This window comes from Oncorhynchus clarkii, chromosome 13 (genome assembly GCF_045791955.1).
Source record: "Oncorhynchus clarkii lewisi isolate Uvic-CL-2024 chromosome 13, UVic_Ocla_1.0, whole genome shotgun sequence".
NCBI classification, from domain to species: Eukaryota; Metazoa; Chordata; class Actinopteri; order Salmoniformes; family Salmonidae; genus Oncorhynchus; species Oncorhynchus clarkii.
The window spans coordinates 28,751,873-28,823,961 of record NC_092159.1 but is presented as its reverse complement, the minus strand read 5'-3'; the positions used below and the strand labels follow the sequence as shown (position 1 = coordinate 28,823,961).

General features: G+C 43.0%; 1 protein-coding gene and 1 long non-coding RNA gene across 3 annotated transcripts; one reads left to right on the top strand and one right to left on the bottom strand.

Annotated features, from left to right (window-relative positions):
- Nucleotides 1–19,682: 19,682 nt before the first annotated feature.
- LOC139424750 (zinc finger protein ZFP2-like) lies at nt 19,683–34,749 on the top strand. Of its 2 annotated transcripts, XM_071176867.1 has the most exons (3): nt 19,683–19,992; nt 31,845–32,010; nt 32,260–34,432. In XM_071176867.1, exons 1-3 carry the CDS (start codon nt 19,683–19,685, stop codon nt 33,065–33,067), a joined length of 1,284 nt encoding a protein of 427 aa, XP_071032968.1. In that variant the 3' UTR covers nt 33,068–34,432. The 2 variants fall into 2 exon arrangements, with proteins under 2 accessions (XP_071032968.1, XP_071032967.1); XM_071176866.1 differs by having other exon boundaries at nt 31,845–34,749.
- Nucleotides 34,750–42,926: 8,177 nt separating this feature from the next.
- On the bottom strand, nt 42,927–48,149 carry LOC139364517 (uncharacterized). Its single transcript, XR_011626475.1, has 2 exons — nt 48,035–48,149; nt 42,927–45,688 (listed from the first exon to the last, which is right to left on the bottom strand). It is a non-coding gene; the product is annotated as an uncharacterized lncRNA (long non-coding RNA).
- Nucleotides 48,150–72,089: the final 23,940 nt, after the last annotated feature.

The following is a 72,089-nucleotide window of genomic DNA, read 5'->3' as shown; positions in this document are numbered from 1 at the left end:
AACACCAATGGGCTCATACGTAATTCCTAATGCATGTTTTCAGGATATTAGTATAGACTACACCGACATGGGCCCCGAAAATTTATCTAAAGGCAAACTCTATCTCCTAGTCATAGTAGATAGGTTCTCCAAATGGGTAGAGGCAATAATAACAAAAGGGGAGGATGCTAGGTCAGTCTTTAAGTGGCTACAAACCAAACTAATACCCAGGTATGGCATCCCAAGACAAATCAAATTTGACAAATGGCTCACATTTAACAAACACCTGAGACAGGTGGAAGAAAGATTTGGCATAACCCACAGATTTGGATCTGTGTACAGGCCCCAATCCCAAAATCTGGTGGAACGTCAAACCAAAAGCTAAGATAGCTTTGGGATAATGACTGGTAGAGTCATGCATGGTCCACCAAGGGAGGGAGGTCATATGCCCGCCCTTGATGTACAACAAATTGTAATGTCTAGTTATGTGAAAAAACTGACGGGTCTCTCTGCAGCACTCTCTACCCAGGTTCACAAGGTCCAGGAGGGGGAGCTGCCGGGGGACACGACACTACTGAAGGTAAAGGTTGGTGACGGGGTGAGGGTTACAGTCCACAAGAGAAAGTGGCTGGAACCCAGGTGGACTGGACCGTACGAAGTGAAGGAGGTTACTTCACACTCAGTCCAGGTCAAAGGTAAATCAGGCACACCTTGACACCGCCTTACACATTGCACCCCAGCCCCAATTCCTTCTAGAACACTGACTGAAGTCAGAGCTGATTTGAGCGGCCTAAATTCGATTCCAAATGAAGACACTCCTTCCTCAGGTGATGCGGCATCAAACTCCGCCTCCCCTGAGAAGGGAACCTCGCCCAGTTAGAGGGAAATTTCTCCCTCTCTGGGTGAGGCTGGGGATATCTGGTCCCTTATTTGTGATATTCATACTGATATTTGGAGTAACCCTAGGACTTTCACATGGTTAATTGAACAACTATTTCACCCTGCCACATCACATACACCAACCCCTACACATGTCCCTAACTCCTTTCCTGATATCACTCCCTCCAATCACTCCCGTCCCAAACGTAGCACTACACCTACAGACCCACCATGCAAACCAGACAAGGTTAGGAGCACCACCTTATGTATACCCACGATTGCAACCGCCACCTTTCTGCTATAGTTTTCACGTCTAATAGACGTGAAGAGGGGGATTTGTTATATAAATATTCATACACATAGCTCATATAAACAAAGACATTCCGTCGTAAGAACACATACACCCAGCCATAAGACTGACCCCCTCTTCCTTATATAAACACACATCTCATCTCCCTCTAACTGGCCGGTCCCAAGAGCAAAGAACTTTTGCTGTGCACCAATGGGGCCCGCTCTGGCTAGAGCAAGGCCCGCCTCCAACCCTCCGACCAGTCAAGAAGACCGAAACGACAAGACTCCACCTACTTTATTCTATGTATAAAAATGTATGTAACCATTGTATAGGCCTCTTTTTCACCTGGCTCCTTGCCGAGTTATGTGAACTAGGTCCGTGCACGTAAAACTGCGGGACAAGATATCTCTGACTCATTAAAACTGTCTTTCGTTACAACTGAAATCCACTCTGTCCAGCGTCCGTGATTTGGTCTCAACTCTCCAGTATTTGAACACTAACACTACTGTTTACAGGCCTCCTGGGACATATACAGCGTTCCTCATTGAGTTCCCTGAATTCCTATCGGACCTTGTAGTCATAGCAGATAATATTCTAATTTTTGGTGACTTTAATATTCACATGGAAAAGTCCACAGACCCACTCCAAAAGGCTTTCAGAGCCATCATCGACTCAGTGGGTTTTGTCCAACATGTCTCTGGACCTACTCACTGTCACAGTCATACTCTAGACCTAGTTTTGTCCCATGGAATAAATGTTGTGGATCTTAATGCTTTTCCTCATAATCCTGGACTATCGGACCACCATTTTATTACGTTTGCAATTGCAACAAATAATCTGCTCAGACCCAAACCAAGGAACATCAAAAGTCGTGCTATAAATTCACAGACAACACAAAGATTCCTTGATGTCCTTCCAGACTCCCTCTGTCTACCCAAGGACGTCAGAGGACAAAAATCAGTTAACCACCTAACTGAGGAACTCAATTTAACCTTGCGCAATACCCTAGATGCAGTTGCACCCCTAAAAGCTAAAAAAAACTCTCATAAGAGACTAGCAACCTGGTATACAGAAAATACCCGAGCTCTGAAGCTTCCAGAACATTCAAACAGAAATGGCGCCACACCAAACTGGAAGTCTTCCGACTAGCTTGGAAAGACAGTACCGTGCAGTATCGAAGAGCCCTTACTGCTGCTCGATCATCCTATTTTTCCAACTTAATTGAGGAAAATAAGAACAATCCTAAATTTATTTTTGATACTGTCGCAAAGCTAACTAAAAAGCAGCATTCCCCAAGAGAGGATGGCTTTCACTTCAGCAGTATTAAATTCATGAACTTCTTTGAGGAAAAGATCCTGATTATTAGAAGGCAAATTAAGGACTCCTCTTTAAATCTGCGTATTCCTTCAAAGCTCAGTTGTCCTGAGTCTGCACAACTCTGCCAGGACCTAGGATCAAGAGAGACACTCAAGTCTTTTAGTACTATATCTCTTGACACAATGATGAAAATAATCATGGCCTCTAAACCTTCAAGCTGCGTACTGGACCCTATTCCAACTAAACTACTGAAAGAGCTGCTTCCTGTGCTTGGCCCTCCTATGTTGAACATAAACTATAATAGACTCTCTATCCACCGGATGTGTACCAAACTCACTAAAAGTGGCAGTAATAAAGCCTCTCTTGAAAAAGCCAAACCTTGACCCAGAAAATATAAAAACACTATCGGCCTATATCGAATCTTCCATTCCTCTCAATTCTTTTTGAAAAGGCTGTTGCGTAGCAACTCACTGCCTTCCTGAAGACAAACAATGTATACGAAATGCTTCAGTCTGGTTTTAGACCCCATCATAGCACTGAGACTGCACTTGCGAAGGTGGTAAATTACCTTTTAATGGCATCAGACCGAGGCTTTGTATCTGTCCTCGTGCTCCTAGACCTTAGTGCTGCTTTTGATACCATCGATCACCACATTCTTTTGGAGAGATTGGAAACCCAAATTGGTCTACATGGATAAGTTTTGGCCTGGATTAGATCTTATCTGTCGGAAAGATATCAGTTTGTCTCTGTGAATGGTTTGTCCTCTGACAAATCAACTGTAAATTTCGGTGTTCCTCAAGTTTCCGTTTTAGGACCACTATTGTTTTCACTATATATTTTACCTCTTGGGGATGTCATTCAAAAACATTATGTTAACTTTCACTGCTATGCGGATGACACACAGCTGTACATTTCAATGAAACATGGTGAAGCCCCAAAATTGCCCTCGCTAGAAGCCTGTGCTTCAGACATAAGGAAGTGGATGGCTGCAAACTTTCTACTTTTAAACTCGGACAAAACAGAGATGCTTGTTCTAGGTCCCAAGAAACAAAGATATCTTCTGTTGAATCTGACAATTAATCTTAATGGTTGTTGTCACACCCTGACCATAGTTTGCTTTGTATGTTTCTATGTTTGTTTGGTCGGGGTGTGATCGGAGTGGGCATTCTATGATATGTGTCTGGTTTGTGTATTTCTGTGTTTGGCCTGATATGGTTCTCAATCAGAGGCAGGTGTTAGTCATTGTCTCTGATTGGGAACCATATTTAGGTAGCCTGTTTTGTGTTAGGTTTGTGGGTGGTTGTTTCCTGTCTTTGTGTTTGTTGCACCAGATAGGGTTGTTTCGGTTTTGCCACGTTTATTGTTTTGTATTATGTTCATGTTGAGTTTTCCTATATTAAAAACATGATCTATAACCACGCTGCATTTTGGTCTGCCTCTCCTTCCCAGGAGGAAAGCCGTTACAGAACCACCCACCAAAATAGGACAAAGTGGCGTGGTAACGGGCAGCAGCAACAGCGGACGAAGAATCAAGACTCTTGGACATGGGAGGAAATCCTCGACGGGAGAGGACCCTGGGCTAAGCCAGGGGAGTGTAGCCGCCCCAAGCGGCAGCAGGAGCAGTGCAAAGAGGAATGGACATGGGAGGACGAATTGGACGGTAAAGGACCCTGGGCACAGCCAGGAGATTATCACCGCCCCAAAGAAGAGCTGGAGGCAGCGAAGGCGAAGAGGCGCTGGTATGAGGAGGCAGCACGGCGGCGTGGATGGAAGCCAGAGAGTCAGCCCCAAAAATGTCTTGGGGGAAGGCACACAGGGAGTATGGCACACAGAGAGAGACCGGGCAGGCACCGTGTTATGCTGTGGAGCGCACGGTGTACCCAGTGCAGGTGCATAGCCCGGTGCGGTACATACCAGCTCCTCGTATCGGCCGGGCTAGAGTGGGCATCGAGCCAAGTGCCATGAAGCCGGCTCTACGCATCTGGTCTCCAGTGCGTCTCCTTGGGCCAGCGTACATGGCACCAGCCTTGCGCATGGTGTCCCCGGTTCGCCTGCACAGCCCAGTGCGGGCTATTCCACCTCGCTGCACTGGCAGGGCGACCGAGAGCATTCAACCAGGTAAGGCGTAACTCAAAAGTATGAAAATGCCCCGCGTGTAAACTTGGAATCAATCACACGCTTGGTCGAAGGGTTCATAAATGACAGGAATAGTGACTTGGAGATTTTGAGCTCCAACAAAAAGATTGTTAGGGATAAAAAGGGCTTCCATCTGAGGAATGCCCCACTTACAAAAATATTCAGGGTAGTCTATGACAAGAGACTGCTTTTGCCTGACGGGACCACATTGCCCTTTGGCTACTGACTTATGCTACAAGCCGCAGTGTGTCTTAAAGCTTAAGATATAATGACTGCTGTAGAAGGTTTTGACCCCCGGTTGCAACTACCCTTTTCGGCCTTAATCGCAGGGCCGTCTAATAGTGGTAATACTTGTTTTGTAAAAAGTATTTTAGAGAATTCTGAACATGTGTTATCTCAAAAGCCTGATAATGTTGTGTGGTGTTATTCTTGTTATCAACCTATGTATGATGAATTGTTGAAGACAATAAAAATCAAGTTTGTTGAAGGGATACCTGAATCCCTGTCTGATGATGAACTTTTACCACCTCATAAAAACAATCTGCTGGTTTTGGACGATATGCTATTTGCAGGTAGCGAACATCCCGAAATTGCCCGAGCGTTTACCCAATATACTCATCATAGAAACCTGTCCGTGCTTTACTTGGTGCAGAATGTCTTTCACCAAGGTAAAAATAGCCGCACCATCAGTTTGAACGCCAATTACATGGTTTTGTTCAAAAATCCTAGAGACAAACTACAAATTAACACTCTAGCTCAGCAGATCCTAAATCCTACTTTATGGAGAGCTATGAGGACGCTACCAAGCACCATTTTCTTATTTCATCATGGATTTAATAGCAAATACTCCAGAACACCTGAGGCTATGAACAGGTCTGTTCCCGTGGGAGTGGCAGGCTGCGTACATTAATAAACAGTAACCGCTATGTCTCTGCGTTTAAAAAGAAACCTGCCCCTCTTGAGAAGCCTAGTTGGGGCTACAGCTAATGAACAGAAGGCCATCTTGGGTCATTGTTCTTCAGATCTCATATTATCCCTTATGTGAGATTGCTTTGAATCTTCTCAAAGGACGCATTCCACTCACCCTGACCCAATTGAAAAAATTAAAGAGACAAAAGACCCCGATCAAACTCTTTGCCAATAAAAGGGTCAGTCTTCAAAAGAAAAGACACAGCATACAACAGTCTGGCGGTTTTATTCTACCTTTACTAAGTATAGCTGTGCCCTTCGTCACCAGCCTTATTGCTGCCAGACGTGGGGGTTGAACACAGAGGGTGATGGCCAATAAAATGTATCTGGTGCCACAACAAGAGTTGGATAGACTTAAAAAACAAGTGCAGGGTCCTGAAAATATCAGACAAACAGCGGAAAATGATTTGGATGCGGCCATGAAGGATTGAACCCCTATGATAAGGTCCAAAAATACACAAACCTCTTGCAAAGGTATTTGGCCTTGGTGAAACAAGGGGAGAGAGAGACCGGCCATTTAACTATTTCCCTACCGGACCCTTTAAAAGATGACGAGCCTAGCGAGAGCAAAGCCCCTGTAATGCATGTACCTGCGAGCTTACCGTCTGAAGATCAAATGCCTGTTGAAGATAAAGTTATGCATGACATGTTAACCCATGTTCCGGCACGTAACAGGAAACATGTTAGATACATTATGAACAAGATAAAAGACTCAAATGGCGCCGCTACTTGGAACGACAAAGGAGAATTTATCCTTCAGGGCTCTGTTGTCAGGGGTTCACATATGCTTGACTTGCTTAAAAGTACCACATCTGCCCACAAGGTTGCTGATGACAGAAGACCTCCAGGGTGGCTTCAGTTTCTTAAGGCCCTGGCCATCCTCAACATTCCCCTCTCGGGTGTACCCAACTATAAGCTTCGTCAACAGATTCACGCTTTAAAACAAAAACCTTCAACGAGATACAGCACCCCTAAAGATGCCCCAACAACCCCACCTCCCTATGAAATGAATGATGATAACTCATTTACCCCCCTGAACGCCTCCGGACCTTTCCCTAATCCCGATCTCTCTGGGTGATTAGACTTTTGAATGACTATGATTAAATTCAATACATTTTATTTGAAAAATTAAGCAATATAACACTTGTGGCATTCTTGAAACATTTGACGTGAGCATACGCCTTACACGGTCTTAAAGGATACACATTTGAACACTATATTTTCTAACAAAACAAGCTACAACGTTATCATTACTTCTTAAATCATCCTTATAAAGAGACATAACATCTTCAAAAGAAACTCCCCGGGCTCTTTGGCATAGGTAGAATACACAGTGGTGACTGCATGTAGTGGAAAGGTTATCTTGCACTTGTTTGATGCTGTAGTATATCTTTGAGACGTTTTTGGTCAAAAATTCTTTAATAGATTTGGGGAAAATGTGAAAAACCGGGGGGAAAGCCATAGGAATAAAAAAAAGTTGAGATTTTTCTTCCTCCTTCCTCTTCTAATGTCACAGCTAGCCAATGTTCACCTGGCATGTGTTTAGGATGGGTATTGACAATAAACATGGCAGGCCGCTCCGGCCATTTCTCAATAGGTAATTCATCACAAGCCAACACTCCACAAAATTGTTTTCCAATCAGTCGGCTCATGAGCCCTTTCAACTCTTGGGTATTCATGTCTTTGCTCAACGATCCTTAATAATAATCTACTACAACCTGTCTTCGGCTATTCACTTCCAAGATTTAATCAGAGCATGCATAAACAATCATGCTAACGGTACAGGCTAAAGGTGTACGGAAACGCATTTCCAGCCTGAGGTTACCTTGGGACACCACCGAAAGATATCCTGAGGTGTCATCATCAGGTGATAAATTGAAAGCATACAATGTGTAACCCTCTGCAAAATCATTTCTGTCAATAGGTAAAGAGAGATCTTTTAGAATAGATTGTAAAATTCTCGCACAAATATGTAAATTGCGGTTGGAAAGCCTTAGCAGGGACCTGACGTCAGTCCTGACACAGAGCTACATACTCTGCATTGAAGTGTTGAAAATTAAATGGGTTTTTATTTAAGCTGCCGTATTAGAGGCGTGATCAACCAAACCTATAACCACGTACCGTGGTAAAGGGCCTAGAAATAGGTTTTCTTGACTGCAGATTCTGCTGCCCACAGGTATGCTAAAGGTTTTCATGGTAATTCTTTGGAGAGGGTAAAGGGCATTTCCTTTCATCAAAGCCTGTGAGTGACCCAGACGAACTGCCGCAGATACAGACACTTTTTAATAAAAAGCGTGGCCCCCAACACTTTTAAACTAAAGTCCCCATCCTGGGCAGACATTTGGCAAAACTCATCCTTGGCCCTGGTTAATTTTAGTCTTAAATCAACCGCATTTAAGAGTAAACGTTCTTGAAAGAAAATGTCAGAGTGTATAGGGCCTAGCAGATGAAACTCTCGAGATTCGGCACAGTAGCGAGCCCGTGCCTCCAGTCCTTTGTTTGCACCGGTGGATGGGTCTGTCGATTCCATAGAGACTCCTGCAGTATCCTTGCTGAATTGTGTCTTGAGAGTGTCTTCAGAGTAGTTGAGTAAGCACTCCATGATGGCCCTGTATGGGTATGTGGTACTGCTTTGACTGATTAGACGTTCACCCAAAGTCACATCCACTTGGGAGAAGATGGTGGCCACTGGGTAATTAATGAGACTCACTTTGGCATAGTTTGCAATATTAGTACCATCTCTTTTGGTCACTTTTAGATGCAAATGCACCAAGGTGTTGTTGAGGTCCAGATAGTTGTCACCTTGGCCTGGTATGAAAAACTCTATGGGACCGTTGTCTGTAATGGCAGAGAGTGGGGCTATCTCCACATAACTGGACCTCTCTACTGAATGTTGGGTTAAGGGGGCCGTGAAAAGATCGAGCTCTGTCTTTATTGCTTCAGAGGACATGCGGTGTAAAAGAGCCATGGTGCCTGTTCTTTTAGAAAATACTTCAGAGTATTCTTTTTACCGTTTTTGGTCCAGACCTCCTCACTTTACCCCGTCTTTGACTTACTGAGTTTATTTTAACTGTTAACCATCGTTTTTTAGGCGCAAGCCTGCGCCTTATACCCGGAGGTCTCTTTTTTGGTCTTCGAGACAACATCATCATCAATGGAGCCCCTAGTTCCACTCTTTATACCCCTGATACCTCCTTTGTCCCACCCCCCACACATGCGGTGACCTCACCCATTACAACCAGCATGTCCAGAGATACAACCTCTCTCATCATCACCCAGTGCCTGGGCTTACCTCCGCTGTACCCGCACCCCACCATACCCCTGTTTGCGCATTATGCCCTGAATATATTCTACCATGCCCAGAAACCTGCTCCTCTTATTCTCTGTCCCCAACGCCCTAGGCGACCAGTTTTGATAGCCTTCAGCCGCACCCTCATACTACTCCTTCTCTGTTCCGCGGGTGATGTGGAGGTAAACCCAGGCCCTGCATGTCCCCAGGCACCCTCATTTGTTGACTTCTGTGATCGAAAAAGCCTTGGTTTCATGCATGTCAACATCAGAAGCCTCCTCCCTAAGTTTGTCTTACTCACTGCTCTAGCACACTCTGCTAACCCTGATGTCCTTGCCGTGTCTGAATCCTGGCTCAGGAAGGCCACCAAAAATTCTGAGATTTCCATACCCAACTATAACATCTTCCGTCAAGATAGAACTGCCAAAGGGGGAGGAGTTGCAGTCTACTGCAGAGATAGCCTGCAAAGTAATGTCATACTTTCCAGGTCCATACCCAAACAGTTCGAACTACTAATTTTGAAAATTACTCTCTCCAGAAATAAGTCTCTCACTGTTGCCGCCTGCTACCGACCCCCCTCAGCTCCCAGCTGTGCCCTGGACACCATTTGTGAATTGATCGCCCCCCATCTAGCTTCAGAGTTTGTTCTGTTAGGTGACCTAAACTGGGATATGCTTAACACCCCGGCAGTCCTACAATCTAAGCTAGATGCCCTCAATCTCACTCAAATCATCAAGGAACCCACCAGGTACAACCCTAACTCTGTAAACAAGGGCACCCTCATTGACGTCATCCTGACCAACTGGCCCTCCAAATACACCTCCGCTGTCTTCAACCAGGATCTCAGCGATCACTGCCTCATTGCCTGTATCCGCTACGGAGCCGCAGTCAAACGACCACCCCTCATCACTGTCAAACGCTCCCTAAAACACTTCTGTGAGCAGGCCTTTCTAATCGACCTGGCCCGGGTATCCTGGAAGGACATTGACCTCATCCCGTCAGTTGAGGATGCCTGGTCTTTCTTTAAAAGTAACTTCCTCACCATTTTAGATAAGCATGCTCCGTTCAAAAAATGCAGAACTAAGAACAGATATAGCCCCTGGTTCACTCCAGACCTGACTGCCCTCGACCAGCACAAAAACATCCTGTGGCGGACTGCACTAACATCGAATAGTCCCCGCGATATGCAACTGTTCAGGGAAGTCAGGAACCAATACACACAGTCAGTCAGGAAAGCTAAAGCCAACTTCTTCAGGCAGAAGTTTGCATCCTGTAGCTCCAACTCCAAAAAGTTCTGGGACACTGTGAAGTCCATGGAGAACAAGAGCACCTCCTCCCAGCTGCCCACTGCACTGAGGCTAGGTAACACGGTCACCACTGATAAATCCATGATTATCGAAAACTTCAACAAGCATTTCTCAACGGCTGGCCATGCCTTCCGCCTGGCTACTCCAACCTCGGCCAACAGCCCCCCCCCCCCCCCCCCCCCGCAGCTACTCGCCCAAGCCTCTCCAGGTTCTCCTTTACCCAAATCCAGATAGCAGATGTTCTGAAAGAGCTGCAAAACCTGGACCCGTACAAATCAGCTGGGCTTGACAATCTGGACCCTCTATTCCTGAAACTATCCGCCGCCATTGTCGCAACCCCTATTACCAGCCTGTTCAACCTCTCTTTCATATCGTCTGAGATCCCCAAGGATTGGAAAGCTGCCGCAGTCATCCCCCTCTTCAAAGGGGGCGACACCCTGGACCCAAACTGTTACAGACCTATATCCATCCTGCCCTGCCTATCTAAGGTCTTCGAAAGCCAAGTCAACAAACAGGTCACTGACCATCTTGAATCCCACCGTACCTTCTCCGCTGTGCAATCTGGTTTCCGAGCCGGTCACGGGTGTACCTCAGCCACGCTCAAGGTACTAAACGATATCATAACCGCCATCGATAAAAGACAGTACTGTGCAGCCGTCTTCATAGACCTTGCCAAGGCTTTCGACTCTGTCAATCACCGTATTCTTATCGGCAGACTCAGTAGCCTCGGTTTTTCGGATGACTGCCTTGCCTGGTTCACCAATTACTTTGCAGACAGAGTTCAGTGTGTCAAATCGGAGGGCATGCTGTCCGGTTCTCTGGCAGTCTCTATGGGGGTGCCACAGGGTTCAATTCTCGGGCCGACTCTTTTCTCTGTATATATCAATGATGTTTCTCATGCTGCGGGCGATTCCCTGATCCACCTCTACGCAGACGACACCATTCTATATACTTCCGGCCCGTCCTTGGACACTGTGCTATCTAACCTCCAAACGAGCTTCAATGCCATACAGCACTCCTTCCGTGGCCTCCAACTGCTCTTAAACGCTAGTAAAACCAAATGCATGCTTTTCAACCGTTCGCTGCCTGCACCCGCACACCTGACCAGCATCACCACCCTGGATGGTTCCGACCTTGAATATGTGGACATCTATAAGTACCTAGGTGTCTGGCTAGACTCTAAACTCTCCTTCCAGACCCATATCAAACATCTCCAATCGAAAATCAAATCAAGAGTCGGCTTTCTATTCCGCAACAAAGCCTCCTTCACTCACGCCGCCAAACTTACCCTAGTAAAACTGACTATCCTACCGATCCTCGACTTCGGCGATGTCATCTACAAAATTGCTTCCAACACTCTACTCAGCAAACTGGATGCAGTTTATCACAGTGCCATCCGTTTTGTCACTAAAGCACCTTATACCACCCACCACTGCGACTTGTATGCTCTAGTCGGCTGGCCCTCGCTAAATATTCGTCGCCAGACCCACTGGCTCCAGGTCATCTACAAGTCCATGCTAGGTAAAGCTCCGCCTTATCTCAGTTCACTGGTTACGATGGCAACACCCATCCGTAGCACGCGCTCCAGCAGGTGTATCTCACTGATCATCCCTAAAGCCAACACCTCATTTGGCCGCCTTTCGTTCCAGTTCTCTGCTGCCTGTGACTGGAACGAATTGCAAAAATCGCTGAAGTTGGAGACTTTTATCTCCCTCACCAACTTCAAACATCTGCTATCTGAGCAGCTAACCGATCGCTGCAGCTGTACATGTATTGGTAAATAGCCCACCCATTTTCACCTACCTCATCCCCATACTGTTTTTATTTATTTTTCTGCTCTTTTGCACACCAATATCTCTACCTGTACATAACCATCTGATCATTTATCACTCCAGTGTTAATCTGCATAATTGTAATTATTTGCCTACCTTCTCATGCCTTTTGCACACAATGTATATATAGACTCCCCTTTTTTCTACTGTGTTATTGACTTGTTAATTGTTTACTCCATGTGTAACTCTGTGTTGTCTGTTCACACTGCTATGCCTTATCTTGGCCAGGTCGCAGTTGCAAATGAGAACTTGTTCTCAACTAGCCTACCTGGTTAAATAAAGGTGAAATAAAAATAAAAAATCAGCCCCGAGCCTTCTTGACGCTCGACATCTGGTGACGCCCTTCTGGTCATAGCATTGGCTACAACCTCACTTACTATATTTTTTGCTGCTGATTTTAAATGCGGTTTGGCTATGCTGAGGCCTCTCTTCATAAACGGTAAAAACATCCTAAAGAGGTTACGAAATATACCTCCTATCCCCAAACCGTACATGGTTGGGGATCCATAATAGCCGGGTAACCCATTACCCACTTGATCAACATAGTATGAGACATAACGGTTAGGGTCGAGATGTCGGTGTTCCATAACCCTTTTTAATTTATTTGTATTATGTATATAAAATATATAATACTAATATTATATATGTAGAGAGGTTTTGGTGGGTCTAAAGTGGAGTTTTACAATCGTTTTACCATAAGTAAATTCGATGTTTTCGTTCTGATCCGTTTGAAGCTCAACAAGAATGTTTTCAATATATTTCTTGCTTACAGGTACGTAGTGTGGCTTGTCGTAGGTGACAGTGACTATGTCCCCATCCTTTCTGTCTATATGAACCGTTCTCAAGAGTGGCACACAGCTGTCTCCGACATGTTTACAAATATGTTGTAAAATCCTGCATGTATATCCGCGGGGAATGGGAATAATTTATCTTTCACATACGTCAATTTATTGGGACCCATCCCCAACATGTAGGCTAAATTACCTCCGGTCTTTATTCCCCAGGCAGCATCTCCTGAGATTTGTACACGTTTATGTATAGGGTTGTACATCAGGAATAGTTCCATATTGTTCAGTGATAGGCGTTCATTCAACTCGGAGACCATCCTGTCGACGGTTCTATAGAACCCTTTTTTAACCTTAAATAAGTTTCGCAGGTTCCGATAACTTTTTGAAATAAAAATCACTGTCCATATCTTTGATATTATACCAGCTATGGGGGTACGTAATCTCGCTGAGACCTACTTCCCAGGCCTCTGATAACTCTATAGGCTTTGGAAAATTGGTTGTATAATTCAAACTCTGATTATTACGATATATATGTGCAGACACATTACTGGGGAGAGTCAGGTAGAAGCCGCTGTGTTCCATGATGCACTCCTGTGTACACGCGAATGATGGTGTATTTTATCATGCATGAGGGTTAAGTTAACCCCTGATGCCTCCACCACATCGTGCTCTAATACCCAACTGTTGAACTTTTGGGGCCAGTTTTTCCAGCGGATAGCACCCATTTTTTACCTGTTTCTCTCTTTTGATCTAGAATCTCCTCCATGTGAAATACTTTGTCTTTACCCAACTGTACCTTCTGTAATTCCTTCTCATAAAAAGATCCCTCTATAAGTTCCCCGTCATAATCTTTTAATTTGTAGACCTGGGGTATGCGCGGCAGAGGTTCACTCTACAGGCCAAGTAATCAAACAGATATCCCCATTGCTGTCCATTAGACATCAGCACTTGATCTTTCAGCGCAGTTGCGGGCGGTATCTGGGTTCTATACACACTTAGAAACCGCTTTTTTGGTGCATCATATATTGCGGCATTATACTTAGCCCTTTCTCTATGTTTCAGCCGCGGTCCTGCTTCCGTTGTTACAGTCATCACAGCTTTGCCACTGATCACAAAATCCATGTTAATTTTAAAAATCTTGTTTACTGTTCTGGGGTCGCATGCCTTGTTCTGGACTTTTATTTATAATGCGTCTGCCACAGCCAATACCCCGGAAATTCCTGCTTCATTAGATAGCAACCATAAGGGCAATAAAACTGGGTGTGTGGGGCCATACTCTTTCAAAAGTTCAAACATAGAACCCCCCAGTTCAACCAGGTCCCTAGACATCAATCAGCATGACAACTTCAAAGGATGCAATATAGATATAAAATAACACACCCTCTAACACGTGACCACAGGAACACGATGTCCTGGCCGGAGGCCCATATTTGGACATGTATACGTCATCTGAACACAGGGTCATAAATCAAAATTTTGACCCGTGCCGTCTACTTTATTCTCTCTTACACCTGTGCTGGCTTGTCCATCTTGTTAGGGTTGGATGTTGCATCCAATTGTTAATATTGTAATCAATGACATTTCCTTAGGGTGCTCATTAGTCTTTCAGTTGTTATTCTTCTGTTTTTTATCCTCTTATGTTTGTTGTGTAGTAAATATTTCTGTTTATTTTCATTGTTTTTTAGTTAAAAAATCCTGTGAAGCCATTGTGTTGCATCCATTTCTGAAATGTTTTGTATAAATAAAGCTTGATTTGATTAGAACATATTGTAATAGAAATTAACCCAACGACTGACCAATCAACAGACTCTTATTAAACCAATGAACAAATATGTGCAAAAGCAACACATTTCTTGGTCCATCTTAGTATGAAAAACAGTATAAATTCAGCATATCTTCCCATCATTTGTACCTGTTAGTTCATAACCCATCATTTATACCTGTTAGTTCATAACCCATCATTTATACCTGTTAGTTCATAACCCATCATTTGTACTTGTTCGTTCATAACCCATCATTTATACCTGTTAATTCATAACCCATCATTTACACCTTTTGCTCGAAAGGGGCGGTTCAGGCAGGCTGGCACGCTCCCTGACCTTTACTTATGGGGATCCATAATAAACCCCAGGAAAAGTAGCTGCTACCTTGGCAGGAACTAATTGGGATCCATAATAAACCCCAGGAAGAGTAGCTGCTGCCTTGGCAGGATCTAATGGGGATCCATGCAATGGTTTTCTTCATCTGAACGAGAGGCGGACCAAAGCGCAGCGTGGTGGTTATTCATGTTTTAATAAATCACTTCACATGAACAAACTAACAAAAACAAGAAATGTGAAAACGCAAAACAGTCCTATCTGGTGCAAACACAGAGACAGGAACAATCACCCACAAACACACAGTGACACCCAGGCTACCTAAGTATGATTTTCAATCAGAGACAACTAATGACACCTGCCTCTGATTGAGAACCATACTAGGCCGAAACATAGAAATACCCAAATCATAGAAAAACAAACATAGACTGCCCACCCAACTCACGCCCTGACCATACTAACTAAATACAAAACAAAGGAAATAAAGGTCAGAACGCCCCCCCCCCCCCCCACTCCGGCCGCAAAACCTTGACCTATAGGGGAGGGTCTGGGTGGGCGTCTGTCCGCGGTGGCGGCTCTGGCGCGGGACGCGGACCCCACTTCACCATTGTCTTAGTCCGCCTTATTGTCCGCCTCCGTGGCTTTCTCACCATGGCCACCCTTCTCAATGACCCCACTGGACAGAGGGGCCGCTCGGGACAGAGGTGGGGCAGCTCGGGACAGAGGTGGGGCAGCTCGGGACAGAGGTGGGGCAGCTGCTCGGGACAGAGGTGGGGCAGCTGCTCGGGACAGAGGTGGGGCAGCTGCTCGGGACAGAGGTGGGGCAGCTGCTCGGGACAGAGGTGGGGCAGCTGCTCGGGACAGAGGGGCGGCTGCTCGGGACAGAGGGGCGGCAGCTCTGGACAGAGGGGCAGCTCTGGACAGAGGGGCTGCTCGGGACAGAGTGGCGGCTGCTCGGGACAGAGTGGCGGCTGCTCGGGACAGAGTGGCGGCTGCTCGGGACAGAGTGGCGGCTGCTCGGGACAGAGTGGCGGCGGCTCGGGACAGAGTGGCGGCGGCTCGGGACAGAGTGGCGGCGGCTCGGGACAGAGTGGCGGCGGCTCGGGACAGAGGGGCGGCGGCTCGGGACAGAGGGGCGGCGGCTCTGGGCTGAGGGGCTCTGGCAGCCCCTGGCTGACTGGCGGCCCCTGGCTGACTGGCGGCACTGGCGGCCCCTGGCTGACTGGCGGCACTGGCGGCCCCTGGCTGACTGGCGGCACTGGCGGCCCCTGGCTGACTGGCGGCACTGGCGGCCCCTGGCAGACGGGCGGCACTGGCGGCGCTGGGCAGACGGGCGGCACTGGCGGCGCTGGGCAGACGGGCGGCACTGGCGGCGCTGGGCAGACGGGCGGCACTGGAGGCGCTGGGCAGACGGGCGGCACTGGAGGCGCTGGGCAGACGGGCGGCGCTGGGCAGACGGGCGGCACTGGCGGCGCTGGGCAGACGGGAGGCACTGGCGGCGCTGGAGAGGAGGAAGGCTCTGGTAGCGCCAGAGAGGCGGGAGACTCCGACAGCGCTGGAGAGGAGGAAGGCTCTGGTAGCGCCGGAGAGGCGGGAGACTCCGGCAGCGCTGGAGAGGAGGGAGCCCCTGTAAGGATGGGCCGGAGAGACAGCCTGGTGCGGGGAGCTGCCACCGGAGGGCTGGTGCGTGGAGGTGGTGGCGGATAGACCGGGCCGTGCAGGTGCACTGGAGCTCTTGAGCACAGAGCCTGCCCAACCTTACCCGGTTGAATGGTCCCGGTCGCCCTGCCAGTGCGGCGAGGTGGAATAGCCCGCACTGGGCTATGCAGGCGAACCGGGGACACCGTGCGCAAGGCTGGTGCCATGTAAGCCGGCCCAAGGAGACGCACTGGAGACCAGATGCGTAGAGCCGGCTTCATGGCACTTGGCTCGATGCCCACTCTAGCCCGGCCGATACGCGGAGCTGGAATGTACCGCACCGGGCTGTGCACCCGCACTGGGGACACCGTGCGCTTCACAGCATAACACGGTGCCTGCCCGGTCTCTCTAGCCCCCCGGTAACCACAGGAAGTTGGCTCAGGTCTCCTACCTGGTGTAGCCATACTCCCTGTGAGCCCCCCCCCCAAGAAATTTTGGGGGCTGACTCTCGGGCTTCCATCCGCTCTGCCGTGCTAGTTCCTCATAATGCCGCCTCTCTGCTTTTGCTGCCTCCAGCTCGGCCTTGGGGTGGCAATATTCTCCTGGCTCTGCCCAGGGTCCTTTCCCGTCTAGAATCTCCTCCCAAGTCCATCTCTCCAAATAGTGCAGCCTGTCCCACTGCTGCTGCTCCTGCTGCTGCTGCCTCTGTTGCTTCTCCTGCTGCTGCTTTTTCCGTTGCCCGTTACCACGCCGCTTGGTCCTGTTGTGGTGGGTGATTCTGTAATGGTTTTCTTCATCTGAACGAGAGGCGGACCAAAGCGCAGCGTGGTGGTTATTCATGTTTTAATAAATCACTTCACATAAACAAACTAACAAAAACAAGAAATGTGAAAACGCAAAACAGTCCTATCTGGTGCAAACACAGAGACAGGAACAATCACCCACAAACACACAGTGACACCCAGGCTACCTAAGTATGATTCTCAATCAGAGACAACTAATGACACCTGCCTTTGATTGAGAACCATACTAGGCCGAAACATAGAAATACCAAATCATAGAAAAACAAACATAGACTGCCCACCCAACTCACGCCCTGACCATACTAACTAAATACAAAACAAAGGAAATAAAGGTCAGAACGTGACAATCCATAATAAATACAAATACTTCAATGTCAATATTTTTCAACATCAATATTTTTGTGTATCTTTACTCTCGGATTCTAAAATGCTAATTAGCATCAAAGTAAACGACATGCAAGACTACAAATCCCTGCAAGCTCCTGCATGTCATCTCTAGCCAACACCTTTCACAGAACAGTTCTCTGAATTGTCCATTGAAATACATTTTGACAATTTAATCATTGCTACATTAAGGCCTGATTGGTGGAGTGCTGCAGAGATGGTTGTCCTTCTGGAAGGTTCTCCCATCTCCACAGAGGAAATGTGGAGCTCTGTCAGAGTGAACATCGGGTTCTTGGTCACGATCCTCCCTGACCATGGTCCTTCTCCACCGATTTCTGTTTGGCCGGGCGGCCAGTTCTAAGAAGAGTCTTGGTGGTTCGAAACTTCTTCCATTTAAGAATGAAGGAGGTTACTGTGTTCTGGGGACCTTCAATGCTGCAGACATTTTTATGTACCTTTCCCAGATCTGTGCCTCGACACTATCCTGTCTCAGAGCTCTATGGACAATTCCTTTGACCTCATGGCTTGGTTTTTGCTCTGACATGCACTGTAAATTTTGGGACCTTATATAGACAGGTGTGTGCCTTTCCAACTCATGTCTAATCAATTGAATTTACCACAAGTGGACTCCAATGAAGTTGTAGAAACATCTCAAGGATGATCAATGGAATCAGGATGCATCTGAGCTCAATTTCGAGTCTCATAGCAAAGGGTCTGAATACTTAAATACATTTGCAAAAATGTTTAAAAAATAACTGTTATTGGTTTGTCATTCTGGGGTATTGCGTGTAGATTGATGAGGGGGAAAAATATTTAATTTTAGAATAAGGCTGTAACGTAACAAAATGTGGGAAAGTGAAGTAGTCTGAATACTTAACAAATGCACTGTATACCACTGGCAGAATTTTCTATTGCTGGCAGAGTTTTCAACCATTGGCAGTTTTGTACATGTGATACGTGGTATATAAAAGTCTATTCTTAGGAGAGTACATGGGAGGCACGATACCGTGTGTCTGCAGGAGTCTATCTGGTCAAAACCACTGATACAGGTGCCCCTCCACCCTCTGGTGGGATGGATCATGTCTACAGAGAAACCTAGATTCAAATACTTAGACTTCTGTGTATTGGGAATATGTTGTTAAATTACTTGTTAGATATTACTGCACTGTCAGAGCTAGAAACACAAGCATTTTGCTACACCCGCAACAACATCTGCTAAACACGTGTATGTGACCAAAAAAATGTGATTCGATTTTGATTTGAAATAAACGTCCTATTTATCAAAGGTGCTTTTGGCTGGGGTCAAAATAACTCTGGGGTCAAAATAACTTGAATTTGTTAAAAGTCCATTTGATAGAGAAACACTAAACCGTGATTAAGATTTACTAACAACAAGTTGATTGACAAAGTCATGAAAAAATAAATAGAATTGAATAAACCACATTTTGGCTAAGATAAAAGATATGCCTCTGGGGTCAAATGATCCATGTCAGAAGTATGGTTCACAATGCAAATGTGTAGTGGGTGTAAAGTTTGTTTTAAATTCTCACTCATTAAAAACGAGTCAATCAACACATGCTTCTCTTTGAACGACTTAATATATAACCTTTTATGAAATAAATGAAATAGATACTTTTGGTTCCTCTACTGCGTTGCCCACTCCAGTCAGCAGTGCGTCTTTTAGGTTCAGGCGACGCTGCCAGTGTGACGTATAATCTAGTGGACGGGACGCTCCTTCAACAACAACAGCTAGTCAGACACCTCGGTAGCTTTCTGGCAAACATAGCTACAACATTCACGCTCTTTACACTGTTTTTGGTGTATATTAGTTGCTGTGTATTAAACACACTTCTGTCGTATGTACTTGTTGGCCCATTTAATTATATATTTACGTTGTTTGTCAGCTAGCTGGTTTGCTAAGTTAGCTTAGAACTAGGCTAGTCGCTAATGCTAGCTAGCTAACATCTCCTACCATGAGTTCACTGAGCTACTCTCCTTCTGCTAAAGAAGAGGAGGTCTGCTGGACGGAGAAAGAAGCCCTCGTGAAAGAGGAGGAGGAAGAGAAGGATGTTACAATTCAAAAACAAGTAGAGGGTGAGGTTGTTACCGTGAAAGAAGAAGAGAAAGACGTTTCAGTGAAAGAAGAGGAAGACGCGTTCAGAGTGAAAGAGGAGGAGGATGTTACTGTAAAAGAAGAGGATGATGCAGTTTTAGGAGTGGAGGAGGGGGAGGTGACTGTCACATTGGAGGAAGAGGAGGAGGTTGGAGATCTGTTTAACACCAGTAAGTACCGTCTCTGCAGTCGTTGAACCAATATGCAGTAAAGGGGTTCTACACTTTAATGTTGTTCTGTAGGAGTGGCTGAAGCTACACTGTAAGGTGTAGAACATCAAGAGTGGACCATCAGCAAAACGTTAACAATTGATCAAATGCATCCATTGAAAATGCCTGAAATACTGTAGTTCTCAAGATCTCCCATTAGTTTAGCCCAATATGAAGTCTTAAAGGGGCAATCAGCAGTTGTTACATCCATTTAGGGACTTATACATTAATTAATGATATGCACCCATCTGTTTCTTGAAGAATTCACGTATAAATGCCTCATGAGCTTAGTTCAACTGTCGTAACCCATCAGAACCCAAAATACAAGTTTTTTTTTTTTTTTACTCCAATGTTTGTCAGTAAATATAAACAAACACTGTATATCCTCAAAACATGGTTAAAACTATCATGTTGATATCATGGATGGTTGCATTTCTCCAGCCCCATCCCTCAGCTTTTTACCGAAAAGGGCAGGGAGTTCACTTTATTGTTTCTATTGCTGATTGCTGCCCCCGTTACTCCTCGAGGTCCAAGGACTGTATGTTATTTTCAGAGGAAGACTGGCTCTGGCAGCTAAAATATCCAAATATGTGAAACGATTAAAAATTGCGACACGTTTCTAAAAACATAAATCGCTGTACTTTCATATCACATCATAAGTTCACACAATACTTTCATATCACATCAAAATCATTTCACACAATACTTTAATATCACGTCAAAATCATTTAACACAGGCCATGTTATTATCCCACGCACACTCTCTGTGGTTCATATGAACCCCATTCCTGGGAATTAGATTTGATTACATATCACCCTCGTCTGTTACCACAGAAGGGTTCCATCTGTCCCATTCCCAGCTAGGTTACGGGGCTGTTTGTCACCAGTACCTATGACTGGTTGATAGAGGGAACCTCCATGCTTATTATAGAAAAAGTAATTAGGGGAAAACTATTTAGTCAACTGAAATAAAATAACTGTTTGAAAAATTAAAACTATCTTTGACTCCAAAACTAAAATAGCCTAAAATAATAATCAGCATGAATTGTGTTTTGTTTGAATAATTCATACCTTAACTTTGGGCAAAAATGCAATTGGGTTTTAAATATATTTTTTATGTGGTTTTAAAGCTTCTGAACATGGTGGCTGGTAAATGCTGTCATGGGATGGCAATGTTTCAAATAGACTTAGCTTGTGTATCACTATCACTTGCCATCACCAGAAATACTTTAAGACATGAGGATATTGGAAACTCCTTTCTATTTGTATTAACAGCGTAAAGAAAATAACATTGGGATGAATTACCCTCTGTGAACAAGAAGCACAACATTACAAATGATTTCAGAGATGTGAGATAATTAACTTGTTCTCTGTAATATCGTATAGCTTTGCAATCACGTACTTTCAAGGAAAATAGGCATTTCTCGACTCATCCCCTGACTTTAAAAGGGGATTTTCATGAGAATTAGTTTAGGAACTGCAATTCACAGCATGACAATGTGAACGCGATTGGTCGACCGTCTCTTGGACGGGCATTATATACGCTTTGACATTTTCTGGAATAGTTTTTATTTGAAAACGGTTTTGTTTACTTGCCTGGCTATTGAATTTGGAATGCACTGTACTGTTCATCTCTGAAACTCATTGTGATAATTCCTTTGATACCGCAGTAGCAATACAGGGATATAACATCTACAGAAAAGACAGGAATGTCGTTGGGGGAGGTGTTGCTGTATTCAGTACATTCCGAAAGTTTTCAGACCTCTTGACTTTCCACATTTAGATAATTTATTAGGAACACCTACATTTGAGGAGTTTCTCCCATCCTTCTCTGCAGATCCTCTCTAGCTCTGTCAGGTTGGATGATGAACATCACTGCACAGCTATTTTCAGGTCTCTCCAGAGATGTTAGATCAGGCTCATGTCCGGGCTCTGGCTGGGCCACTTGTCCCGAAGCCACTCCAGTCTGAGGTCCTGAGCGCTCTGGAGCAGGTCTTTCATCAAGGATCTCTCTGCACTTTGCTCCGTTAATATTTCCCTCCATCCTGACTAATCTTCCAGTCCCTGCTGCTGAAAAACATCCCCACAGCATCATGCTGCCACCACCATGCTTCACCGTAGGGATGGTGCCAGGTTTCCTCCAGACGTGACTCTTGGCAGTCAGGTCAAAGAGTTCAATATTGGTTTCATCATGCCAGAGAATCTTGTTTCTCATGGTCTTAGAGTCACTAAGGTACCTTTTGTCAAACTCCAAGCAGGCTGTCATGTGCCTTTTACTGAGGAGTGGCTTCTGTCTGGTCACTCTACCATAAAGGTCTGATTGGTGGAGTGCTGCAGAGATGGTTGTCCTTCTGGAAGGTTCTCCCATCTCCACAGAGGAACTCTGAAGCTCTGTCAGAGGCCCTTCTCCCCAATCGCTCAGTTTGGCCGGGTGACCAGCTCTAGGAAGAGTATTCCATTTAAGAATGACGGAGGCCACTGTGTTCTTGGGGACCTTTAATGCTGCAGAATTTTTTTTGGTACCCTTCCCCAGATCTGTGCCTCGACTCAATCTTGTTTTGGAGCTCTACGGACAGTTCCTTCGACCTCATGGCTTGGTTTTTGCTCTGACATGCACTGTCAACTGTGGGACCATATATAGACAGGTGTGTGTGCTCCAAATCATATCCAATTAATTGAATTTACCACAGGTGGACTCCGAACAAGTTGTAGATACATCTCAAGGATGATTAATGGAAACTGAAAGCAATTTCATATCTCATAGCAACGGGTCTGAATACATATGTAAATAAGGTATTTTTGTTCTTTACCTGTTTTCACCTTGTCATTATGGGCTATTGATGACACCCCTCTGAAACAATATAGACTATCCATCAGAAAAAAACTCTTCCTTAGCCTACTCCTCCCGCTGCTGCTGGCCTTTGTAAATTCTGATGTTATGCTCCTATAGTTTTTGGTAATAGACTACACCAGTTGTCAGCAACCTTTTCTATTTGGTGTGTCAATTTATCTAACCATTTCTACTGATCTGGTGCCAGTTATGATTTTCATATTCACATTTTACTGGAACAGTTCCATTTAATTTCTAATAGTAATAATAATTGTGGTTAATCTTCATTCTATTTAAATGAAAATTATAAATACTTTTTTTTTATTGCCATTGCTAAGTTTTTTAAAATAATCTACATGAAGCTCAAAAATTAACATTGCAGCCTGCAGGTAGAAAATATCCTGATAAAAATCAAATCAAATAAATCACATTTGCTGCACATGGCCTGTCTACAACAAACTTGAAACATTGTATCAACTATCAATTGGGTTTGCCCAAAACTCAAGATGGCCCAGAAGCTTGCTCTCAGTTTCCCCTGCCAGTGAGTTCTCGACCGACACAGCTGTAGGCTATTTGTGAACGGGATAAGAAGTAATCAGGTATTTTGATATTTCCACTGGATCAGCGCATTACGTTTTTCCCTTTCGTGCCAAGTGGTTATCGAAAGGGCGAGAGCTGGAAATATTTCTGAAATACACTGCTCCAAAAAATAAAGGGAACACTAAAATAACACATCCTAGATCTGAATGAATGAAATATTCTTATTAAATACTTTTTTCTTTACATAGTTGAATGTGATGACAACAAAATCACACAAAAATTATCAATGGAAATCAAATTTATCAACCCATGGAGGTCTGGATTTGGAGTCACACTCAAAATTAAAGTGGAAAACCACACTACAGGCTGATCCAACTTTGATGTAATGTCCTTAAAACAAGTCAAAATGAGGCTCAGTAGTGTGTGTGGCCTCCACGTGCCTGTATGACCTCCCTACAACGCCTGGGCATGCTCCTGATGAGGTGGCGGATGGTCTCCTGAGGGATCTCCTCCCAGACCTGCACTAAAGCATCCGCCAACTCCTGGACAGTCTGTGGTGCAACGTGGCGTTGGTGGATGGAGCGAGACATGATGTCCCAGATGTGCTCAATTGGATTCAGGTCTGGGGAACGGGCGGGCCAGTCCATAGCAACAATGCCTTCCTCTTGCAGGAACTGCTGACACACTCCAGCCACATGAGGTCTAGCATTGTCTTGCATTAGGAGGAACCCAGGGCCAACCGCACCAGCATATGGTTTCACAAGGGGTCTGAGGATCTCATCTCGGTACCTAATAGCAATTAGGCTACCTCTGGCGAGCACATGGAGGGCTGTGCGGCCCCCCCAAAGAAATGCCACCCCACAACATGACTGACCCACCGCCAAACCGGTCATGCTGGAGGATGTTGCAGGCAGCAGAACGTTCTCCACGGCGTCTCCAGACTCTGTCAGGTCTGTCACATGTGCTCAGTGTGAACCTGCTTTCATCTGTGAAGAGCACAGGGCGCCAGTGGCAAATTTTCCAATCTTGGTGTTCTCTGGCAAATGCCAAACGTCCTGCACGGTGTTGGGCTGTAAGCACAACCCCCGCCTGTGGACGTCGGGCCCTCATACTACCCTCATGGAGTCTGTTTCTGACCGTTTGAGCAGACACATACCAATTTGTGGCCTGCTGGAGGTCATTTTGCAGGGCTCTGGCAGTGCTCCTCCTGCTCCCCCTTGCACAAAGGCGGAGGTAGCGGTCCTGCTGCTGGGTTGTTGCCCTCCTACGGCCTCCTCCACGTCTCCTGATGTACTGGCCTGTCTCCTGGTAGCGCCTCCATGCTCTGGACACTACGCTGACAGACACAGCAAACCTTCTTGCCACAGCTCGCATTGATGTGCCATGCTGGATGAGCTGCACTACCTGAGCCACTTGTGTAGGTTGTAGACTCCGTCTCATGCTACCACTAGAGTGAAAGCACCGCCAGCATTCAAAAGCGACCAAAACATCAGCCAGGAAGCTTAGGAACTGAGATGTGGTCTGTGGTCACCTCCTGCAGAACCACTCCTTTATTGGGGGTGTCTTGCTAATTCCCTATAATTTCCACCTGTTGTCTATTCCATGTGAAATGTATTGTCAATCAGTGTTGCTTCCTAAGTGGACAGTTTTATTTCACAGAAGTGTGATTGACTTGGAGTTACATTGTGTTGTTTAAGTGTTCCCTTTATTTTTTTGAGCAGTGTACTTTGAGGTACTATTCTCATTTGCAATTAATTTTGATTAGACTTTGTTTACTTGCTGTTTGAGGTGAATAAAAAATAACTTTGAGAAGCTCCACAACTCATTAGTGGTGGTGCGTTAAGACAATCAGAAATACTATCAGACATTAAAAAAGTAAAAAAAGTTTGAAATATCCAATAAATGTCGTTGCACTTCATGATTGTGTCCCACTTGTTGTTGATTCTTCACAAAAAAATATGGTTTTATATCTTTATGTTTGAAGCCTGAAATGTGGCAAAAGGTCGCAAAGTTCAAGGGGGCCGAATACTTTCGCAAGGCACTGTATATATATATATATATATATATATGAGTACAGGGAACATAAGGTTGAATATATTATTATAGACCTGCTAGATCTACTGTCTCGTTTATATTATGACATTTCAGCTAGATCTACTGTCTTTATTATATTACAACAGACCAGCTGTATCTACTGTCTCCATTTCACTTTGGCCATTGTTGTGGGCCTGCCCTCCCCTCAACAGCCTCAAATAGGCTATTTCATTTCACAAATAATATTTTATATTATTAATTTCAAACAACGGCATTAGCATGAGAAGAACTTACCAGTCCAAAACGATGTCCTCTCCGTTCAAAAAATATTTCTCCATTTGGGAATCGCTAAATTAATCGTCCTCGATCAATTTCTCCTAAAATTGTGTGTACATCTGTATATCTAGACTTAGATTTAGCTTTTCCTGACTTAGTCGCCATACTGATTGATATATAAACAGCTGAATATGCGCTTTACCAAAACAATGCTGTGCGCAACATGCGTTGCTCCTTCCGGTATGAATCGTCAATGGCGAATTAACCTCTTTACGCCGGAGTTTACTACATGGGTTGGTCTTCCAACACATGAACATTACATATTGCCGTTTACCTCAGCTCATTGGCTATCTACCCAGCTAGATTTCAAGACGATCAGTGGTCATTCGGTTAAAATACAGTCAATCAACGAAACAGCGGGCAAATCATTGGTGCACAATGATGTCATTACTTGTTGTCTTCAAATTGGTTTCTTTCAGTCAATACGTCCCGCGAAATGACCCATCAGGTTTGGTTGTGTTACAAACAACAGCGTTACAAACAAACCAGTGGATTGCAATGAAACCAAACATGACTGGAAAAGTCACGTTTTGTGTGTGGATTTACCTCGAATGTGTCGTCGAAAATGGAATGAGACGGAATTCATGACACAAGCGTTTCACAAAATGTTTCGTGTTAGGCTATAAAAAATTATTTTATCAAACAAAAGACCATTCATTGTTTAACAATGAGCATTGGGATTGCAAACAGAGGAAGATCGTCAAAGGTAAACAATTTATTTTATAGTTGTTTTTTATTAGGCTCTATCCTCAGCTAATTCGCAGTAAATCATTTTTTAAATCTGACAATGCAGTTGGATTAGCAAGATCCTAGGCTTTCGAAACATGTGAGACACTTGTATTTTCATGAATGTTTAATATGACTATTTATGTAGCGATCACCGTATGTTGTCGAATTTCATCCCGCTACCGGGTTCCGTGCGGAGAGAGGTTTACACCCCGGCCGTCCTACAATCCAAGCTAGATGCCCTCAATCTCACACAGATTATCAAGGAACCCATCAGGTACAACCCTAAATCCGTAAACATTTACAGCACCCTTATAGATATTATCCTGACTAACTTGCCCTCCAAATACACCTCTGCTGTTTTCAATCAGGATCTCAGCAATCACTGCCTCATTGCCTGCATCTGTTATGGGTTCGCAGTCAAACGACCACCCCTCATCACTGTCAAACGCTCCATAAAACACTTCTGCGAGCAGGCCTTTTTAATCAACCTGGCCCGGGTATCCTGGAAGGATATTGACCTCATCCCATCAGTCGAGGATACCTGGTTGTTCTTTAAATGTCATTTCCTCACCATCTTAAATAATAAGCATGTCCCTTTCAAAGAACAAAGAAAATATATTGTCCTTGGTTCACTCCAGATCTGACTGCCCTCGACCAGCACAAAAACATCCTGTGGCATACTGCACTAGCATCGAATAGTCCCCGCGATATGCAATTTTTCAGAGAAGTCAGGAACCAATACACACAGTCAGTTAGGAAAGCAAAGGCTAGCTTTTTCAAACAGAAATTTGCATCCTGTAGCTCAAACTCCAAAACGTTTTGGGACACTGTAAAGTCCATGGTGAATAAAAGCACCTTTTTCAAACAGAAATTTGCATCCTGTAGCTCAAACTCCAAAACGTTTTGGGACACTGTAAAGTCCATGGTGAATAAAAGCACCTCCTCCCAGCTGTGCACTGCACTGAGGCTTGGAAACACTGTAAATCCACAATAATTGAGAATGTCAATAAGCTTTTCTCTACAGCTGGCCATGCTTTCTTCCTGGCTACCCCAACCCTGGCCAACAGCTCTGCACCACCTGCAGCTACTTGCCCAAGCCTCCCCGGCTTCTCCTTCACACAAATCCAGATAGCTGATGTTCTGAGAGAGCTGTAAAACCTGGACCTGTACAAATCAGCTGGGCTAGACAATCTGGACCCTCTCTTTCTAAAAATATCCGCCGCCATTGTTGCAACCCCTATTACTAGTCTGTTCAACCTCTCTTTTGTGTCGTCTGAGATTCCTAAAGATTGGAAAGCTTCCGTGGTCATCCCCCTCTTCAAAGGGGTGACACTCTAGACCCAAACTGTTAAAGACCTATATCCATCCTGTCCTGCCTTTCTAAAGTCTTCGAAAGCCAAGTAAACCTCTCTTGTGTATGTGGGATGCTAGCGTCCCACCTGGCCAACAGCCGGTGAAATTGCAGGGCGCCAAATTCAAAACAACAAAAATCCCATAATTAAAATTCCTCAAACATATTAGTATTATACACCATTTTAAAGATAAACTTCTTGCTAATCCAACCACTGTGTCCGATTTAAAAAAGGCCTTAAGGCGATAGCACACCATTGTTAGGTCAGCGCCTTGTCACCTTGTCAACAGCCATTTTCCATCCAAGGAGAGGGCTCACAATAGTCAGAAATAGCGATTAAATTAATCATTAACATTTGAGGATCTTCATCAGATGGCACTCCCAGGACTTCATGTTACACAATAAATGTTAGTTTTGTTTAATAAAGTCCCTCTTTATGTCCAAAAACCTCAGTTGAAAATGGCGCGTTATGTTCAGTATTCCAAAGGCACAACGCGCGCTCTCAAATCCAGACGAAAAGTCAAAAAAGTTCCATTACAGTTCGTAGAAACATGTCAAACGATGTTTACAATTAATCCTTAGTCTTTTTATCAGAAATCTTCAATAATCTTCCAACCGGACAATACCGTTTTCATTACAGAGGAAAAATAACTACCGTCGCGCTTCACGGCCATGCGTGTTACCCAACTATTTCCTTCCAGCCAGCCATTTGCTTTGAGAGCTCTTATTTTCTCATTTTTCACAATAGAAGCCTCAAACAACTTTCTAAAGACTGTTGACATCTATCTACTGGAAGCCTTGAGAAGTGCAATCTGACCCCACAGACACAGCATATTGAATAGGCAATCACTTAAAAAACTACAAACCTCAGATTTCACACTTCCTGATTGGATTTCTCTCAGATTTTCGCCTGCTATATGAGTTCTGTTATACTCACAGACATTATTTTAACAGTTTTGGAAACGTTAGAGTGTTTTATATGCATATCCTAGATTCTGGGCCTGAGTAACAGGGAGTTTACTATGGGCACGCTTTTCATCCGGATGTCAAAATACTGCCCCCTACCCTAGTGAAGTTAATAAACAGATAAGTGACCATTTCAAATCCTATCGTACCTTCTCCCCTGTGCAATCCGGTTTTCGAGCTGGTCATGGGCGCACCTCAGCCACACTCAAGGTACTAAACAATATCATCACCGCCATCGATAAAAGACAGTACTGTGCAGCCGTCTTCATCGACCTGGCCTGTTGTCCGGACCTCTGGCATTCTCTATGGGGTACCACAGGGTTCAATTCTCGGGCCGACTCTTATCTCTGTATATATCAACGATGTCGCTCTTGCTGCGGGTGATTCCTTAATCCACCTCTACGCAGACGACATCATTCTGTATACATCTGGCCCTTCTTTGGACACTGTGTTAACCTCTCTGGGGTAGTTGGGACGCAAGCGTCCCACATGGCCAACATCCAGTGAAATTGCAGAGCGCGAAAGATACAAGTGTTATACATAGGCCGTGTCAGATTTCAAAAAGGATCTCTGGCGAAAGCATACCATGCGATTTTCTGAGTACAGCGCTCCGCTAGCAAAACATTACATACAGTTACCAGCCAAGTGGATGAGTCAACAAAAGTCAGAAATAGCGATGAAATTAATCACTTACCTTTAATGATCTTCATATGGTTGCACTCACAGGACTCCCAGTTACACAATAAATGTTTTGTTTTGTTCGATAAAGTTCCTCTTTGTCCAAAAACCTCCATTTGGTTTGCGCGTTTTGTTCAGTTATCAACTAGCTCCAGGGCGCACACAGTCAGATGAAAAGTCCAAATAATATAGGTAAAGTTCTTAGAAACATGTCAAACAATGTCTATAATCAATCCTTTTTTGCATAAATATGCAATAATATTTCAACCTGACAATAGCGTTGTCAATAGAAAGGAAAAATAACACACGGCGTGCTCTCGGCCACGCGCAATAAACAACTTTGGGCCATCAGATAGACCACTTAATCTGAGTGGTCTTATTCTCTCATGTTTCACAATACAAGCCTGAAACAATTTCTAAAGACTGTTGACATCTTGTGGAAGCCATAGGAAGTGCAATCTGACCCCACAGCCATCGGATACTGTGTAGACATTCAATTGAAAACTACAAACTTCAGAAATCCCACTTCCTGGATGGATTTTTCTCAGGTTTTCGTCTGCCATATGAGTTCTGTTATACTCACATAAATTATTTTAGAGTGTTTTCTATCCAAATCTACCAATTATATGCATATCCTAGCTTCTGGGCCTGAGTAACAGGCAGTTTACTCTGGGCACGCTTTTAATCCGGATGTCAAAATACTGCCCCCTACCATAGAGAGGTTAACAAACCTCCAAACGAGCTTCAATGCCATATAACACTCCTTCTTTGGCCTCCAACTGCTCTTAACCTCTCTTGTGCACGTGGGACGCTAGCATCCCATCTGGCCAACATCCGGTGAAATTGCAGAGCGCGAAATTCAAAAAATACTAAATTCAAATATTTAACATTCTTGAAAATATGTGTTATACATCAAAATAAAGCTTAACTGCTTGCTAATCCAGCCGCTGTGTCAGATTTCAAAAAGGCTTTACGGCAAAAGCACACCATGCGATGATCTGAGGACAGTGCCCGCATACAAAACACATGAAAATAATTTTTCAGCCAGGCAGGTGCAACACAAACGTCAGAAATAGCAATAAAATGAATCACTTACCTTTGATGATCTTCATCTGGTGGCACTCACAAGAGTCCCTGTTACACAAGAAATGTTTGTTTTGTTCGATAAAGTTCCTCTTTATATCCAAAAAACAAATTTTGGTTGGGTGCGTTATGTTCAGTAATCAAAAAAATGCACTCAACAAAACATAAATACTCATGATATAAATTCAGAAAACATACATGTGTTATACATAGGCTTAAAGATAAACTTATTCTTAATGCAACCGCTGTGTCAGATTTCAAAAAGGCTTCACAGCGAAAGCGATGATCTGAGGATAGCGCTCAGCTACCAAAACATTAAATACAGTTAGCAGCCAGGTGGATTCGTCACAAAAGTCAGAAATAACAATAAAATTAATTCCTTACCTTTGATGATCTTCATATAGTGTCACTGAAAAGACTCCTAGTTGCACAATAAATGTTTGTTTTGTTCGATAAAGTCCCTCTTTATATCCAGAAACATCCATTTTCTCAGCTCGTTTTGTTCAGAAATTCATTGTCTCAAAGTGCGACCACAAGACTCTGACGAAAAATCCAAAAACCATCATTAAGGTTCAGAGAAACATGTCAAACGATGTTTATATTCAATCCTCAGCATGTTTTTGTCATAAATATTCAATAATATTTCAACCGGACAATTTCTCCGTCATTAGAAAATGAAAAACAAAAAGTACACTGTCGGCCACGCTCATTGAACAGGTCTGGTAATTTTCCAATATCCACTGACTTATAGTGGTGTATCTCTCACATTTTTCAGAATAGAAGCCTGAAACAATGCCTAAAGCCTGGCCACGTGTACTGGAGTTTTTCCCCCATTCACATTCAGAATACATTGTGAAAAACTAAAATCTTGCTCACCATTTTTGCTCCAGGAAGATATACTTCATCCATAACTATCGGTTTTCTCATTAGAAGAGAGGAGTTTCTGCAACCAAATTGCCCTCCTGCTTCAATTTTAGCAAACACATAAATAAAGAGAGACCAAAAGTTGTCTGGCACACTACTTAGGGTTTCAACAACATGAATAACTCATTTCTAGCCTACAATCATCGATGTTACTACTAATGTGAAAACAAGACAAAATATGACTTGTTGCTCATTTTAAGACAATTCTCAAATAATTTTAACATTCATTACAGACGTCATTTGTTGTACAACATCATGGCTACGCTGTTGGCATCACCTTTTACAGTGGATTACCGTTGTTGTGGGCCTTTAATCATCTCTCTGACTTTGTTGTTCACACAGGAGAGATACGTGACTATCGTGGATCCTCTGGGGAGCCTCAACAACCTCATGATGCTGAAGAGGCAGAGAAGAGTCACTCCAGGTCAGAACACCTCAAGAAACACCTGCAGAGATCTACAGGGAAGAGAACTCACTGCTGCTGTGACTGTGGGAAGAGATTCACCTCGTCAGGCATTAAAATTCATCAGAGAACACACACAGGAGAGAAGTCTTTTAGCTGTGGTCAATGTGGGAAGAGTTTTGGCCAATCTTGCCATCTGACAAGACACCAGAGAACACACACAGGAGAGAAATCTCATGGCTGTGGTCAATGTGGGAAGAGTTTTGGCCAATCTTGCCATCTGACAAGACACCAGAGAACACACACAGGAGAGAAACCTCATATCTGTGTTCAATGTGGGAAGAGTTTTGGTAGATCTGGAGAGCTGACAGTGCACCAGAGAACTCACACAGGAGAGAAATTGTATAGCTGTGGTCAATGTGGGAAGAGTTTTGCTGCATCTAGCACTCTGACTCAACACCAGAGAACACACACAGGAGAGAAACCTTATAGATGTGGGCAATGTGGGAAGAGTTTTGGTCAATCTTGCCATCTGATGCAACACCAGAGAATACACACAGGCAAGAAATCGTATAGTTGTGATCAATGTGGGAAGAGTTTTGGTCGACCTGGAGAGCTGACAGTGCACCAGAGAACTCACACAGGAGAGAAACCTTATAGCTGTGATCAATGTGGAAAGAGATGTACTACATCTGGCTCTCTGACTCTACACCAGAGAACTCACACTGGAGAGAAACCTTATAGCTGTGATCAATGTGGGAAGAGTTTTACAACATCTGGCAATCTGACTCTACACCAGAGAACACATACAGGAGAGAAACCTTATAGCTGTGGTCAATGTGGGAAGAGTTTTTTTGGATCTGGAGAGCTGACAGTGCACCAGAGAATACACACAGGAGAGAAACCTTATAGCTGTGATCAATGTGGGAAGAGTTTTGGCCGATCTGGCCATCTGGTATCACACCAGAGAACACACACAGGAGAGAGAACTTACAGCTGTGATCAATGTGGGAAGAGATTTGATCACTCTGGAGAGCTGACAGTGCACCAGAGAACACACACAGGAGAGAAAGCTTATAGCTGTGATCAGTGTGACAAGAGATACTCTGATAAAAGATCTCTGATCAAACATCAGAAAATACATGAAGGAGTTGTATCATGATAGTTATTTCGTGATATCAACGAAATGTCACAATGTAGAATGTTTTTAACATTGTAGAACCCTAAACGTTTGTCCCCTGTTCAATTGATTTCAGCATGATATGGATATTAGCCTTGGGAAAAATCCAGGCTCTGAGTTGAAATGCTATTTATGTGATTTAACAAAAAAGGAGTTGTGTTACACTTACCATGTTGGTGAACCACTTGAATCAAAATGCAACACTTCAAAATGTAGCTAGCTGTTTTCTACAAATTGTCCTCTAACCAGGGATGTACACATTCCCAGATTCCGTGTGGTTTTTGAGCTGTTAGTTTTAACAGGACGTGCAACCTCATCTCCCTCTCGCACTAATGATTTTAGCATTATATAGATGAGTGATGACAAATAAGTGTTGCGTTCCTTTGTTGAGTGACCCCTACATTTAAATGCATCACTCCCAAATGTAGCTGACTGTCTTCTGCAGGTTGTCCCCTAACCAGTGAGGTAAAATATGTCTCCCATTTCCATGTCTTTTTTTAGTTGTGTTCTTTTCAACAGCACGTACAACCTGATTTTCCCCTCCAATCAATATCAGTGATTTATTGCTACTTGTCAAAACAACAGCGTTTTTGGTGCTTGTGTCCATGGTGAGGACAACTTGGTTTCTGATGTTCTGAAGGTTGGGCAGTCAAAAAGTTTTGTGTTTAGCCAGTGAGTTGACATGGATCTTATTTTGGCTGCACGTTTTTCCGTTTTGGAGATGAGGACGAGAGTTCTAGAAGCTAGTGGGGAATTGTTTTTTTTTCTTTCTGGTTTTTAATTGTTGACAGCCAGTAGTCACCATGTTATTTTCATGAAGCATTGTAGTTGATTATAATGTGAAATAAAAGTTGTTTTCTGTTGGTGGTAAGCATTCTCTTAATCTCTTAAGGTGTTAGTCTTTGGTTTTTCCATTTATATTTTGAGGTTTGGATTTTAGCATGTATAGCTCGTTAGCACGTAGGGCGCACTGATTGGTGTCCCCTTGTTAGTCAGTATGTGTTACACCTGTGCTGGCTTGTCCATCTCGTTGCTGGGAAGTTGTTTTACCTGTGCTCGCCCAGGTGCTATTTAAGAGTGTCTGGCCCAGTGCTCCAGTTGTCTTGATAGATGTGGAGAATCAACAACTTTAGTTGCGCTATCGTTTTGGTTTACTTCCTGTCTTTAAGTTTGGGGTGGGTTTTTCTTTTGTTTTCCCTCTTCTTGGGCAGATTTAGTGGGTCTCATGGTGTGTGTCTTTTAGGTCCCATTTGTTGATTACTAGTCAACTGTCAGTGGACACTGAGGGCAAAATTTCAAGATTATGTTATAATACTTTTATTGCATCAAATGGTTGTTTTATGCAACAGAATAGAGGTTTCTTAGAACTATTGTGTCTGTGTGTTCTACTGAGGATGGGCCTCTGGGAGATAACACAGGAGATTTACAATGTCTTTTGGGTGATAAAACCTAAAGAGACCGCATTCCAGAGCATGAGTTAATGTTTCTGTATTATATGGTACCAGGGAGAGATGACCCCTATCGTGGCTCTCAACGAATCATCTGGGGTGATTTGTCGACCAGCCATCATTATCGTAGAGACTCAATTGATTCACTTTATATGTGTGCGTTGTATTGACCTGCTCCCTTATTAATAAGTGAATAAAGATTTTGTTTCAGAATAACTCTGACTTGTGTGATAAGTTTGTCTCTCCTCAATTGATATTAAAGAAATTAACCACATTTGGCGATGGGGATGTTATTCTTCATTCACTTGGTGACCGCTCCTGACGACCTGGGTAAATCGTGCACGAGGGATCCCTCAAACATGGGATCTCAGGGAGACCACACTTTGGGAACTGAGCAGATGGACCCACCTTTGATCTGAGAGGCAGCGAGCCGAGTGGATACCACATCTCAAACGTAGTTTAAAAAAAAAAAAAATACGTGAGCGAAACACGTAAAGTGGAGTTCTTAGAAAAGCCTCGTAGGCTCTGAGTGTGTATTCCTGTGTGAGGGGGGCACCTTGGAGGTGTAAACAGGTTCCAACCAGGAGGCTCTGAGGCTGAGTCAGCTATCTGTGTGAACTGGATGAAAACTAGAATCTGTGTTTACTAGTTAAGACCATTTATGATATAGTATAAGATAGTAAGGTGCACCTGTAATTGTTTTAAACCTGTACCCCATTTTTTCTTCCCAGTATGAAAGGAGTTGCTAGATTTATTGATTAAACCTTTTTCCATTAAGTTAGAGTGAACCAAGGTGGCTGACTTGCTGTTGAAGAAGCATCCCGTCACAGTGGCAGAATCACATGAAAGACGCATATCGCCATCTGCTGACTGGAGTTGGTATCGCAGTTGAGAAAATACTTGCAGATTAAAAGCTAAAAAGCGACTGCCCCTAAAAACTCCCTTTGAAAACAGGTGATGTGGCATCAGAAACATTTATTATCGTGTAAAAATGTACTACAAAGTGTAGCTAAACAGAATAACTTTGGTCATACCCACTCAGCACGTAACGTCCAAGGAGGTCGAATTATGGGCGATATCATGCGTTGTCTGTCTGTTGTGGCCGCTATTTCGCCCCAAAAAAGTAATCCCAAATTGGGCTGTGTATAACTATGTAAATGTCTCTCAAACAAGGTGACTTTCATCAATATACACTCTAAAGAGTAAAGGTTCCTGGAGTATCCTAAAAGTTATTTTAAGAACCTTTTGTGGGAACCCCTATAAGTTCTTTGAATAACCCCTTATAATGGTTCCTCAAATAACCTTTTGGGGTTCATTTTTTAAACTACCTGTCCAGCCTCCCTCCATTCTAAAAATATATTTTAATAACAATATTGATTTAAATATTTTTTTTTTTTTTTAGTGGCACCACAAATGTGAATTAATACTTACAAAACAATTTACCAAACAAAACACATTACAAAATTGCAAAATTTCTGCAGACATGTCAGACCATAATAAATAATACATTTACTTTGTATAGTGCTTTTCATGACATGTATATAAATAATGGTGTACAATAAAAACAACATACATTAAAAATGAATCATATGGCAACTAACAATATTGTAGACATGATGCTAAAGTACAGATTTAGCTTATCCACTTAGTTATATTAGGAAGTTTGCCATCTTTATGGCCGGCCCTGGTAACTTCACCCCAACTTCTCTTATCCCCAGAACACAGTAACTTAACAACATAAGTGTTTTTCTGACATTTTTGGGAAATTTAAGGGAAAATAAAAAAATCCAACCGTAGCAGAGCCCCAAGTTCCATGGGGACGTCCTCGAGGGCGTGGATGTTCTCCCCATCAAAGGCCAGTGGGATTTCACTCTCATGGTGAAATGGATTTTCGCCAATGTGCAGCAAAGGAGTGAAGAGCGGTGAAATCTGTGTCAACAAAAGTAAGAAAAGATTAATACACATACAATTAACAAAGAACATAACAAATGTTCAGCTGTAGTTTTATATAAGCATGAACACCTATGTTTATGAAGAAACATATGATTGGTGTATAGGCATACCTTGTCACGGACATAAAGGCCACTGGGGTCCTCATTAAAGAGGTAGGGCAAGAGCAGAATCGCTGCTGTGGTCTCCAGTCCAAGTAAAGTAAAGCAATGATCTTACTACACTTGCTTATTTTATAACAAAATACATTAGAGAAAGGGAAGGAATGAGAGCAAATCCCTCTCCTGTATTGTCCTTCAGGGACTGTCAAAATAACAGGACTATGTCCTCACCCCTGCCTCGCCTCTCTACCTCTGATAGTCCTTGAATTATCTTTTTGCCTATATCCATTCCATGGACTTGATTCATTTCTGAGAAGATCTGAAAAGATCATTTGCACACATTTTTATGCTAATAGATTTCAGTTTGTTTTGACTGTTATGTAGGTTAAATGTACACTTCAAATGCAGCTGTCCTACAGCATATCTGTACCTTCTTCTTGGTCCCAATTGCATTGTGTCCATGTTCTGTCCTATAAGAATTTAGCAAAGGAAGAGAAAGTGTCAAAGAATAGTCTTACAAGCATTAAAAGATATATATATATATATATATATATATATACAGTGCCTTGCAAAAGTTTTCGGCCCCCTTGAACTTTGCGACCTTTTGCCACATTTCACGCTTCAAACATAAAGATATAAAACTGTATTTTTTTGTGAAGAATCAACAACAAGTGGGACACAATCATGAAGTGGAACGACATTTATTGGATACAGTGCCTTGCGAAAGTATTCGGCCCCCTTGAACTTTGCGACCTTTTGCCACATTTCACGCTTCAAACATAAAGATATAAAACTGTATTTTTTTGTGAAGAATCAACAACAAGTGGGACACAATCATGAAATGGAACGACATTTATTGGATATTTCAAACTTTTTTAACAAATCAAAAACTGAAAAATTGGCCGTGCAAAATTATTCAGCCCCCTTAAGTTAATACTTTGTAGCGCCACCTTTTGCTGCGATTACAGCTGTAAGTCGCTTGGGGTATGTCTCTATCAGTTTTGCACATCGAGAGACTGAAATTTTTTCCCATTCCTCCTTGCAAAACAGCTCGAGCTCAGTGAGGTTGGATGGAGAGCATTTGTGAACAGCAGTTTTCAGTTCTTTCCACAGATTCTCGATTGGATTCAGGTCTGGACTTTGACTTGGCCATTCTAACACCTGGATATGTTTATTTTTGAACCATTCCATTGTAGATTTTGCTTTATGTTTTGGATCATTGTCTTGTTGGAAGACAAATCTCCGTCCCAGTCTCAGGTCTTTTGCAGACTCCATCAGGTTTTCTTCCAGAATGGTCCTGTATTTGGCTCCATCCATCTTCCCATCAATTTTAACCATCTTCCCTGTCCCTGCTGAAGAAAAGCAGGCCCAAACCATGATGCTGCCACCACCATGTTTGACAGTGGGGATGGTGTGTTCAGGGTGATGAGCTGTGTTGCTTTTACGCCAAACATAACGTCTTGCATTGTTGCCAAAAAGTTCAATTTTGGTTTCATCTGACCAGAGCACCTTCTTCCACATGTTTGGTGTGTCTCTCAGGTTGCTTGTGGCAAACTTTAAACAACACTTTTTATGGATATCTTTAAGAAATGGCTTTCTTCTTGCCACTCTTCCATAAAGGCCAGATTTGTGCAATATACGACTGATTGTTGTCCTATGGACAGAGTCTCCCACCTCAGCTGTAGATCTCTGCAGTTCATCCAGAGTGATCATGGGCCTCTTGGCTGCATCTCTGATCAGTCTTCTCCTTGTATGAGCTGAAAGTTTAGAGGGACGGCCAGGTCTTGGTAGATTTGCAGTGGTCTGATACTCCTTCCATTTCAATATTATCGCTTGCACAGTGCTCCTTGGGATGTTTAAAGCTTGGGAAATATTTTTGTATCCAAATCCGGCTTTAAACTTCTTCACAACAGTATCTCGGACCTGCCTGGTGTGTTCCTTGTTCTTCATGATGCTCTCTGCGCTTTTAACGGACCTCTGAGACTATCACAGCGCAGGTGCATTTATACGGAGACTTGATTACACAGGTGGATTGTATTTATCATCATTAGTCATTTAGGTCAACATTGGATCATTCAGAGATCCTCACTGAACTTCTGGAGAGAGTTTGCTGCACTGAAAGTAAAGGGGCTGAATAATTTTGCACGTCCAATTTGTCAGTTTTTGATTTGTTAAAAAAGTTTAAAATATCCAATAAATGTCGTTCCACTTCATGATTGTGTCCCACTTGTTGTTGATTCTTCACAAAAATACAGTTTTATATCTTTATGTTTGAAGCCTGAAATGTGGCAAAAGGTCGCAAAGTTCAAAGGGGCCGAATACTTTCGCAAGGCACTGTATATACAATGGGGCAAAGAAGTATTTAGTCAGCCACCAATTGTGCAAGTTCACCCACTTAAAAATATGAAAGAGGCCTGTAATTTTCATCATAGATACACTTCAACTATGACAGATAATTGATTTTTTTTTAATCCAGAAAATCACATTGTAGGATTTTTAATGAATTTATTTGCAAATTATGGTGGCAAATAAGTATTTGGTCACCTACAAACAAGCATGATTTCTGGCTCTTACAAACCGGTAACTTCTTCTTTAAGAGGCTCCTCTGTCCTCCACTCATTACCTGTATCAATGGCACCTGTTTGAACATGTTATCAGTATAAAATACACCTGTCCACAACCACAAACAGTCACACTCCAAACTCCACTATGGCCAAGACCAAAGAGCTGTCAAAGAACACCAGAAACAAAATTGTAGACCTGCACCAGGCTGGGAAGACTGAATCTGCAATAGGTAAGCAGTTTGGTTTGAAGAAATCAACTGTAGGAGCAATTGTTAGGAAATGGAAGACATACAAGACCACTGATAATCTCCCTCAATCTGTGGTTCCACGCAAGATCTCACCCCGTGGGGTCAGAATGATCACAAGAACGGTGAGCAAAAATCCCAGAACCACACGGGGGGACCTAGTGAATGACCTGCAGAGAGCTGGGACCAAAGTAACAAAGCCTACCATCAGTAACACACTACGCCGCCAGGGACTCAAAACCTGCAGTGCCAGACGTGTCCCCCTGCTTAAGCCAGTACATGTCCAGGCCCGTCTGAAGTTTGCTAGAGAGCATTTGGATGATCCAGAAGAAGATTGGGAGAATGTCATATGGTCAGATGAAACCAAAATATAACTTTTTGGTAAAAACTCAACTTGTCGTGTTTGGAGGACAAAGAATGCTGAGTTGCATCCAAAGAACACCATACCTACTGTGAAGCATGGGGGTGGAAACATAATGCTGGTTGGCTGTTTTTCTGCAAAGGGAGCAGGACGACTGATCCGCGTAAAGGAACGAATGAATGGGGCCATGTATCGTGAGATTTTGAGTGAAAACCTTCTTCCATCAGCAAGGGCATTGAAGATGAAACGTGGCTGGGTCTTTCAGCATGACAATGATCCTAAACACACTGCCCGGGCAACGAAGGAGTGGCTTCTTCGTAAGAACCATTTCAAGGTCCTGGAGTGGCCTAGCCAGTCTCCAGATCTCAACCCCATAGAAAATCTTTGGAGGGAGTTGAAAGTCCGTGTTGCCCAGCAACAGCCCCAAAACATCACTGCTATAGAGGAGATCTGCATGGAGGAATGAGCGAAAATACCAGCAACAGTGTGTGAAAACCTTGTGAAGACTTACAGAAAATGTTTGACCTCTGTCATTGCCAACAAAGGGTATATAACAAAGTATTGAGTTAAACTTTTGTTATTGACCAAATACTTATTTTCCACCATAATTTGCAAATAAATTCATTAAAAATCCTACAATGTGATTTTCTGGATTTTTTTTCTCTCATTTTGTCTGTCATAGTTGAAGTGTACCTATGATGAAAATTACAGGCCTCATCTTTTTAAGTGGAAGAACTTGCACAATTGGTGGATGACTAAATACTTTTTTGCCCCACTGTATATATATATATATATATATTTATATAATAAATATTGAAAGATAAATGGCATCAACATACAATTGAATGCAAAATAGAAGAACATATTGGAGAAAGCACTAGCCAATACAGTACTGCCATACAGTAGCAGTACAGTCATACAGACTTAATATCACATTTCAAGATATCTTTGTACACAAATTGTTTAATATTTTCTCAGGCTGACTTGAAAGATTATAAGCAACATTTTGCTGCGTGGCAATACTGTGTTTGGATTCTGAATGGCATTTACACAAAAGAGGAAGTCAAGTATTAATTCCATTATGCATTTGAATCCCATCTACAGCTACCATCTAAGCTATTAATTTCCTTCCACAAGGGGGCGGACATGTAACGTTTCCAAAATTGGATAGTATTGTACATGTAACGATTCCAAAATGGGGTAGTATTGTCCATGTAACATTTCCAAAATGGGATAGTATTGTACATGTAACATTTCTAAAATGGGATAGTATTGTACATGTAACGTTTTCAAAATGGGATAGTATTGTCCATGTAACGTTTCCAAAATGGGATAGTATTGTCCATGTAACGTTTCCAAAATGGGATAGTATTGTACATGTAATGTTATGACCCCTTGCTGTAGCAAGCTATATGAAGAGGAAGACCTCCATTGACGATTCAGTTCGTTGTAACATCTCGCCGGGACAGGTCACCGTCCTTAGTTAGTTAGTTAGTAACGTTAGCTAGTTCATTATCACAAAAGTGAGAACTGCTCTAGATTGGAATTTTACGTTAATGAGTGTAAAGCCATGTTGGTTTTATGTAAACGATATACAATATATGGGAAAGAACATAGTTGTGGGAAATAATCCAAACCTAGTTGTGCCTAGTTAGGACATAACGTTATCTAGCTAGATAACGGTACTGTACTGTAGCTCATATATTTAATATTTACGGTAATTAACTATTGTAACGTTATGGAAGATATTCACAGAAAACCATAATTGTCTTCGTTATTCATTTTTAGTATGTTATATTATTATAATAAATTATTTCGAGACATATTCAGAGCCAAACATCAACCCAACTTAACCTTTTTAACTTGTTGTCGCCTCCAAACTTGTCACGATTGTTTTCAGATGTAATTGCAAAGTTCCCTGAAGAAGTCCAGCAACAACGGAGGTTCCTCGATGAACCCACCTTCTGACACGTTCTTTGAAGAACCTTTTGGGGCTGTTTTTCATTGACCAAGAACCCTACGGTTCTTAGGGGATCTGAGACCAACTCCAGTTGAACCCTTAATCTTTAGAGTTGTAGTCAGCTCTATTTACTCTCAGATTCAAAACATGATGATTAGCATCAACAATCAAGTCAGCTGCTGTTGCTCCAATACGGTAGAAGGTGAGACTGTGAACTGATGTTGAACTGGGCAGTCAGTCAATCATTCTGTACTATGAGTCTATCAAATCAAATCAAATTGAGTTTTACCTTACAGTGAAATGCTGACTTACAAGCGCCTAACCAACAATGCAGTTTAAAAAATGTACAAATAAGAATAAGAAATAAAAGGAACAAGTAATTAAAGAGTAGAAGTTAAATAGCAATAGCTAGACTATATACAGAGGGTACCGGTAACAAAGAGTGGGGGAGACTTCCTCTGACACCGCCTGGTATAGAGGTCCTGGATGGCAGGATGCTTGGCTCCAGTGATGTACTGGGCTGTACGCACTACCCTCTGTAGTGCCTTGCGGTCAGAAGCAGAGCAGTTGCCATACCAGGCAGGGATGCAACCATGCTCTCGATAGCGCAGCTGTAGAACCTTTTGAGGATCTGAGGACCCATACTAAATCTTTTCAGTCTCCTGAGGGGGAATACGTTTTGTCGTGCCCTCTTCACGACTGTCTTCGTGTGCTTGGAGCATGATAGTTTGTTAGTGATGTGGACACCAAGTAACTTGAAGCTCTCAACCTGCTCCACTACAGCCCCGTCAATGAGAATGGGGGCGTGCTAGGTCTTCCTTTTCCTGTAGTCCACAATCCTCTCCTTTGTCTTGATCACTTTGAGTGGAGGTTGTTATCCTGGCACCACACGGCCAGGTCTCTGACCTCCTCCCTATAGGCTGTCTCGTCGTTGTTTGTGATCAGGCCTACCACTGTTGTGGCTTCGGCAAACTTAATAATGGTGTTGGAGTCGTGCCTGGCCGTGCAGTCATGAGTGAACAGGGAGTACAGGAGGGGGCTGAGCACGCACTCCTGAGGGGCCCCTTCGTTGAGGATCAGCGTGGGGATCAGCATGTTGTTACCTATCCTTAAAAAACATGAGCTGGCGCACACCCAGAAAATAGTTTGTGTGGCGGTGCTGACTAACGGTGAATAAACTATCAAAATAAAGAAAGTCGCACAATCCATGTATAAACTCGCAGCAATTTAATGGGGTTTTACCAACGTTTCAGCATCACTGTGCCTTCCTCAGGGTGATGTTATGAATACTCGAATCAGGTTATGTAGACAAACAGTGAAATTAGTGCAACCAATGACAATAGTGAGGGGTGTGTCATAATGATTAAGTTAATTAAAATTCATTAGTGAAACTGTTAAAAAAAGACTATATGGCATATTAAATATATTACGCTATTGTTATCATATAGAAACATCATGGAATATTGTACATCACATTAGCATTAACATACATTGTAACATTCAATTTCACATAATATGGATATTTCATATTTAAAAGTACAGAAGTCAGAACCCATCACCTGATATGTTTAAGAGACAGAATAATGCACGATGGTCAATGCTATCTGGAATCCTTGGGACATCCCTACCCTAAACCCTAACCCCGACCTTAACCATTTTAAATGTCAACTTCAATGGGCTACGGACATCCCAAGGATATATCTCTACCTGAAAAACATGATCTAAGTAATTGATAGTTGGTATTCAGCAGTCATAAAGCCTTAATTACTTTAATGAACTACTAAAATAGTGATTTTGTCAGACAGCAGCTCTACGTGTTATTGACTGACTGATCCATTCATCCTTCCATCCCTCCTCAGCCTTCTTCTCCGCTGAAGACCCAGTGAGGGTGGAGCTCAGTCAGAGAGTTGTTGCAGGACTGGTTAGGAAGAACACTTCTACAGCCAGAGAGGTGAGAGGTCACACATGGTTTAGATGGTAAATATTTATGAATATTTATGAACCTAATGCAGCTTGGAGTGATCAGATGACAGAAATCACATTTAGGTGCCAGGTGTAACTGAGGCCATAGATGCTCCACATCCATAACTTTGAGTGTTTTACATAATATGACTAAATGCGTTTCTTTCTGTGTTGTAGGGGCAGTCAAGAAATGGAACAGCAAAGCCACATAAAATGACATAAGCAGAGCTGTGGGAGACCACCTCAAGCCCCTGGTAGAGCCGTGGGTGGTGTTTACCACGCCATCAGCAGGCTGAAAAATGCTTACCACCAACAGAAAACAACTTCCATTTCACATTATAATCAACTACAATGCTTCACCTTCACCAATATAAACATGGCGTCTACTGGCTGTAAACAATTAAAAACAAGAAAAAAACGTATTTTTCCCCCACTAGTTTCTAGAACTCTCGTCTGCCTAAAACTCACTAGCGTCTAGAACTCTCGTCCCCTTGGAACGAGCCCAAACAAAACTCATCTCCAATACACGAAAAACGTGCAGTCAAAATAAATTGTGATCCATGGCAACTCACTGCCTAAACGCAAAACCTTTTGACTTCCCACCCTTGATACAATCAGCAACCAAGTTGTCCTTATCACGGACATGTCTGATTTCAAGAGGAAACTCCTGCAATATCTGTAGTAACTTTTCACCTCACGGCAGAGCTTCTCGCTCTTTTCAGGGTTCACTAGATAGGTATGTTGTTGGATCTGGGCCCAGTACCCAATGTCATGATCTCATACATTTGGATTGGCATATCTGAGAATGAACCCTGACATTCTAAAAGCTGTGCAACAATGTCAATATAATTGTACCAAAAAATTGTCAGTTGGTTGCATAAATAATGATCATCACTAAATCATTATCATTACATGAAATGTAAATATGAAATATTTGATTGCAGTCCTTTTTTCAACGGCTTTTCAATTACATTTTGCTAGGTCGGATAGCCCCAATGTCAAAACACAGTTTTAACGTGTCCAAGTCAATAACCAATATGCAGGAACAGTTTGGGATAAATTGAAAACCTAAACATAACATGTGCAATATACACAAACATCTGCCACAATAATCATATTACTTGTATTTTTTAAACAAGCATCTTATAAACTGCACAAGCACCAGAAACACTGTTGTTTTGACAAGTAGAAATACATCACTGATATAGTGATATAGTGTTAGTCACTTTTTGTTAAATCACATAAATAATAACTCGTTCAATTCAGAGCCTGGATTTTTCCGTGAGGCTAATATCCCTATCATGTTGAAATCAATAGAACAGGGGGCAAATGATTACGGATATTCTACATTGTGACATTAATTCATTGATATCATGAAACAACTCCTTCATGTATGTATTTTCTGATGTTTGATCAGAGGTATTTTATCAGATAATCTCTGGTGTAGCCTCACAGCTATTAGATTTCTCTCCTATGTGTGTTTTCTCTGGTGTGACATCAGGCTGGTCAACTGAGTAAATCTCTTCCCACATTGAGCACAGCTATAAGATTTATATCCTGTGTGTGTTCTCTGGTATACAGTTAGATAGCTAGACTAGTAAAACTCTTCCCACATTGAGCACATCTATAAGGTTTCTCTCCTGTGTTTGTACTCTGGTGTATAGTCAGACTGCTAGATGTAACAAAACTCTTGACATTTTCATCACAGCTATAAGATTTCTCTCCTGTGTGTGTTCTCCGGTGTTTAGTCAGACTGCTAGATGTAACAAAACTCTTCCCACATTCATCACAGCTATAAGATTTCTCTCCTGTGTGGATTGTCTGATGAATTTTAATGCCTGATGAGGAGGTGAATCTCTTCCCACAAACAGAGCAGCGGTGAGTTCTCTTCCCTGTGGGTCTCTGCTGGTGTTTCTAGAGGTGTTCTGATGTGGAGAGACTCTTCTCTGCCTTGTCAGCATCATGATGTTGTTGAAGCTCCCCAGAGGATCTACAATAGTCACGTCTCTCTCCTGCGTGAACAACAAAGTCAGACAGATGGTTAAAGGCCAACAACTGTAAAAGTTCAAATGAACAAGAATAGTCATATTTTGTCTTGTTTTCACATTAGTAGTAACATCGATGATAGAGTTATTCAAGTTGTGGAAAACCCTAAGCAATGTACCAGATTACTTTTGGTCTCCAATATAGGACAATTTTGGTGTTTGCTAAAATTGCGGCACGAGGGCGATGCACACTCAATTTGGTTGTAGAAACTCCTCCCTGCTAATGAGGAAACCGCTAGTTATGGATGTAGTATATCTGCCTGGAGAAAAAATGGTGTGCAAAGATTTTAGTTTTTCACAATGTATACTGAATGTGAATGGGGAAAAACTCTGGGGAGTAACCTCCATTTCCAGAGTGCATTTCACACCACTTTGGATTATAATTGTAAGGCTCGTTTGAATGTCCTGCCTAATATAATGTTTGTGTTATTGTCACAAATCTGCGTTATACTTTTTTTTAAAACACTTCAACCAGTAAAATGCTCTTTGGCTAGCTTATCCATCAGCCTGACAATGAGGGTGTGTACACTAAGTGTTTGCCAAATTGGCACAAAACTTCACCTAACAACATAGATCTACAGTAGGACCCATAACTTCACCTAACATAGACCTACTGTAGGACCCATAACTTCACCTAACATAGACCTACTGTAGGACCCATAACTTCACCTAACAACATAGACCTACTGTAGGACACAAGACCTTCTACGCATATAGAAGTAGGATTAGTCTACCTGGCTTTTGTGCAAATGTAGGCCTATAAATGTGCCCAGTTGTGGATGTCTGATAGTATTACTCATTGTCTTAACTCACCACCACTAATGAGTTGTGGAGCTTCCAAATACATTTTTCTTCACCTCAAACAGCAAGTAAACAAAGTCTAATCAAAATCAATTGCAAATGAGAATAGTTCTTTAAAGTATTTGAAAAACATTTCCAGCTCTCGCCCTTTTGATAACCACTCAGCACGAAAGGGAAAAACTGTGTCTGTCCCGAACTCACTGGCGCGGGAAACCGAGAGCCCAGAATTATTTTAAACAATGTATCAAGTTCGTTGTAGACAGGCCATGTGATTTACAGGATATTTATTTGCAATGTTTTTATTTCTTGGCTTTATGTAGGCAATTTTTTACATAGTTGGCAATGGCAATAAAAGTTAGATTTGTACATTTTCATTTAGATAGAATGTAGATTAATCACAGACAATGATTTTGAGATACTATTATCAATGAAATGAAACTGTTCCACAAAAATGTGAATATTAAAATCATAACTGGCATGCAAATCAGTATAAATGGTAAGATAAATTTGCATTCCAAATGTAGGTTGCTGACTGCTTGTGTAGCCTATTACCAGCAACGTCAGAATTTATGAAGGCCAGCAGGAGGAGGTGGTTCAGGAAGAGTTCTCTCTCTTCTGGTTGGGCCACATTGATGTAATGGCATGAAAATAAATTGGCTGAATATTATACAATGACTTGTCAACAGCTCTAATAACTTGACCCACACAGGAAATCTACACTGGCAATTCTAGAATATACTATATATCCTAGAAACCTGGTTAAACTATCATTATGACATCATGGATGGATTCTAGAATATACTATACAGCCTAGAATCCTGGTTAAACAATCATTATGACATCATCGATGGATTCTAGAATATACTATATAGCCTAGAAACCTGGTTAAACTATCATTATGACATCATGGATGGCCAGTCTTTGTATTCATAGTGTAGTGAATTCAGGGGGTAGCCCTGGGCTGAACTCAAACCTGGGTCCAGCGTCTGTCAAGCCAAAACCTTATAAGTGTTACACTTCTCCTTCCCCCCATCCCTCAGCTGTTTACCAAACCAAGTCTCTAGGCAGCCATTTTGTTGCTGTTTAAAAAACCCACACAACCCAGCAATCTGCAGTTCAAACAATAACAAATCTGTCATTCCACCACTGTTTTGGTAATAAGATGATTATGGGGTTGGAGAAATGTAACTACAGACAGACAGACCTATGGATGCAAGGACTGACCATCCATGATATCAACATTATAGTTTTAACCATGTTGAGGCTAAACAGTGTTGATTTACATTGTTTCTAAACATTAGAGTAAAAAAAAGCTTATTTGGGGTTCTGATGGGGTATAACAGTTGAACTAAGTTCATGAGGCATGTGTTATATTCTTCAAGAATTACTGGCTATAAATAAATAATTAAAAAGTCACAATATGGATGTAACAATTGCAGATTTCCCCTTTAACAACAAACATCCGTTCAACAACTGCAGAGTTTGTGCCTCTGTTTTTAAGACAGTACTTACTAGTGTTAATCAGAGAACGGTTTCTCAAAACCATCTTATGGCTAAGTTCAGCGTTAGAACCATTGGATGCCTTAAGATGCATTTGGGAGACCGGGCCCAGATATCCAGTTTCCTCCTCTTCTTCCTCCTCCTGTTTGGGTGGGTATAATTTGTGGAACGTTCCAACAGGAATCCGTTCCAAAAACTTCGTAAATAACAAGGTTGCCAACAAGCAACGCATACAGAGTCGTATAACAGTGAATGAGATACCGGGTAGGGAGTGAGCTATGTAACTACGTTTTTCACTCACCACGTTTATTCGGAAAAAATGTCTCTTCGTTCTAGTAGCCTCCACCATTTCTCATTCGTTGGTTTAGTTATTATTTCCGGTGTTCCTGCATTTGCGGGTGAACTCTGATGCGCCTCAATTGGGGAATCGCTGTGGTTGAAATGTAACTAATGACCGCAAGCCCCAGTGTTTTATTAGCTAGGTGGCTTGTACACAATTGTTACCGATGATACTGTATATACCTACTCGTACTACAGAAGCATGCATTGTATTTTGCCAAGTTCTCTCTGTGTTAATCCTTTTCCCCAAATATAGCAGGTAACTTGTGTCTATGTCGATGTTTTTGAGTTCATCTTGCCTAGTTAAATATAGATAAAATAAATTAGAACATGTAAAATATATACTTTGACCTATTTCAGGTAACCCCAAGATGCTTGATTCACCACACCTGCTTTTGAATGACTTTCCAGTCGTTTTTGCTTTACATTCCGACTTTTGAACGTCTGTTTATTGGACATATATATTAGTGTCTAATAAAAAATAGCAACTTATGTAAAGCATCCCATCTGTGTTAAGGTTAAAGTGTGTGTATATATATATATATATGTGTATGTGTGTAGTGTAGGTCTTCTTGATGTCCACTAGGTGTCAGCACAGCTTCAATAATGTCACACCTGGTTCACAACATGTTTTTCATGTGTAACAAATCAAATTGTATTTGTCACATGCGCCGAATACTACATGTGACTACCTTACAGTGAAATGCTGAAATGAAGCCCTTAACCAACAATTTAGTTGTAAGAAAAATGTGTTAAATAAGAAATAAAAGTAACAAATAATTAAAGATCAGCAGTAAAATAAAAATAGCAAGGCTATATACATGGGGTACCGGTGTTCCTTTCAAGTCCAGTGGTGTAAATTACTTAACAAAAATGTATTTAAACTACTCCACTACATTTAGTTTATATCTGTTTTTTTTGTATCTGTACTTTTACTCTCTGTTTCTTTACAACATTCAATTTTACTTCGCCACATTTTTAAAGAAATTCATATATTTTTTACTCCATACTGGCACCCAAAAGTACTTTATGCATTTGAATGCTAAGCCGGACAGGAAAATGGTCCAATTCACACACTTATCAAGAGAACATCCCTACTGCCTCTGATCTAGCGGACTCACTAAACACATGCTTCGTTTGTAAATTATGTCTGAGTGTTCCCATGGCTATTTCATAATTAAAAATACAAGACAATTGTGCTGTCTGGTTTGCTTAATATATGGAAGGTCAAATAATTTATACTTTTACCACTGACACTTAAGTATCTTTTATCAATGAGGTTTACTTAGTATTTTACTGGTTCACTTTTACTTGAGACATTTTCTATTAACATATCTTTACTTTTACTCAAGAATGACAATTGGGTACTTTTTCAACCACTGTTCAAGAAGTTTAGCACCCAATACCCAACATTCACTTGGTGGCTTGAAGTAGGAGTGCTGAACTAGGATCTGTTTAGCATTTGTGAGTAGAATGAATAACATTACTTTGACGGGGTGTGGGGGGTACTGATTCCAGTTCAGCATTCTTAGCCTGAGACATTTCATAAATGCGTACAGAGGAGCACTTTTCTACGATCAGCTTTGCCTAGATCATTCTGAATCAGTTGTCTCTGGAATAACTTTATATGGACAGCGGTGGGTTTGTTTGTAGATCAGCACTCCTTCTCAACACCAGTTGCTGTACCCTAACATTTTATTATCCAATTTCCCTTAATGTCTATGTCCTTCCGGAACCCCACCTCAACATTGTTCTGTCAAGGCAACAAAAGCACGTTGGCATGCTCTTGAAATGAATTTAACTCACAACCTCTCCTTTGGGAATTCACCACCATATCTACAACTATTTTTAAACTATCTTAACATGTGGCTTTCTTCAGGCGGACCAAGACTAGGAACACTTTTGAATGGTCTACAAAGAATGGCCCCAGGTCAAAGTTGGCTTTTGCAGACAAGGATAATATATTGTTACTCCACGACATAGTATGTTATCACAACTCTATTAAAAGGACATTCTGTACAAGGTGTCACTTCAGTCTTTCTATTTGATGGGAACTACCCCTACCCCCCAACAAACCTCAAGTTAGTTCTTTCATGCCAACAAAAGGCAGAATCAAAAATGGCTCTCTTCAGATTTGAACTCTCAAACTCTGGTTTGGGGAGCAAACACCATCACCACTACTCTACCAGAGAGACAGGGAATAGATGTTAAGGGGTACTTTGAAATGCACACATCAAAGACAACATTTCAGAGGTTAGAGAATGGTGTGGGGGCTTGTACTTCTTGGGTCCCCCAACCGTTCCTCAATCTTCTTTTGATGACTACAAACAGAGATTATGAATCTTCAAAACCTACACTATAGAATGGTTGTGTTTAGGAACAGGGGACGAAATTCGAAAGAGGCGTATTTCCAATTACCAACAAATAGACCCTAGAAATGTTATTCCAAAATCTTAATATTGGAACTTTGGCCCTTCATTTGCCTACTACTGCCTATAAGCTATCATAACACGTGAGTTTTTTCTTGGGGACAAGGTATCGGAACGCTTTTGAATGGTCTACAAAGCATGCCCCCAGGTCAAAGTTGGCTTTTGCAGACAAGGATAATATATTGTTACTCCACGACATAGTATGTTATCACAACTCTATTAAAAGGACATTCTGTACAAGGTGTCACTTCAGTCTTTCTATTTGATGGGAACTACCCCTACCCCCCAACAAACCTCAAGTTAGTTCTTTCATGCCAACAAAAGGCAGAATCAAAAATGGCTCTCTTCAGATTTGAACTCTCAAACTCTGGTTTGGGGAGCAAACACCATCACCACTACTCTACCAGAGAGACAGGGAATAGATGTTAAGGGGTACTTTGAAATGCACACATCAAAGACAACATTTCAGAGGTTAGAGAATGGTGTGGGGGCTTGTACTTCTTGGGTCCCCCAACCGTTCCTCAATCTTCTTTTGATGACTACAAACAGAGATTATGAATCTTCAAAACCTACACTATAGAATGGTTGTGTTTAGGAACAGGGGACGAAATTCGAAAGAGGCGTATTTCCAATTACCAACAAATAGACCCTAGAAATGTTATTCCAAAATCTTAATATTGGAACTTTGGCCCTTCATTTGCCTACTACTGCCTATAAGCTATCATAACACGTGAGTTTTTTCTTGGGGACAAGGTATCGGAACGCTTTTGAATGGTCTACAAAGCATGCCCCCAGGTCAAAGTTGCCTTTTGCAGACAAGGATAATATATTGTTACTCCACGACATAGTATGTTATCACAACTCTATTAAAAGGACATTCTGTACAAGGTGTCACTTCAGTCTTTCTATTTGATGGGAACTACCCCTACCCCCCAACAAACCTCAAGTTAGTTCTTTCATGCCAACAAAAGGCAGAATCAAAAATGGCTCTCTTCAGATTTGAACTCTCAAACTCTGGTTTGGGGAGCAAACACCATCACCACTACTCTACCAGAGAGACAGGGAATAGATGTTAAGGGGTACTTTGAAATGCACACATCAAAGACAACATTTCAGAGGTTAGAGAATGGTGTGGGGGCTTGTACTTCTTGGGTCCCCCAACCGTTCCTCAATCTTCTTTTGATGACTACAAACAGAGATTATGAATCTTCAAAACCTACACTATAGAATGGTTGTGTTTAGGAACAGGGGACGAAATTCGAAAGAGGCGTATTTCCAATTACCAACAAATAGACCCTAGAAATGTTATTCCAAAATCTTAATATTGGAACTTTGGCCCTTCATTTGCCTACTACTGCCTATAAGCTATCATAACACGTGAGTTTTTTCTTGGGGACAAGGTATCGGAACGCTTTTGAATGGTCTACAAAGCATGCCCCCAGGTCAAAGTTGGCTTTTGCAGACAAGGATAATATATTGTTACTCCACGACATAGTATGTTATCACAACTCTATTAAAAGGACATTCTGTACAAGGTGTCACTTCAGTCTTTCTATTTGATGGGAACTACCCCTACCCCCCAACAAACCTCAAGTTAGTTCTTTCATGCCAACAAAAGGCAGAATCAAAAATGGCTCTCTTCAGATTTGAACTCTCAAACTCTGGTTTGGGGAGCAAACACCATCACCACTACTCTACCAGAGAGACAGGGAATAGATGTTAAGGGGTACTTTGAAATGCACACATCAAAGACAACATTTCAGAGGTTAGAGAATGGTGTGGGGGCTTGTACTTCTTGGGTCCCCCAACCGTTCCTCAATCTTCTTTTGATGACTACAAACAGAGATTATGAATCTTCAAAACCTACACTATAGAATGGTTGTGTTTAGGAACAGGGGACGAAATTCGAAAGAGGCGTATTTCCAATTACCAACAAATAGACCCTAGAAATGTTATTCCAAAATCTTAATATTGGAACTTTGGCCCTTCATTTGCCTACTACTGCCTATAAGCTATCATAACACGTGGGTTTTTTCTTGGGGACAAGGTATCGGAACGCTTTTGAATGGTCTACAAAGCATGCCCCCAGGTCAAAGTTGCCATCTGCACACAAGGTTAGTAATTTCTCCAAATTAAAGTTTGTTACTCCATGACATAATATCACAATACTATTGAAATTACTTTCTTTACAATGTGACTGGAGTGTTGGACTATTTTTTGGCCCTTCCTCTGACACTGCCTAGTATATACAGTAGGTCCTCGATGGTAGGAAGCTTCTACCCAGTGATGTACTCGCCCGTCAGCAATCAAATTTTATTCATAAATCCCTTACAACATCAGCCGATGTTGAAACCCAGCCTAAAACCCCAAAACAGCAAGCAATGCAGATGCACAGTGGCTAGAAAAAACTCCCTAGAAAGGCAGGAACCTAGGAAGAAACCTAGAGAGGAACCAGGCTATGAGGGGTGGCCAGTCCTCTTCTGGCTGTGCCGGTTGGAGATAACAGTACATGGCCAAACGTTCATATCACCAGCAGGCTCAAATAATAATCACAGTGGTTGTAGAGTGCAACAGGTCAGCACCTCAAGAGTAAATGTCAGGTCCGGGACAAGGTAGCACGTCCGGTGAATACGTCATGGTTCCATAGCTGCAGGCAGAACAGTTCAAACTGGAGCAGCGGCACGATCAGGTGGACTGGGGCCAGCAAGGAGTGATCATGCCAGATAGTCCTGAGGCATGGTCCCAGGGCTCAGGTCCTCCGCGATAGAAGGGAGAGGGAGAGAGTGAATTAGAGGGAGCATACTTAAATTCACACGGGACACCAGATAAGACAGGATAAATACTCCAGGTTTAACTGACTGACCCTAACCCCCCTACACAAACTATTGCAACCTAAATACTGTGGCCCCGTCCGACGATACACCCTTAGTAGCGCCTTACAGTCAGATGCCGAGCAGTTTCCATACCGGGAGGGGATGCAACCGGTCAGGATGCTCTTGATGGTGCAGCGGTATAACTGAGGATCTGGGGACCCATGTTTTCAGTTTCCTGAGGGGTAAAAGGTGTTATCATGCCCTCTTTCACAACTGTGTTGGTGTGTTTGACTATGATAGTTCGTTGGGGATATGGATATCAAGGAACTTGAAACTTTCAACTTCTCCACTTCAGACCTGTCCATGTTAATGGGGTTCTATTCTGCCCTCCTTCTCCTATAGTCAACAATCAGCTCCTTTTGTCTTGCTCACGTTGAGGGCAAGGTTCTCTTTGCACCACACTGCCAGGTCTCTTACCTCCTCCCTATAGGCCGTCTCATCGTTGTCGGTGATCATGCCTAACACTGTTGTCATCAGCAACCGTAATGGTGTTGGAGTTGTGCTTTGCCATGCAGTCATGGGTGAACAGGGAGTACAGGAGGGGACTAAGCACCCACCTCTGAGTGGCCTTAGTGTTAAGCATCAGCGTGGCAGATGTGTTGTTGGCTACCCTTACCAACTGGGGGCTGCCCGTCAGGAAGTCCAGGATCCAGTTGCAGAGACAGGTGTTTAGTACCAGGATCCTTTGCTTAGTGATCAGCATTGTTGGCACTATGCTGTTGAACGCTGAGCTATAGTCAATTAACAGCATTCTGGGCCTCCCAGGTGGCGCAGTGGTTAAGGGTGCTGTACTGCAGCGCCAGCTGTGCCATCAGAGACCCTGGGTTCGTGCCCAGGCTTTGTCGTAACTGGCCTCGACCGGGACGTCTGTTGGGCGACGCATAATCGTCCGGGTTAGGGAGGGCTTGGTCGGTAGGGATGTCCTTGTCTCATCGCACACCAGCGACTCCTGTGGCGGGCTGGGTGCAGTGCGCGCTGACCAAGGTTGCCAGGTGCACTGTGTTTCCGCATGACTTTCAACCTTTTCTCTCCCGAGCCCGTACGGGAGTTGCGATGAGACAACCTTTTCTCTCCCGAGCCCGTACGGGAGTTGCGATGAGACAAGACAGTAGCTACTACGAAATTGGGGAGAAAAAGGGGTAAAATAAACAAATATATATATATTTTTTAAAAACATAATTCTCACAGAGGTTATCCTTTTCTCCAGGTGTGAATAGGTAGTGTGGAGTGCAATAGAGATTGCATCATCTGTGGATCTGTTGGGGCAGTATGCCAATTGGAGTGGGTCTAGGGTTTCCGGCATGATTGCTTGATGTGAGCCATTACCAGCCTTTCAAAGGACTTCATGGCTATCAATGTGAGTGCTACGGGGCGCTAATCATTTAGGCAGGTTTCCTTTGCTTTCTTCGGCACAGGGAATATGTTGGTCTGTTTGAAATATGTAGGTATTACAATCTCGGTCAGGGAGAGGTTGAAAATGTCAGTGAAGACACTTGCCTGATAATCAGTCTGGCCCGTGGCTTTAGGAATGTTTACCTGTTTAAAGGTCTTGCGCACATCGCCTATGGAGAGCCTGATCACACATTCTTCTGGAACAGCTGGTGCTCTTGTGCATGCTTCAGTGTTGCTTTGCTCGAAGCGAGCATAAAATGCTTTTAGCATTTTTTTAGCAATTCTAGTAGGCTTTCGTCACTGAGCAGCTTGTGGCTGGGTGTCCCTTTGTAGTCATGAATATTTTCCAAGCCCTTCCACATCCAACAAGCATCAGAGCAGGTGTAGTAGGATTCAATCTTAGTCCTGTATTAACGCTTCAGGACAAGTCTCTGAATTTCCTTGAGTGGGCCAGCCAGAACCCTGACTTGAATCCAATCTAACATTTCTGGAGAGACCTGTAAATAGGTGTGCAGCAAAACTCTCCATCGAACTTCACAGATCTTGAGAGGATCTACAGAGAAGAATGGGAGAAACTCCCCAAATACAGCTGTGGCAAGCTTGTAGCCTCAGACCCAAGGCTGTAATAGCTGCCAAAGCTGTTTCAACAAAGTATTGAGTAAAGGGTCTGAATAGTTATGTAAATGTAATCACATTTTGATTTAATAAATTGGAGTTCCTTTCTAAATGTCACACCCTGATCGGTTTCACCTTTCTCGTGATTGTCTCCACCCCATCCAGGTGTCACTTATTATCCCTAGTGTATATATCCCTGTCTCTGTGCCAGTTTGTCTTGTATGCTTTTCAAGGCAACCAGCATTTTCTCTTGCTCCTGCTTCTATTCTCTTTCGCTAGTCCTCACTTTTTTTGCCTTGCCTGTTTTCTGGACTCTGTACCCGCCTGCCTGACCATTCTGCCTGCCCTGACCTCGAGCCTGGCTGCCACTCTGTACCTCCTGGACTCTGAACTGGTTGACATTTTGCCTGTCCACGACCATTTTCTTGCCCTTTTGGATTGTTGAATAAATATCAAGACTCAAACCATCTGCCTCCCATGTCTTCATCTGGGTCTCACCTTGTGCTCTTATACTAAACCTGCTTTTGCTTTGACATTGTCCGCTATTGTGTGTAGATTGATAAGAGAAAACCAATGTAATCAATTGTAGAAGGCTGTAACGTAACAAAATGTCAAACAAGTTAAGGGGTCTGAATACTTTCCGAAGCACAGTAACCATATACTTTTTAACCATATAGTTAAAATCAGAAATGGTATGTTGAGACTAATACAGTCAGGATAGTGTAACTTATCCCATCATACCCAAGATATTTAGTACAGTCTTCCAATACATTAATCAAGAGTCAATGCCTTTATACCATTATGGTAGTGAAGGCTTTTTACTGCCACTGATGGTAAACACCAACTGTGTGTCCAAATTCCTTTTCATCAAGATAATGGTTAACGTTCTTTGTAGAAGTTGCAGAAAGGAAAATACGTACTGTAGCTATGTAGGCTTCCTGCAGGCTACCAATTTTCACACAAAAAAAACACACAATAGGTTGTTTTTTAAATTCAAAATTAAACGAGCATGTGCATTTCTCTAAGAACCTAGGAGGTACATTTCAGTCATAACTGGATAAAAAAAAAAAAAGAAAGTGACCTGAAATCCACTATCATTCGCTTATGCCAGCTTAACCATAACCCATCCATACAGCTGTAGTAGGATGTCCCTTGGGGGCATCCGTACCTATGTAGGACATGCAATAAACAGGCTGGAGCTAGAACCTCGTGGTCGCGCGTCTTTATTTTAGATCATACTACACAGTTCAGTATTGCAATAGTATGAAATTATCGGGGTACTGTTACTTTAATTAGATTTGACTATATAAAAAAATACCCTACAAGTAAAAGTATATAATTGACAAAGTACTGAGTAAAAATTGTTTGAAAAATCCAATATGCCTTTGATATTTTGTAAAATTTTCTGTTACCTTAATGTTTTTACACATTACCTTTTCTTTGAATATAAGGGAGAAGTAGCAAATGTGCTGTAGGAAGTAATTTAATTGGTTGCAACAAAGGCACATCTGTGTGGGCATTTTTTTTAACCTAATTTCTATCAGCATGTTAAATGCACAACCAGAGTTAAACAAATTCGAGACCACCTTTACTCCACACACAGAGACGCGTACAAAGCCCTACACTTGGCAAATCTTACCATAATTATCAGGTATGAAGGTAAGACCCAGATGCAGACCACGTCGAATAAACAATAGTTTAATACTCAAACAGGGGCAAGCAATAGTAACTTTAGTTAACTCTACCTACATGAACATACTACCTCAATTGGTGACCCCGCACATTCACTCTGTACCAGCACCCCCCTGTATATATATTGTAATTTTTTTAATGCTGCTCTTTAATTACTTGTATCTATTATTCTTATCTGTATTTGTTTTAACTGCACAGTTGGTTAGGGGACATAAGTAAGCATTTTACTGTAAGGGCCAATCGGGCTCTCCTGATCCTGGTTTGCTCGCTCCGACTTGCCATTGGACTGGGGGTGGAACCCAGAGGACAGGCTGGCCAACGACACAATGAGGGCGCAGAATGCCTTCCAGACCCGGGATGACAACTGAGGCCTCCGGTTGGAGACCAGGTCCAGCGGCAGTCCATGAATCCGGAAGACATGCTACACCATGGGCTGGGCCGTCTCCTTGGCCAAGGGGAGTTTGGGGAGAGGAATGAAGTGTGCGGCTTTGGAAAACCGGTCGACCAGTGTTGCCCTCAGACGGGAGGGTGGGGGGTCAGAGACCCGTGACAAAATCCAGGGATATGTTGGACCAGGGGTTGTGAGGGTGACAGGCTAAACTGGAGGATTTGGCCCACTCCAGGACCGCGGATTGGACAGCGATAGACACGAACATCTGGTTCTTGACACCCCCTCCCAGGTTTCGGCTAGGACTGCTGCGCCTCCCGGACCTGTTCCCCTATACCCCAGCTGAGTGCCGTCACCAGGCAAGAGGAAGGAAGGATTGTCTCGGGCTCTGGGTGGTAGCCTTGGGGTTATAGCGGAGAGACAAAACATCCGGCTTGATGTTCTTGGACCCCGGCCGGTAGGAGGGGGAAAAGTTGAACTGGGTAAACAGCCCCCATTTCGCTTGCCTGGAGGTCAAGCGATTAGCGGAGCGGAGCTACTACAGATTTTTTTGTTGTCTGTACACACAATGAACAGATGCTCCTCCTCTTTAAGCCAGTGCCTCCATTGCCATCTTCTCTGCTAGAAGCTCCCGATTCCCCACATCATAATTCCTCTGTGGCGTTGAGGTGGTGGGAGAAGGCGGCGCAGGGATGCAACTTCCAATCCAGGGCAGAACATTGCGACAGAACAGTCCCCACTCCGACATCAGAAACATCTTCCTTCACCACAAACTAACAGGAAGGGTCCGGATCAACCAACATCAGAACTGTGGTGAAGCGCTATTTCAGGTCCCGGAATAGCCGGTCAGCTGCCGTGGACCACGTGAACTGAACCTTGGTAGAGGTGAGGGCAGACAGGGGAAGGCAAGGGTGCTGTAATCCCAGATAAAGTGGCGATAAAAGTTGGCTAACCCCAGGAGGTGTTGGTGGAGTGGTGGAGCGATGGAAATCGCTCCAGAATGCGCTGGAGATCCTGCTGGACATGGAGCATGTGTTCTTGGGGGGAGCGGGAGAAGACAAGGATGTTATCAAGGTAGACGAAGACAAACCGATTCAGCATGTCACGGATAACATCATTCACCAGAATGTGGACCACAGCAGGGGAGTTGGTGATGCTAAAGTGCATGAACAGATATTGTTAGTGGGCGCTGGCCGTGTTGAAAGCAGTCTTCCACTTGTCCCCCTCTCGTCCCCCTCTCGTATCCCCACCAGGTGGTAGGCGTTTCGTAGATCCAGCTTGGAGAATACAGTTGCCACCTGGAAAGGCTCGAAGTCCGAGGAAATGAGTGGTGGCAGATATCGGTTCTTAACAGTAATGTCATTGAGTCCCCTGTAGTCAATGCACGGGGGCAGGGTCTTGTCCTTCTTCTCCACGAAGAACAAGCCTGCGCCAGTGGGAGAGGGATGGATAAATCCTGTAGCTAGAGAGTCCCTAATGTAGTTCTTCATAGCCTTCGTCTATGGTCCCGACAATGAGTACAGACGTTCCCGGTGCGGTGCTAGGAAGAAGGTCAATCCCGTAGTCATAGGAGCAGTGCTGCGGAAGGGAAGTGGGCCGGGACTTGTTCAAAAGCTCCCAGAGATCCTGGTACTCCGCGTGAATGGCGGAGAGGTCCGTAACCACCTACAAGGACCCAGGAAGCCTTCCCGGGGGAAGTTGTGCAGAATTCAGACAATGGTCATGGCAGAACGGACTCCAGGCCATGATAGCACCGGTAGACCAGTTGATGAGTGGATTGTGCCGTTTGGCCCAGGAGAATCCCAAAGCAGGAACTGAATGGTATCGCTGTGATTCCCTGACACCCGTAGGTTGATGAGTGGTGTTATCATGACCCAACCTACAGAGCACCTGTTCAACGGTCAAACATCAATGGGAATAAATAGTGGCTGAGTAGGGATGTTCAACTCGGAAGCTAGTGTGGGCTTCAAAAAGCTCTCATCGACCCCAGAGACAATGAGGACCCTGTCACATCTGCTCCTGCTATGCCCTCTGGTGTTCATCTGGTTTCTTCTTGAACTGCAGTTACTCTCCCATTCGCTCTCTCTCTCTGTGTATGATTGTGTGGTTGGAGAGAGGTGTGCTGAGTCAGATCCCTACCAGCTACAACTTGTTTCATAATCAAGACCTCTACAAATACTCAGTCCTGCCACTTCCACTCTGCCAGATCGAGATCTCTGCTCAGTCAGTGCATGATTCTAGCCATTTATGATTACTCAAGATACCCTGCCTGGTCTTTTACCGGATACGAGGACACAAAATTACCAAAAGGCCCTCTATATAGACAACTCTTTGTGCGGATCCTGTGTTGACGTTTCACTGGCAACAGCCCAGCCCTGCCTAGTTGTATGGACTCGGGAAACAGGGTTTTTGCCCTCGTCGGTGACTCTCGAGGAAGTTCGGGAACTCTCGGGTGCTGGCCACGGGATATTCAGGGACTTCCAGGATGACTCGCAGGCGAGGTCGAATCCCTGAAGGTGTGAATGAAATCAAACTTCCTCTCCATCTGACGTTCCGCAATCCCCCATCGATGCGCATTGTCAAAGTGATGAGAGAGAGTCAAGATCAAGTGTCAAGTGGGTAACTCCCCAGCAGCAAGCTCGTCCTTTACCTCCTCCGAGACGCCATGCAGGAACATGTCAAACAGTGCTTCCGGGTTCCATGCACTCTTCGCTGCCAACATGCGGAAATCCACTGCATATTCGGCCACCCTGCGGGCATTCTACCGGAGCTGAATTAGCTTACAGGCAGCTTCTCTCCTGGAGAACGGGGCACCTTCCTCACCTCTCCCACAAACCCCTCCAGGCTCACGCATATGCCTGGCTACTGTTCCCATACAGCGGTAGCCCAAGTGAGAGCCCTTCCAGACATCAACGTAATGAGGTAGGCTATTTTGGAGCGAGCCGGGGCGAAGGACGGCTGAAGCTCGAAAATGAGGGCACACTAGGCTAAAAATGTCCGACAGGTGCTCGGCTCTCCATTAAAGCGTTCTGGAGTAGGTAACCTGGGGTTCCCAGGAAGGTAGAGTGGCCGGTGCTGCTAAACGTCGAGTTACTGAGGAGCGGTGGGGTTACCCCCGTGGCAGGCTGCCCTCCAGAGAACCCGCAGATTTGCTCTAGCAGCATGTCCAACACCCGGGTATGGCTGGTCAGCAACCATAGGTGGGTCAACCGTACCAGATGGCAGGCAGGTTCAGGGTAAGGGTAGGCAGAGATCAGAAATCAAAATGGAAGCAAGAGGCAGGCAGAGTGTTCAGGTAGGCAGAGTGTTCAGGCACAGGGTCAGGCAGAGTGTTCAGGCACAGGGTCAGGCAGAGTGTTCAGGCACAGGGTCAGGCAGTGTTCAGGTAGGCAGAGTGGTCAGGCACAGGGTCAGGCAGAGTGGTCAGGTAGGCAGAGTGGTCAGGCACAGAGGCAGGCAGAGTGGTCAGGCACAGGGTCAGGCAGAGTGTTCAGGTGGGCAGGCACAGGGTCAGGCAGAGTGGTCAGGCACAGGGTCAGGCAGAGTGGTCAGGTAGGCAGAGTGGTCAGGCAGATTGTTCAGGTAGGCAGAGTGGTCAGGCAGATTGTTCAGGTAGGCAGAGTGGTCAGGTGGGCATGCTAAGGGTCAACACCAGTGGGTCGAGAAAAAGAGACTTTGAAAAAGCCTGGGGCTGAGACACAAAACGCTGATTAACCTGACAAACAAGACAAACTGGCAGAAACAGAGAACACAGGTATAAATACACAGGGGCTAATGGGGAAGATGGGTGACACCTGGAGGGGTGTGGAGACAAATCACAAAGACAGGTGAAATAGATCAGGGTGTGATGATACTACTATCAACCTTTTTTTCTATTTACAAGCAAAAATGAAGCACCAGTGACTCGTCTATAATTTTTTTTGAGTCATACTACACCAGTTCTGACGCTCTTCGGATGTGGCAGGGCTTGCAAACTATTAGACTACAAAAAGGAAGCACACCCGAGAGCTGCCCAGTGACACAAGCCTACCAGACAAGCTAAATAACTTGTGCTCGCATCGAAGCAAGTAACACTGAAACATTCATGAGAGGATCAGCTGTTCCGGACGACTGTGTGATCACGCTCTCTGCAGCCGATGTTAGTAAGACCTTTAAACAGGTCAACATTCACAAGTCCGCAGGTCCAGACGGATTACCAGGACGTTTACTCTGAGCATGCGCTTACCAAATGGCAAGTGTCTTCACTGACATTTACAACCTCTTCCTGTCAACCTCTTCCTGTCTATAATATCAACATGTTTCAAGCAGACAACCATAGTCCCTGTGCCCAAAAAAACTAAGGTAACCTGCCTAAATGACTACCCACCCGTAGCGCTCACGTCTGTAGCCATGGAATGCTTTGAAAGGCTTGTCATGGCTCACATTATTAACACCATTATCCCAGAAACCCTACACCCACTCCAATTTACATACTGCCCCAACAGATCCACAGATGAGACTCTGTAACTGGATCCTGGACTTCCTGACGGGCAGCCCCCAGGTGGTGACGGTAGGTAACAACACATCCGCCACACTGATCTTTAACACTGGGTCCCCTCAAGGGTGCATGTTCAGTCCCCTCCTGTACTCTGTTCACTCATGACTGCACAGCCAGGCACGACTCCAACACCATCAAGTTTGCTGATGACAACAGTGGTAGGCCTGATCACCGACAATGATGAGACAGCCTATAGGGAGGAGGTCAGAGACCTGACCGTGTGGGGCGAAGACAACGTCTCCCTCAACATGAGCAAGACAAAGGAGATGATTATTGTCTACAGGAAAAGGATGACCGAGCATGCACCCATTCTCATCGATGGGGCTGTAGTGGAGCAGGTTGAGAGCTTCAAGTTCTTTGGTGTCCACATCACCAACAAACTAGAATGGTCCAAACACACCAAGACAGTCGTGGAGAGTGCGACAAAACATATTCCCACTCAGGAGACTGAAAAGATTTAGCATGGGTACTCAGATCCTCAGATTCATAATCTCTGTTTGTAGTCATCAAAAGAAGATTGAGGAACGGTTGGGGGACCCAAGAAGTACAAGCCCCCACACCATTCTCTAACCTCTGAAATGTTGTCCTTGATGTGTGCATTGTTAAGTACCCCTTAACATGTTGTCTCTGTCTGTCTGGTAGAGTAGTGGTTATGGTGACAGCATCCCAAACCAGAGTTTGAGAGTTCAAGTCTTAAGAGAGCATTTTTTAGAGAGCCATTTTTGATGTTGCCTTTTGTGGGCTTGAAAGAGCTAACTTGAGGAGTGTAGAAGAGTAGGGGATTGTTCCCATCAAATATCAAGAAATGAATTGACACCTTGTGTAGAATGTTCTTTAATAGAGTTGTGGTAACGTACTATGTCGTGGAGTAACAATATATTATCCTTGTCTGCAAAAGGCAACTTTGACCTGGGGGCATGCTTTGTAGACCATTCAAAAGCGTTCCGATACCTTGTCCCCAAGAAAAAACCCACATGTTATGATAGCTTATAGACAGTAGTAGGCAAATGAAGGGACAAAGTTCCAATATTAAGATTTTGTAATAACATTTCTAGGGTCTATTTGTTAGTAATTGGAAACACGCCTCTTTCGAATTTCGTCCCCCGTTCCTAAACACATCCATTCTATAGTGTATGTTTTGAAGATTCATAATCTCTGTTTGTAGTCATCAAAAGAAGATTGAGGAACGGTTGGGGGACCCAAGAAGTACAAGCCCCCACACCATTCTCTAACCTCTGAAATGTTGTCCTTGATGTGTGCATTGTTAAGTATCCCTTAACATGTTGTCTCTGTCTGTCTGGTAGAGTAGTGGTTATGGTGACAGCATCCCAAACCAGAGTTTGAGAGTTCAAATCTTAAGAGAGCATTTTTTAGAGAGCCATTTTTGATGTTGCCTTTTGTGGGCTTGAAAGAGCTAACTTGAGGAGTGTAGAAGAGTAGGGGATTGTTCCCATCAAATATCAAGAAATGAATTGACACCTTGTGTAGAATGTTCTTTAATAGAGTTGTGGTAACGTACTATGTCGTGGAGTAACAATATATTATCCTTGTCTGCAAAAGGCAACTTTGACCTGGGGGCATGCTTTGTAGACCATTCAAAAGCGTTCCGATACCTTGTCCCCAAGAAAAAACCCACATGTTATGATAGCTTATAGACAGTAGTAGGCAAATGAAGGGACAAAGTTCCAATATTAAGATTTTGTAATAACATTTCTAGGGTCTATTTGTTAGTAATTGGAAACACGCCTCTTTCGAATTTCGTCCCCCGTTCCTAAACACATCCATTCTATAGTGTAGGTTTTGAAGATTCATAATCTCTGTTTGTAGTCATCAAAAGAAGATTGAGGAACGGTTGGGGGACCCAAGAAGTACAAGCCCCCACACCATTCTCTAACCTCTGAAATGTTGTCCTTGATGTGTGCATTGTTAAGTACCCCTTAACATGTTGTCTCTGTCTGTCTGGTAGAGTAGTGGTTATGGTGACAGCATCCCAAACCAGAGTTTGAGAGTTCAAATCTTAAGAGAGCATTTTTTAGAGAGCCATTTTTGATGTTGCCTTTTGTGGGCTTGAAAGAGCTAACTTGAGGAGTGTAGAAGAGTAGGGGATTGTTCCCATCAAATATCAAGAAATGAATTGACACCTTGTGTAGAATGTTCTTTAATAGAGTTGTGGTAACGTACTATGTCGTGGAGTAACAATATATTATCCTTGTCTGCAAAAGGCAACTTTGACCTGGGGGCATGCTTTGTAGACCATTCAAAAGCGTTCCGATACCTTGTCCCCAAGAAAAAACCCACGTGTTATGATAGCTTATAGGCAGTAGTAGGCAAATGAAGGGACAAAGTTCCAATATTAAGATTTTGGAATAACATTTCTAGGGTCTATTTGTTGGTAATTGGAAATACGCCTCTTTCGAATTTCGTCCCCTGTTCCTAAACACATCCATTCTATAGTGTAGGTTTTGAAGATTCATAATCTCTGTTTGTAGTCATCAAAAGAAGATTGAGGAACGGTTGGGGGACCCAAGAAGTACAAGCCCCCACACCATTCTCTAACCTCTGAAATGTTGTCTTTGATGTGTGCATTTTGATGTACCCCTTAACATTCTTTCTCTGTCTGTCTGGTAGAGTAGTGGTTATGGCATTTGCTCCTCAAACCAGAGTTTGAGAGTTCAAATCCAAAAAGTGAGTTTCTTAGAAAGCCATTTTTGATGTTGCCTTTTGTGGGCTTGAAAGAGCTAACTTGAGGTGTGTAGAGGGGGAGGGGATTGTTCCCATCAAATATCAAGAAATGAATTGACACCTTGTGTAGAATGTTCTTTAATAGAGTTGTGAAAACGTATCAGTAGTAAATCTATAAATGATTTGACCTTCCCAGACAGCACAACTTTCTTGTTTTTTTATTTAAGAAATAGCCATGGGAGCACTCAGACATGATTTACATGATTTACAAATGAAGCATGTTTAGTAAGTCCGCTAGATCAGATGCAGTAGGGATGACCAGGGATGTTCTCTTGATAAGTGTGTGATTTGGACCATTTTCCTGTTCGGATAAGCATTCAAAATGAAACAAGCACTTTTTTGATGCCAGGGAAACTGTATGGAGTATAAAAAATATATATATTTTCTTTAGAAATGTAGTGAAGTAAAGTTAAAAGTTGTAAAGAAACAGAAAGAGTAAAAGTACAGATACAAAACCCCCCCAGATATAAACATAATGTAGTGGAGTACTTTAAATAAATGTTTTGTTAAGTAATATACACCGCTGGACTTGAAACATGTATATTGCCTCGCAATTTTTTTTTTTTTACTGCTGCTCTTTATTTATTTGTTAATTTTAAAAATATATATTTGTTTTACTTGACACATATTTTTCTTACAACTAAATAGTTGGTTTAGGACTTGTAAGTCTGAATTCCACTGTAAGGTCTACATATGTAGTATTATGCGCATGTGACAAATACTATTTGATTTGTTACGCATGAAAACATGTTGTGAACCAGGTGTGACATTATTGAAACTGTGCTGACACCTAGTGGACATAAAGAGAAACAACACCATACACACACACACACACACACACACTCAATAACCTTAACACAGATGGGATGCTTTACATACATTGCTCTTTTGTTTATTAGACACTAACATATATGTCCAATAAACAGACGTTCAAAAGTCGGAATGTAAAACACAAACAACTGGAAAGTTATTCAAAAGCAGGTGAATCAAGCATCTTGGGGTTACCTGAAATAGGTCAAAGTATATATTTTAAATGTTCTAATTGATTCAATCTTTATTTAACTAGGCAAGATGAACTCAACAACATCGACATAGACACAAGTTACCTGCTATATTTGGGGAAAAGGATTAACACAGAGAGAACTTGGCAAAATACAATGCATGCTTCTGTAGTACGAGTAGGTATATACAGTATCATCGGTAACAATTGTGTACAAGCCACCTAGCTAATAAAACACTGGGGCTTGCGGTCATTAGTTACATTTCAACCACAGCGATTCCCCAATTGAGGCGCATCAGAGTTCACCCGCAAATGCAGGAACACCGGAAATAATAACTAAACCAACGAATGAGAAATGGTGGAGGCTACTAGAACGAAGAGACATTTTTTCCGAATAAACGTGGTGAGTGAAAAACGTAGTTACATAGCTCACTCCCTACCCGGTATCTCATTCTACTGTTATACGACTCTGTATGCGTTGCTTGTTGGCAACCTTGTTATTTACGAAGTTTTTGGAACGGATTCCTGTTGGAACGTTCCACAAATTATACCCACCCCTCCTGTTTTGATGTAACAGTCATCTCCCCCTCCTCCTCTTTCACTCCATAAACTGCATCCTCCTCTCCTTTTACTGTAACATCCTCCTCTCCTTTTACTGTAACATCCTCCTCCTCTTTCACTCTGAACGCGTCTTCCTCTTCTTTCACAGTAACGGCCTCAACCTCTACTTCTTGTTTTACTGTGATATCCTCCTCTTCTTTAGAAGGAGAGTAGCTTAGTGACCGCATGGTCGGAGATGTTAGCTAGGCTAATGCTAACTTATCCAGACCGCTAGCTGACTAATGACAACAACACCGTAAATATGAAATTAAATCGGATAACTAATTAGATGACAGAATTGGGTTCAACACACAGTGGCTAATATACACGAACGCGTCTAAAGAGCTTTACTGGTTCGTCTATTTTGTCTAGCAACTAACTGTTGCAGGCTAACTGTTGCTGCTGTTGAAAGAAGCGTTCCGTCCACTAGATTATACGTCATACTAGCAGAATTGCCTTAAATTCCCAGACCGCAATCTGTTGACTGGAGTGGGTAACGCAGTCGAATAAAATGTACATTTTATTTTCAGACAAAAAAGTAAAAGTGTAGGAATAATGATATAAAGGCTACATGCTACAGTGTGGGACGTCTTCTATAATAATGTCATAACAGCTATGCTGCTACGGTGTGGGATGTTGTCTATAATAATTACATAAAGGCTATGCTGCTACTTGCTACGGTGTGGGAGGTCATCTATAATAATGACATAAAGGTTATGCTGCTACCGTGTGGGATGTCATCTATAATATGACATAAAGGCAATGCTGCTACGGTGTGGGATATTGTCTATAATAATGACATAAAGGATATGCTGCTAAGTGCTACGGTGTGGGATGTCATCTATAATATGACATAAAGGCAATGCTGCTACGGTGTGGGATGTCATCTATAATAATGACATAAAGGCTCTGCTGCTACAGTGTGGGATGTCATCTATACTAATGACATAAAGGCTCTGCTGCTACAGTGTGGGATGTCATCTATACTAATGACATAAAGGCTATGCTGCTACGTGCTACGGTGTGGGATGTCATCTATAATATGACAAAGGCAATGCTGCTACGTACTACGGTGTGGGAAGTCATCTATAATAATGACATAAAGGCTATACTGCTACGGTGTGGGATGTCATCTATAATATGACAAAGGCAATGCTGCTACGTACTACGGTGTGGGAAGTCATCTATAATAATGACATAAAGGCTATGCTGCTACTTGCTACGGTGTGCTATGTCTTCTATAATAATGACATAAAGGCTATACTGCTACGGTGTGGGATGTCATCTATAATATGACAAAGGCAATGCTGCTACGTACTACGGTGTGGGAAGTCATCTATAATAATGACATAAAGGCTATGCTGCTACTTGCTACGGTGTGCTATGTCTTCTATAATAATGACATAAAGGCCATGCTGCTACGGTGTGGGATGTCAGCTATAATAATGACATAAAGGCTATGCTACTACGGTGTGGGATGTCATCTATAATAATGACATAAAGGCTATGCTGCTACGTGCTACGGTGTGGGATGTCAGCTATAATAATGACATAAAGGCTATGCTGCTACGGTGTGGGATGTCATCTATAATATGACAAAGGCAATGCTGCTACGTACTAAGATGTGGGAAGTCATTTATAATAACGACATAAAGGCCATGCTGCTACAGTGTGGGATGTCGTCTATAATAATGACGTAAAGGCTACATGCTACGGTGTGCTACGTCTTCTAAAATAATGACATAAAGGCCATGCTGCTACGGTGTGGGATGTCGTCTATAATAATGACATAAAGGCTATGCTTCTACTTGCTACGGTGTGGGAGGTCATCTATAATAATGACATAAAGGCTATGCTGCTACGGTGTGGGATGTCTTCTACAATAGTGACACAAAGGCTATGCTGCTACGTGCTACAGTGTGAGACATCATCTATAATAACGAGATAAAGGCTATGCTGCTATGGTGTGGGATGTCATCTATAATAATTACATAAAGGCTATGCTGTTACGTGCTACGGTGTGGGACATCATCTATAATAATGACATAAAGGCTATGCTGTTACGTGCTACGGTGTGGGATATCATCTATAATAATGACATAAAGGCCATGCTGCTACGGTGTGGGATGTCATCTATAATAATGACATAAAGGCTATTCTGCTACGGTGTGGGACATCATCTATAATAATGACATAAAGGCTATGCTGCTACGTGCTACGGTGCGGGACATCATTTATAATAATGACATAAAGGCTATGCTGCTACGTGCTACGGTGCGGGACATCATCTATAATAATGACATAAAGGCTATGCTGCTACGGTGCGAGATGTCATCTATAACAATGACATCAAGGCTATGCTGTTACGTGCTAAGGTGTGGGATGTCATCTATAATAATGACATCAAGGCTATGCTGTTACGTGCTACGATGTGGGACGTCATCTATAATAATGACATAAAGGCTATGCTGCTACGTGCTACGGTGTGGGACTTCATCTATAATAATGACATAAAGGCTATGCAGTTACGTGCTACGGTGTGGGATATCATCTATAACAATGACATAAAAGCTATGCCGCTACGTGCTACAGTGTGGGACGTCATCTATAATAATGACATAAAGGCTATGCTGCTACGGTGTGGGACGTCATCTATAATAATGACATAAAGGCTATGCTGCTACGGTGTGGGATGTCGTCTATAATAATGACATAAAGGCTATGCTGCTACTTGCTTTGGTGCGGGAGGTCATCTATAATAATGACATAAAGGCTATGCTGCTACGGTGTGGGACGTCATCTATAATAATGACATAAAGGCTATGCTGCTACGGTGTGAGACGTCATCTATAATAATGACATAAAGGCTATGCTGCTACGGTGTGAGATGTCATCTATAACAATGACATCAAGGCTATGCTGTTACGTGCTAAGGTGTGGGATGTCATCTATAATAATGACATCAAGGCTATGCTGTTACGTGCTAAGGTGTGGGATGTCATCTATAATAATGACATCAAGGCTATGCTGTTACGTGCTACGATGTGGGACGTCATCTATAATAATGACATAAAGGCTATGCTGTTACGTGCTACGGTGTGGGATATCATCTATAACAATGACATAAAAGCTATGCTGCTACGTGCTACAGTGTGGGACGTCATCTATAATAATGACATAAAGGCTATGCTGCTACGGTGTGGGACGTCATCTATAATAATGACATAAAGGCTATGCTGCTACAGTGTGGGATGTCGTCTATAATAATGACATAAAGGCTATGCTGCTACTTGCTTTGGTGTGGGAGGTCATCTATAATAATGACATAAAGGCTATGCTGCTACGGTGTGGGATGTCATCTACAATAGTGACACAAAGGCTATGCTGCTACGTGCTACGGTGTGGGATGTCATCTATAATAATGAGAAAAAGGCTATGCTGTTACGTGCTACGGTGTGGGATGTCATCTATAATAATGAGATAAAGGCTATGCTGCTACGGTGTGGGATATCATCTATAATAATGACATAAAGGCTATGCTGCTACGGTGTCTCTGAGTAAAACTGTTTCCACAATGGGAACATTGAAAAGGCTTTTGTCCTGTGTGTACTCTCTCATGTCTTTTCAGGTTAGCTAACACGGTAAAAAGCTTTCTACGCTGGGAACAATGGAAAGGTTCTTCTCCTGTGTGTGTCCACTCATGAGCTTTTAGGTCCCCTGATCGGGAAAATCTCTTTTCACATTGGAAGCAGTGGTAAGGCTTTTCTCCTGTGTGTATTCTCTCATGCATTTTTAGGTTATTTAACAAAGTAAAACTCTATTCACACTGGGAACAGTGGTGAGGATTTTGTCCTGTGTGTGTCCATGCATGCGCCTTCAGGCTTCCTAACTGAATAAAATTATTTCCACACTGGGAACATTGGTAAGGCCTTTCTCCTGTGTGTATCCTCTCATGAGCTTTTAAGTCCCCTGATACGGAAAATCTCTTTGCACATTGGAAGCAGTGGTATGGCTTTCCCCCTGTGTGTGTCCTCTCATGCAGTTTTCGGTTCCTTAATCAGCAAAAACTATTTCCACAGTGGGAGCAGTGGTTTTGTCTCACTGGTTTGGGTGGCTCTGGGTCTGGTTCCCCTGAAGGACTCTTCCCGCTGTCAGAGTGAGAGTCTGGTCTCTCTCCTGCCAAAGACAGAGTATCTCGTTAAACAGAGACCTGAATGAAACCTCCACATGATAAAACTGTCTTCCTATGAGGTTTAATCTAGACTAGATCCCTCAATAAAAGAGCAGAACTGGTCATCACAGAGTGGCTGGAGTGCTTTGTAGGCTGGCTTAATCCAATTGAATTCAATACATTTTTTACAGCTTCCCTTTTGATAAAAAAAAGCTTTCCTTACATGTTTGCCTATGGAAGAAGTGGTAAGAAAGTGACTTTTTGTAACTGAATGTAAAAACATTCATGAGACACACAGTACCAGTCAAAAGTTTGGACACACCTACTCATTCATGGGTTTTTCTTTATTTTTACTATTTTCTACTTTGTAGAATAATAGTGAAGACATGCCAACTATGAAATAACACACATGGAATCATGTAGTAACCAAAAAAGTGGTAAACAAATCCAAATATATTTTAGATTCTTCAAAGTAGCCACCCTTTGCCTTGATGACAGCTTTGATGACAGCTTTACACACTCTTGGCAGTGTCTCAACCAGCTTCACCTGGAATGCTTTTCCAACAGTCTTGAAGGAGTACCCACATATGCTGAGCACTTGTTGGCTGCTTTTGCTTCACTCTGCGTCCAAATCATCCCAAACCATCTCAATTGGGTTGAGGTCGGGTGATTGTGGAGGCCAGGTCATCTGATGCAGCACTCCATCACTCTCCTTTTTGGTCAAATAGCCCTTACACAGCCTGGAGGTGTGTGGGGTCATTGTCCTGTTGAAAAACAAATTAAAGTCCCACTAAGCACAAACCAGATGGGATGGCGTATCGCTTCAAAATGCTGTGGTAGCTAGACAGGTGTGTGCCTTTCCAAATCATGTCCAATCAATTGAATTTACCACAGGTGGACTCCAATCAAGTTGTAGAAACATCTCAACAATGATCAATGGAAACAGTATGCACCTGAGGTCAATTTCAAGTCTCATAGCAAAGGGTCTGAATACTTATGTAAATAAGGTATTTCTGTTTTTTATTTTTAATAAATGTGACATTTTGTATCTTTGTCATTACAGGGTATTGTGTGTAGATTGATGAGGATTTGTATTTATTTAATCTATTGTAGAATAAGGCTGTAACGTAAGGCTGTAAGACTTAAGAGACAAAAAAGGGGGTTAAAGACATTTTAAAAAATATAGATATATATATATTTTTTTATCTCTCTTAGATTCAGGACAGACAATTCAGAACAAACTCCCTTTAGATGTTTTGGGGGAAACAATGTTACTGTGGTTACTGTTG

Coding starts and splice junctions, on each gene's coding strand:
- LOC139424750 (XM_071176866.1), top strand. CDS start 19,683: ATGAGTTCACTGAGCTACTCTCCTTCTGCTAAAGAAGAGGAGGTCTGC. Junction 19,993..31,844: donor TGGAGATCTGTTTAACACCA/GTAAGTACCGTC, acceptor TTGTTCACACAG/GAGAGATACGTGACTATCGT.